We start from the raw sequence: 72,089 nt of genomic DNA on the forward strand, positions 1-72,089 counted from the left end.
GTCGTAGATGATTGGAACCTACACCAGCGAGATTGGCCAGCAGTGAGGAGCCCACAGGAGTGAAGCAGCCCTTGTCCTCAACAAACGTGATGGAAGGAAACCACAACGCCCAGGGCCGGCAGGTCAGCTCGGAGAAAGGGGAACTGGGGAGTCTGTGCATCTTCGAAAAAGATCAAGTTCAAAATGTTTCCAAGCAATGTTCAGACCGAGGAGGCAGCCCACAGCCCACGTGTGCAGCTCCAGGGCACTAAGTCTTTCAAAGGTGGACACATGAAGCCCCAGGTCCATCCTAAACCAAGGGACTTGAGCAAATATGAAGTGCAGTGTCTTTTAAAAACTAATGCACCCGTAAAGTGTAATGTGGATCATGAAATTTCTGAGAACTCAAACAACTCTTCAATTCAATAGTATTTTATTTCAGAATTTCACAGAGAATTTAAGTATCTAAGATTAAAGGCAAGGCATTCAGCCCTGGCCAGGTGGCTTAGTTGGTTGAAGCATCACCCTGTACACTAAAAGGTTGTGGGTTTGAATCCTGATCAGGACTCATATCTAAGTTGCAGGTTCCATCCCAGGTTGGGTGCATATAGGAGGCAACTAATCAATGTTTCTCACGTCGATGTTTCTCTCTTTCCCTTCCTCTCTCTCTAAAAGTCAATGAAAACATGTCCTCGGGTGAGGCTAAAAAAAAAAGGCATTGAAATCCATTCATATCTTTGAGACAAGATGATTTTTCAATATCTACCACGGCCCTAATTGAAACTTTTTTTTTGTAAATAAAGTTTCAGCTGTCCCAGAGATCAATTCTAATACAATATTTGGCATGCTATAAAGTGACCGGGTGCTGAAATCCTACTTCCTTTGCCTTTTCTTTCACAGAAGGAAAATAGGGATTGTGCATATCAAAAATCAGTGTCTCCAGGAAGTTAAAGGTTTGGGACAGTCGTCTTGGACACTGGATCCCAAATACATGAAAGGCAGCTACCAGAGCAGCCAAGGCCATAACACAGTCGTCCACTTTTGTGAGTTTTTCTTTTTCTAAATACAAGGAAAATTCACAGAGATCAATGTTGAAAGGGTTCTTAACTTCTAACACGGGTGTGGACACTTGCACCTGGAAAAAAAAGATAATATGATGTGTAAAATAGCTAAATAATACAAGGTACCTGGATTTAATCAGGATATTATAACAGGTGAGCTTGTTGCAAATTAGCATATGTGTAAACAGGACAAAACACACTCCCAGACCACCACCCTGCTTGCAAACACGAAGATGTGAAATGTCAAACCCATGATCATTGATATACGGCATACCTTTTCATTCACAATGACAAAAAGGCTGGGATCATCCCCAAAAGCGTCTGGTAGGAGCAAACAGGTGGCTGTCATCTTCATATCTGTCAAAGCAAACATGCTTACAGCCCACGTGAAATGAGCCTTCGCTAGCTGTGGTGACAAAGCCAGGGTAAAGCATCTGGGTCTTTGGTTGATCATTACCTTCTACAGAGAGCAAACTAACCTCCCTAGTTCACTGTTGCACAACCATCTTTAACCAGCATCCCCAGCTAATCAACACACAGGAGCTCATGCTCTGTCCCCCAGTCCTCAGCCAGGAGCAGACAAGAATTCTGTACTGTGTCCACCTGCCAGGATGATCTCATCAGCTTTACCTTGTGATTTCGATGACAAAATTAACATTACTGGTTCCCTCAGTATAATTTTATAGTATCGAGTGTACTTTTTATATTTATACCCCAATACCTCCTGTTTGAGAAAGCCCTTTTTCTCTCCCACATGCTTCACTAAATTTTACTTATCAAAACAGAACTTTTCCAACTGCCTTGAATTACACAGGTAACAGACCAGACCACCTCACTCCTTGGGTTTACTAACATTTCAACATGTCCTCATCTGTGTACTGTTTCATTTGCTCTTGCAGTGCAGCAGTGATTGGATTGTCCACCACTGAAAAAGAAGCCAGTATATTTTCTGAATAGGATTCCAAAATGTGCCTTGTTTTCTTATAAATATCTGTTCTTGTAAGAAGTTGAAATTCTCTGAACATCTGAAAGAAGAAAAAGACACCAGATCACTAGAAAAGCCAATGGAAGCGAAGTAAATAACTCTTTAGGATTATTTTAAACTTTGAGTGTACACTTAAACTTTGAGTGTACACTTAAACTTTTAAGTGTAAACTTAAAATGTATACTAGATATTTGAGTGACTTTGGTGGAGAAGGAAAGATTTAGGACAGAGGAGAAAAGGATGAAGGTCTAGGGCGAATAGGAGAAGATAAAGAACGGACATGGCAAACTTCGAAGTCCATAAAATTACAACTTTGGATGCAGACTCAACTAAATGAGGCTGTGTGCATATTTTAGCTGTTTGGGTTACCTAACTATGATTCCGGGACCTCACATTTCTTTAGGTAAACCACATTGTTATGTTTGAGCAATGTCCAACATGATGCCAAAGAAGAAAGCTTTGACTTTAGGAGGCAAACCTTGAAAAATACCAAAACTTCGTGCCCTGAGGGGTTCTAGGGGAAGGGGAATGTGTTTGAGACTCTTTAAGGGCAGATAGAAATAAACTGCAGGGGGGAAAAATAAATAAAATAAAATAAATAAATATATATATAGAGAGAGACACACACTTAAAACCACCCTTTCTTGCCTCCGGCTAAGTGCTGTTCCTCAGGGAATTGCCCCATCGCTGCCCCCTCCTGCTTTTTGTTGACAGAGGGACATTATAAGACTATCATCCCCACTGGTAGGAATTAATGTAATCATCGCTTTCCCTAAAACTTTGTGAAGAAGAATTACATACTGCCCACTGCTACTCATCATTCCTTGAATACTTTGGTAGATCATTAACAGCTCAAAGATAAGGTCCCAGAGTCATCAGGAAACCAGAATGCACAGTGTCATAAAGACACAGTGGCTGCATTACCAGGCAGCCCCCCGTGGACCGCTAACCTAGGTTAATACCCTGGAAAGGGATTCTCAGCAGGGAATTATGGAATGAGCATGAAGAAGGTTAATATTTTCCTTCACTTTCCGGGGCACATAGAGGCTAAGAATTTTGTCACCTATTTTAGAGTTTACATTAACATTTCAGAAGTTGTAGAGCTCACAAACGTCCTTCATGCAGCTTCTCCCAGCGCCCTGATCCGTTTCAGAGCAAGCTTGACGCCCCTTGCCCCTTCGTTCTTCTTTGGGTGGTTCCAAGTACAAGGACGCTCTCCCTGTACATAACCACAGCATGACATCAAACTCCGGACACTCATCCGCGGGCCTCACGTAAGCATGCCAGTTGTTCCGACCACGCTCTTTATAAATTCAGGATCTAATCCAGAATTTATGAGATTTAGAAATCATGTCTTCTTCGGTCTGAAACAGGTTCTTGTTTTTTTTTCTTCACATTCCTTGACATTTTTGAAAAGCAGAAGCCAGTGACTTAGTCTGAGTTTATATGAGATTTCTTCACGATTGATGCATTTTTGGCAAGAACATTGACACTTCTCACTGCATCCGGAAGCGTGAGGTGGGAATTGGGAATCACTCCCATTGTTGGAAATACTAATTTTTATCACTTGCTTAAGATAAAACCTGCCAGGTTTCTCTACTCCGAAGTGAATGAATATATATGTTGTACTTACTAATTCATATATAGTTTTAAGTATTATACAGCTGGGGATTCTTATGTACTTCACTTAAGTTCTAAATTATGATGGTTGAAATCATTCCTCAGCAAGGGGAAAACCAGCACCTCAAAGGATTTACTGGATAGTTTGGGGAATTGTTCGAATTTGTGTTTGGTCTTTTGCCTTCTTCAGATCCCTCCTATTTGTGCCACGGCCGAAGGACCCAGTAACAAATTCCTAGTTGATGATATTTTTGATAGCCTAACAAAGTATATATTTTTAAAATTTAAAATCTTTACATTTTCTGTTAAGAGAAAGTGTTTTGGGGGGAGGGGGTGGAAGAGTGCAGGTGGTGATGAGGGGTCCGTATAAACTCCTAGGACCCCCGCCCCACGCCAGCTGCTGCTCTCTGCCGTGGGTCCACAGCTCCCTGAGCGCCCGTGTTCTCACAGTGGGAAAGGCAGCGAGTGGGGGGGAGGGGCTGGAGCAGGGACAGCTGTCCCACGACAGGAATTGTTTGTTAACAGTATTTGTAGGTAAGATCAAGCTTGCTTATATTTTAGGAAGCACAACAAGGTTTTAATGCACTGAAAATCCCAGCTAGCTATACAATGCTGAGTTAGGGAGCTGCTTCCCAGAGAAAACTGAAATGTTTAGCTCTTTGTTTAAAACAAGAAATAGACACCTTTAGCCTGGCTGGTGTGGCTCAATGGTTGAGGCCACCAAGAGGTTGCCAGTTCGATTTCTGGTCAGGGCACATGCCCAGGTTGTGGGCCCAATCCCCAGAGGGGGGCATGCAGGAGGCGGCCAATCGATGTTCTCTCTCATTGATGTTTCTCTCTCTCCCTCTCCCTTCCTCTCTCTAAACAATACAGAAAATAATTTAAAAACAGAAATGGACACCTTTATTCAGTAAGTATAGTCATTACAAAAATAATGTTAAGAGAAAGCAAGCAATGATCAAGGTAAGGTTGCCTAGAGACTAGAGACAATAATCCACATATAATGATAAGAACATGCTTGCTACATGGTAAGGTCAGGTGTTTGCTACGGGCATTATTCAAATAAAACTGCCTGCAAATTCTTAGTTTAGGTTTCTGCGGGGTTTTATTTTAAGAAGAAAATAACTTTCCATTTTGATTATACCCAAACAATTCCTCTGTGAAATGTGTTCTTGGGTGAAGACTGATGACTCTTTCACTATACACTACAGCTAAAATTACACTAAAATTGAAACAGGACTGTTTAATGGCCACCTTAAGTAAATTAAATGGCAGAGTATTTGAATTACCCCTTAAACTTCATGTATTTTAAAATCATTTTATGAAATGATTTGGGATCATAAAGGAAATAGATTTTGAGTAATGCTGCATACTAATAGTTCCTTAATAAACTATCTAGATTGTCTAAATGCATGCAAAGGGAAAATGTTTCATTTTTTTCAAAATACCGCGAAATAGCGGTCCCATATACTCCGCATTATGTCCAATGACAGGGACTCTTTAAATCTGAAGGCAGCCAGTACGTGCTATTAGAAATAGGTTCCAGAAAGTCTCACCGAACGGTCCTAGTTGTAGCCAGTGGGGCCTCACACACCCGACTGAGACTCATACGTGCCTGTTACCACTTCAAGAGGAAAGAGACAAACCAATTTGGACCCTATAATCAGAGAATGAAGATACCTGATAAGGGCATTTCAAGAAAGGAAACATTTTAAGAATGTCCTTCAGAGGTGTTCTGCTGCCAATCAACTTCCTGCGTATTTGCAACGTCTGGCTCATCCTCTTATCAACTTCTTTCCAGTCCTTTTCTGTTTTCACATATTCTTGCTGGAACCAGCAAATGTGTTCATCTACCTCAGGATCTAAACAAATAGCTTCTTCCTGAAAAACATTTTCAAAATATCAGTATGTTCCACATTTCACGTTTCAGCTCAACACTTCATGAAACTTGAATTATATAGGCTGTGTTGCACTCACTATATATTTTATATAATATAAATCATATAATAGTGCTCTCAGAAAATGAGCATCATCATGTGTAATGACACTTGGCATTGAACACAGTTAACAAATGGACAGTCTGAAACTTCGTGAACAAAGCAGATTTTGTTAATGACTTACTGTAGAATTATCTGTTCACTTGACAGAGCTATGAGTAACCTCATTTGCTACATGCCCTTTTACATGGAAGTCGAGATTGTCCAGAAGGTTCATGCTTAACAGGAATGCTTATTTCCACTCATTCAAATTTTAGAAGACAAAATGTTAAGAGATAAAAAGGTGTGAATTGAAGGTTTGTTATTGTTTGCATTGTTTCTTTTTAAATGCCTTTGTAGTAGCTGAAGTACCATGTCTTATAATCCAAATTCAAAATAAGCACAGTAAATATTCTGTATTGCTAAATCATCAAACTGTCAATTATATTCACTGTACATTTGTGTACAGTGGGTGGGGTAGCTAAGAAAGACCTGCCATATTCTTGTTAAAAATCTAAAACAAGCCGTGGCCGGTTTGGCTCAGCGGTTAGAGCATCGGTCTACGGTCCACAGCGACCCAGGTTCAGTTCCCACTAAGGCCACGTACCTCAGTTGCAGTTTGTCCCCAGCCCTGGTTGGGTTGTGCAGGTGGCAGCCACTTGATGTGTCCCTTACACATTGATATTTCTCTCTCTCTCTCTCTCTCTCTCTCCCTCCCACTCTATCTGAACAAAAAATGGAAAAATGTCCTCAGGTGAGGATAAAAAAGAAAAAATCTAAAACATAATCAACCCTGGCTGGTTTGGCTTAGCGATTAGAGCATTGGCCCACAGACCAAAGGGTCTCAGGTTTGATTCCTGGTCAAAGGCATGTACCTGGGTTGCAGGTTCAATCCCTGGCCTCGGTTGGGGTTGTGTGAGAAGCAACCAATCAATGTGACACATCAATGTTTCTCTCTCTCTCCTCCTCCCTCTGTTTCCCTCTATCTAAAAATCAATAAAAAAATATCCTCAGGTGAGGATTACCAAACAAACAAAAAATCTAAGACAATCAGCTTTGAAGAGAAAAGAAAAAAATATGTTAAAAAAGTCTTTCTGGAAAAATTAGTTGAGAGAACACTCACTGAAATTAACATCTTGACAAACTGTCTACCTGACCAGAATGGGAACAGACGTAGCCTATAAAAGATGAAAATGACAATAAGGAGCCTAAAATGCTCCTACAGCAAGGCTTTTACAAGCACAGTAGGAAAGCTTCAGGTAAACCCGCTCTCTGTGAACATAGGATGACAACAAGACTTAGACCAAGTGGACACATCCCTAGGAAAATCTAACTCAAAAGACTAAAAGAAGACAGACGAAGACTCGACTCAGGGTGGTGAACACACAGTACAGTGTACAGATGATGTGTTGTAGATCTGTGCTCCTGAAACCTGTATGATTTTGTTAGCCAGTGTCACCCCAATACATTCAAAACAAAGGAAAAAAACAACTGGAAAATTCTAAAAATAAAAATATTTTAAATCAGCAAAAAAAGAGAAGTTCTTATACCCTTACATAAATTTAATTCAAAGATAAAAGTCTTTTCACAAAGAAAACACCAAGATCTGAAGGTTTTAGAGACAAATTCTATTAAACATTCTAAACAGAGAGTGCTCCAAATGTATGCCAAGTCTTTCCTTAGAATCATGCATATGTGGTAGAATCGTACATTTGAAAAGCAGATGAAGGATAAACATAAAGTTCAGAGTGGAAGGCAGTGCTGTTGGAAAGGCACGGGGGAGGGGAGGGGAGCCCAGGCAGACACGAGGTGCGGGTGTGTTCCAATTCCATGGCTGAACTTTGGGCTCACAGTGCTCATTATGTCTCATTAATTACAAATATGCTACACATATTCTTTTATCAGTTTTAAAAGTATATAATGAAAATTTTTAAAAAAAGGAAAATCCTAATTTTTAAAAGTAAAGGAAAATACTGCCCTGGCCAGTTTGGCTCAGCAGTTGGAGCATTGGCCTGCGGTCCCGAGAGACCTGGGTTCCGTTCCCGCTAAGGGCATGTACCTCTGTTGCGGATTGTCCCCGGCCCTCGTTGGTTGTGCAGATGGCAGCCACTCGATGTGTCCCTTTCACATCGATGTTTCTCTCTCTCTCTCTCTCTCTGTTCCTCTCTCTCTCCCTCCCACTCTACCTGAACAAAAAATGGAAAAATGTCCTCAGGTGAGGATAAAAAAAAAAAGAAGTAAAGGAAATACTTTTTAAAAAACGTTTTTATTGATTTTTTTAGAGAGGAAGGGAGAGATAGAAACATCGCTGTGAGAGAGATTGGCTGCCTCCTGCATACCCTCTACTAGGGATTGAGCCTGCAACAGGGGCACGTGCCCTGGCCCAGAATCGAACCAGGACCTCTCAGTCCTTGGGACGATGCTCGATCCACTGAGCCACACAGGCCAGGCTAAAGGAAAATACTTTTAATTATATAAACAGCTTTCCTTTTACTGCAAATTAGCAGAAGTTCTATAACTGCTGATACTGACATTTATAGACTAGTAGGCACATGATATACTGCTTCCCCTAAACTCCCACCCAGTTCATAAAATATCACAAAAAATGGAGTTTCTATGAAGCTTTTACCAGGTCAGATTAACATAATGTTAGTGGGCTGTATCTTAGATTGAAATGACGTTCTTTATTAAAAGGAATAACTGGCTGTATTAGACTTTAAGATTCTCCCCTGTTAGATTGATTTATAGATCATTAGGGCAAGGAAGTTAGAAAGCATCTGGTCTATCCCTCTCACTTTACTGATGAGCAAATTGAGACTCTCAAAGGGGAGGTGACTTTCCCAAGCACGGAGATAACCAGGGGTATGGGTGCCTGTCTTGTGGTAGCCCCTCACTTCTCTGAGGACATGAATGGCCCTGTTCTGATGAGCGAACTAGTGGTGAGCAATGTCTAAATTACACAGCAGCAGCTGCAGTAGTGTCTGTCTTATCAGGCAAAGGCAGTTGGACGTGCTGAAGAAGTCATCAATGGAAGAGGCATGAAGCAGGGAACAGATCACTCCCGGCAAAGGAATGCCAATGAATGGACACATTGAAGGGAAGTGTAGGGGTCATCGGGAGGGTTTGTGACTTAAAAGGAATCAGCATAAATTATCCAGAACATTAACTTGAGTTAGAATCAAACAAACTGGATCAGGAACTTATGCCACGCCCCCTTTATCACCGTGCTGGTTAACAGAGGAGGCTCTCTGCGCCACCAGCACAGTGACCTCCAGCTTTTAGACAGCTGGGCGGAATAGCAGAGACTCAGCTCTAACCAACCTCTAAGCCGACAGCTGGACCAGAAATAAGGGGGACAATATTTCTAAGTTAGCTTTCAACAGAACATTGAGACTGCTTTTGAAGTAGTAGGACACAGCATGGCTTAAAATGTACAGTTACCACATCCCCTCTTCCCCCCATAAATGAATAAAATCTCCCCTTGACTTTTATTAAACACACTTTGTTCTACATCCCGCAAGCTGAATAAGTTTGCAAAGAAAGTGTCTTATTATAAAAACTTAATAATTCTTACAAGTATATTATTAAAAATCGACTTTAAAGACCCTGTGTAAAGGTCCTATACCTAAGATTCTTTTTTACTGTTTAAAATATGGCTACCAGAAAATTTAAAATGGCACACGTGGCTTGTATTATGTTCTGTGGCACAGTGCTGTGTCCGATGATTGGGCTTTCCTCATACTGAATTCCAATCGCCCCATGTTCAGTTCTATCGACTTTGGCAATGATTTGCCTCTGTCCCTGAAGAGGCTCTGCTTAGCTTGCAGCCGTGTGTCTCAGTCAGCAGGGAAGCTGCCGCAGCTTTGCCCCACGTTTCCAAGGGCACAGCCGACTTGTACCCTACCTGGCATTTGTAAACCTGCCACGGGCCACTGGCCACTGCATTATAGCCAGAATGCACTTAACTGTCAACATTTTTCTTCAACTTTTGTGGCCTTGTTCAGTTTTGCACCATGAGAGAAACATCTGTGGAGAAGGCTATAAAAATTAGTATTTAGACAATAAATCACTACGTGTCAGGTGCAATAAGAAACAAAGAGCAATTGCTGTAAAAGCAATCCAAAGGAACGTAGTAGATATTCTTAGCATTTGCCTATCTAAGCAGTGTTTGCATAACTTTCAATTCCATTTTTTTTTCTTATCCAAAGAGAACTAACCCACAAAACTGCTTCATGACTTTTAAAGTTATGGGGTACATATATACCCAATAAATAGGAAAACAAAATGTTTCAAGAGAGAAATGAATTATAAGCACCGTGCTAGTAATTTAACACCTGGCAGTTCCTCGGTTTATTTAGCAAACATTTGGAGGACTTTGGGACACAAGGACACCGGACAAGCATTTATTAAATCTCCCTAGATAGCACGTAGGCTTAAAAAAGGGAAGCACAGGAATATAGGGATATATACTTCCTTGGGAGTGAGAATAAAAAAGTCCTTCTGGAGAGTTACTGGTCAAATTAAGTACATGCATGCCCTCCACCCCATTAGTTCCACTTCTAGGTGTAGAATTCTAAGAGATAATACACAGCTAGATCCATAAGCAGACAGGTAAGATGGTGTTCTCTGCAGGTAATTCCTGATGGGGAGAAACAAGGCCTGGGGCAAAGTGTATTTAATAACAGGTACAATCGTGGACTAGGAATATACACAGTAACATGAGTGAGTCTTAAAGAGCTTAAGTGAGAAGACTGAAACACTAGTGAGGTGTAGAATACCTTTTACAATATATGTAAACCCAAATAAAGTGACAATATACATGTGGAACACTTACAAACAAAAAGATACATATGAAAGACCTTAGAGTGCTGCCCAAAGGCAGAGGAGGGGAGGAAGGCAGATAAGAATGGAGACAAAAGTGAATGAATGAATGAATGAATGAATGAATGAATGAAACCAGAGAAAGGCCTGAAAGAGTTCTTCACCTGGCACATTATCATCATTGCCCTGACTGTGTTTGAATTCCAGCTTCGCCAATTAGTAGCTGTGTGACCTTGGGCAAGTTATTTGCCCTCTATAAGTCTCAGTTTCTCATCTGCAAAGCGGGCATAAAACAGTTAACTACTTTAGGGGTTATCATGAGGCTTAAACAATTATGTAAAGTAATTAGAAGAGTGCCTGGTTCATAAGTATTAGGTGTAAAGAGTAATCTGCATATTATGATGCTTTAAGGAAAAACATGTCAAAGTTCACTTCACAAAAGTGATGATCTGCCTATATATTTTGCACATAACAAAATGATGAAGTAGCCTAAGATAAAAACTGTCGATTTTGGAGATTCAAATGTTGACCTTCCCTCTGTAAACCTGTTTTCACATGTAAAAAATAGTAAAATTGTTCTCATAGGACTGTAAATAAAACTGATGCAAGGTATATGCCCACATTATATTTGGTACGTGGGTATTTAAAAAAAAAAAGAGTGATTCACTCAATTTTAATTAACACGGAGTTTGTTTTTTACAAAAAACAGAAAGCTACAGTATAAAGTATAATTTCACTACACTATAAACTTTTACAACCAGTGTCTTTATCATTTAAACAGAGTAATATGGTCTGTAACTGATGAGTTTACTCAAGTGTAGTATTTCAAGAATCTCATTATATCTGTTTTGTGGATGAAAAAGGTATTCTGTGGAAAGTAATCTCACAGGGTGATCTGTTCATAAATTCCTAACTGGGCAGGTCATGGTGGGTAGTCATGCCCCAGGCCCACTACTTCCTTAGTTAAAGGCTTATCTTTGCCTTAAGCAAGCCCTGTCCATTCTTCCTGTGCAGTTTGGCTATCACACCCTAAAATGCCCCCTTTCCAGACCCCTCCTTCTAAAGTGGACCACCCTCAAAAGAGCACATAATCTTAACTATCCCATAATCCAATCCCCACCTTGCTTTCTCCCACCTTCATGTAATCTTCCTTACATTTCCTCCCTAATTGCGTGAACCCTGGACGGGGGTGGGGGAGTGGGAGTAAGGCAGACACCTACTAAGAAAGGCTCCCCCTGGTGGTTAACTGGGCTCAAATAAAAAAGCAGAGTCTAGCAGCCATTTCTGCACAGGGGCCTCTCACACAAACCATACTTCACGGAGAAGCCTCTGTGCGTTTCTGCGCTGAACTGCCTGCCTGCACTGGTTCTGCCGCCGAGGCCATCCTTATAAAGAAGCTCCTGTGAGCCTATTTTACCCAATACTGAGGCTTTCCCCATCCAATCAGAGCTGTGCAGCTCTGGCCAATCGGAGTGGCACTATTCTGACCAATCAGGAAAGTGGCTTTTGGACCAATCAGAGATTAGGGACAGGATCTTTTTGTCTGTATGTCAGCTCCCCTGTGGCTTGCGGAGCGCATGTTTCCCTTTCCATTAAAGACTGAAGACTGGGTCCCCCTAACTGAGTTGAAACACTGAAGATGTCTCGCCACAGCAGAGTGGAGCAAACCAGCATGGTGCAGAGCAGAGCTGCCCAGCAGAGAGGGGTCTGGCCCCAGGGCCACCTCACAGCCATGCTATCACAGTTGAGTTGTTTAGCACGGAATAAAGTTTCCTTCTGCACTGGACCTCAAATTAGAGATTCCTGTTGACAGTGAATTGGTGACAATGACGATCGGTTGGTTGACAATTTCGACTGCATAAAAAACTGCAAACTGTCATTCTCTGGAATTCTCTGGAGCATTTTAGATCTTGCCCCCCCCCCCCCCCCCCCCCCCCCCCGGAATATGCCATCAGTTTGACTCAAATAACCTCTTACAAAATTTTTTTTACAGGTTTGGACATTTCTTACATCGACAGTTTATAAATATATAATGAAGTATAGTAAAAGGTAATTAAGCAAAAGATAAACTTATTAATTCCTGGGTCTACAGACTTATTTGGATGCCTGAGAAACAATACCCCTAGGGTTGGCTGCGAAACTGTATAAGCAGCAGCGACATGAAGTCGTGAGACTGGAAGAGGATTTTTTTTTTTTATCCTCACCCAAGGACACTCCTCAATTTTTTTGTTCAGATAGAGTGGGAGGGAGAGAGAGAGAAACATCAATGTGAAATGAACACATCGAGTGGCTGCCACCCACACGACCCACCCAGGGCCGGGGACAAACTGCAACCGAGGTACGCGCCCTTAGTGGGAACCGAACCGGGTCTCTCTGGACCGCAGGCCAGTGCTCCAACGGCTGAGCCAAACCGGCCAGGGCTGGAAGAGGATTTTTAAACACTGCAAAACACCAAAGATTTTACAGAATTTGTCCTGGGTACACAGTTTGGGATTCTGTCAAGTATAGATATCCATATAACATGACGATAAGTCCTTTCAGCCATGGAATATGAGGAAAAATATTGACTCACAAGTGGGTGTTTTGGCGCCCTCGATGCAGTTTTGCAGCATAGTTTAAGCAGCACTAAACTGCCCTAGGCAATGGAGATAGGGACCAAAGGTCTGCAGCCTATGCTCAGAATCACGCAAATTCTGCAGCTGCCTGCGTTATCTGAAGAAGTCCATGTGACACACCAAGAAATGCACCCTCCTTCAGAGACATCTATTTACCTGCAATTCTAACCACTGATGGGGAAAAAAAACAAAACCCACAAACAAACCCAATGAGAATCTCTAAATCTCCTTCCCTTCTCCAAATCATCGTCCAGTTCAGCCAAACCCACTTCCTTGCCTTTGAGGGAAGGGCCGAACCCCTGGTGTTGCCATCTCTGCAGCACAGAAAATAGGGTTTTTTTCCTATATTATGGAAGTATTGTGGCTAGCCAAGAAATTTTAAAAGATGTCAAAGTAGCAAAGTAGATCTTAATCCGAATATCTTTAATTTCCAGAAATCTGAAAGATATTATAAAGGAACTATCGGAAGTTCAAAATGAAGATCAGAACTCATTTAGGCAATTCTTCTGAAGTGTGAAGTCCCGTGAGATAAGTCGTATATTCAATGGATTTGTCCCTCCACTCCTCAGCGTGTTTACATTGGCGCACACCGTGGAGGATATAAAACAGAGAAACACATTGTTTCTGTAATAGTCAGTGTAAATATTTTCCCATCCTTTAAAGCTTTTGGCTTTACGGAACACTAGGTCATAAACAGGATGCTGCAGTCTTTAAAAGAATCAGCAATTTGTAGCCCCATTTGTAAGGGGGGAAAGTAAATCCTTACCAAATTAGACTTGTTAGCCAGGAAAAATGTTGTTGCTTCATATGTGAACAATGACCACTTTATAATCTCTTTTTGCCCCAGTTGACAGGAAAGTCAGAACCAAACTCTGTTGCACCTAAATTCATCTTGGGCCTTAATATATTCAATTCCCGATGTCTTTCCTAGCAAAGCCCCTTGCATGGGACTCAGCAGGGTTCATTTTAGAATTTAGGCATGTCTGGGGGACTAGACGGAGAGCTGCAAGGGGCAAGCCATGAAAGGTATAGTTACATGAAGAACTAACATGGTTTGGAGAAGAAACACAATGACGAGTGTACAAATGGGTTCAGTGATGATATGTCAACAAAAGAGAAGCTGCCATTTAACCTCGTGTCCCCGGGACTGATCTCTGACCCCACTGTCTTAACCTTGAGTTCTAATGCTAGGGACAATTGCTAATTTCCCAATTTTACCATTCATTTATTCCAATGAGTTTTAGTGGGACATGCATCAGAGAAAAAAAGGAAAACTGAATATGCAAAATGTTAATTTACTTATAAAGAAACTCTAATTTTAACATAGTGCAAGGCAAATATTTTGAGAAAACCAATTTATGCATAATTATGTTCCTTTATAGTGTGACTTTAATTTAAAAAATATAAAAGATATTTGAAACCAAATGTAATTCTACCTTATTATGATTTTTAGTTTATATTAGAATATTGCAGTCAACATTTCTAAAAAGTTACACCACTAAATTTAGTTCCCTTTCATCTGTCTTTGTCTTTTCATCAAAGAGCAGATATAAAATTATATTGTCTTAACTGGCCAATGATTTGAAATCTCTTTGGAAATTATAGTCAAATATTTAAAATATACATATACCTTCATTTAAAATTGTTCTTCATGTAGATACCGGGATGAGTGGTATAAAAAATATTGCTTTAAAATATTACTAGCCCCTAGAGCAGCGATTCTCAACCTGTGGGTCGTGACCCCTTTGGGGGTCAAGCAACCCTTTCACAGGGGTCACCTAAGACATAACAACAGAAAAATTACAGTTATGAAGTAGTAACAAAAATAAGTTTATGGTTGGGGGTCACCACGACACGAGGAACTGTATTAAAGGGACGCGGCATGAGGAAGGTTGAGAACCTCTGCCCTAGAGCCTATAGTGTTAATAAAATTGAGATGACCCAATATGTTGCTCTATTAGTAGCAAATAAATACACCAGCTGAAGAAGAAAGCAGAATACTTACACCAAGTACATTTACTAACATAATGTGTCTGTGGTAGTGTTGGAATTTATCTCTTCAGATCGGATTGAGTTGGACATAGAATTGGGGGAACATGAGACTTAGCTTCCATACTTGGTAGTTGGAACCCCTCCCTAAGGAGTTCAATCCACTTTATTAGCAGGGAACTCTTCTGTTTCTGAGGATATTTGGGTGCTGTGAGGTGCAGAGAGAATATAGGCTCTCAGATCACTGGGACCCACGTGGACATTATGCACAGTGAACCTACCGCTGGATCCTCAGTCTGACACTCCTCACAGTGCCTTGGGTGTTGTGGGATCCCTTCTGGGCAAGGAAAGGGGACTACGGAGTTTTGCATCCATGCAGGTGGATTACCTTCCCCCCTTGGGACTAGAGGCTACCTAACCTCACAATGTGAGTATTAAAAACTTCTTGTAGCAATAAGAACATCAAGAACACAAGATACATTTTAAGATGACAGGAAGATATTCAAGGACCCAGAATATAAGGGTTTTTCTAGGTTTTTGGAAGATTGGAAAATAATAAACATGACATGTTCAATAATAAACTCTGCTCAAACTGATTTGGAAGATCTTTTGTGGAACTATTCTCATTCACATGACTTGTTATGCAAAACACAGATTTCCTCGCTTTCTAACTACGCCAAAAGGATATCTTCTTTCGTTTTAATTATTTCAAATGCTATTATTTATTTTTCCTGACTCAATCAACCAATCAATAAGTTGTCAGAACAATTCAAGATTCAATCTTACTTTTATCTGGACAATTTTAATCTTATCAAATCTCATATCAGCAAGAGATTTCCTTCTCTGGCCTCTTCGGTGCCCAAATTTACACTTATTTCTCATCACTTGTTCATCATCTTCTATGGGTCTTCGAACATATTTAAAGCGATCTTTGAGGGCTCGTTTCCATAAAAACTGTGCAAAATAACAAAACAGAACAGTTAATCTTCAGATTGAAATAATACTATATAAACAATATATTTTTAAAATTTATCTTTCACCTTTGGGCTTCAGATCTTTTCACACCACTATAATAGAAACAATAACTCTATCCTTCCATGTACCCTTCACAACAATCTTGTGATATTGCTATAAAAATTGTAATCACCAAATTTAAAATGAGGAAACAGAGAACTCAAAATATTTTTCCCTTGTCATACAGCTATTGAGTAAATATACTGGCTATTGATGATGTAATTCCTAAAATTGAATAATTTTCACCTTACTCTGCTGTCTTCATAATATACTCTATTCTTTTTATTTTATTTTATTTTTCTTTTATCCTCACCTGAGGACACTTTTCCATTCTTTGCTCAGATAGAGTGGGAGGGAGAGAGAGGAACGGAGAGAGAGAGAGAAACATCGACGTGAAGGAACACATCGAGTGGCTGCCACCTGCACGACCGACCAAGGCCGGGGACAAACTGCAACCAAGGTACGCGCCCCTAGCGGGAACCGAACCCGGGTCTCTCAGGACCGCAGGCCGACGCTCTAACCGCTGAGCCAAACCGGCCAGGGCTATTCTTTTTAAAATTTCTCGTTTCAATTACAATGTAGAGTCAGTATTCTTGTATTAATTTCAGGTGTACAACATAATGATTAGACAATCATATACTTTACAAAGTGTTCCCTGATATTTCCAGTACCCACCTAGCACTATATACAATGATTACAATATTATTGACTATATTTCCTATGCTGTACTTTATATCCCCATGACTATTTTGTAACTACCAATCTACACTTCTCAATCCCTTCACCTTTTTCACCCAATTCCCCAATCCCTTAACCTCTGGAAACCATTAGTCTGTCCTCTGTATCTATGAGTCTGTTTCTGTTTTTGTCTTTTTGTTTATATTGTTTTTTAGATCCCACATATAAGTGAAATCACATGGTATTTGTCTTTCTCTGGCTGAATTATTTCACTTAGCATAATATTCTCTAGGTCCACTCATGCTGTTGCAAATGGTAAGCTTTCGTTCTTTATTGTGGCCAAGTAATATTTCATTGTGTGAATGTACCACAGCTTTTTTCCCACTCGTCTATTGATGGGCACTTGGGTTGCTTCCATAGCTTGGTTATTGTAAATAACAGTGCCATGAACATATATTCTTTCGAATTGTTGTTTTGAGTTTCTTCAGATACATATCCAGGCCTTAGAACCCATCCAGTATACTCCACTTTTTTAATGGGCTCCAGAAAAAAAATGATAACGGCTTATGCATATATGGATTAATACCAGTAATGAACATTTATGAAATGCATCAATCCATATATGCTTTTTCTGTCATTCCTTGAAATTCCCCTTGGTGAATACTGATGGCATTCACTCCCCAAATATTTGCGGAGCATCTACTGCTTCAAACACAGAGATGCTCCTCCTCACCCTGCTGGTGTCTAGTTAACTCTGGCTCTGCCTCCAGATCTCAGCTGAACCCACACTGCCTGGTGGCCCCCGACAGCTCAGTTCTATTGGCTGTCAGCTCTCATCTTCCTTGTCAACACTTACCATACAGGTAACTTACCCTCATCTATGTGGTGCGTTTCTGTTTCTGTTTCTTTTGGTTCTTTTCATCCTCCCTCCCTCCCTCCCTCCCTCCCTCCCTCCCTCCTTCTCTCCCTTCCATCCTTCCTTCTTTCCTTCCCCCCTCCCCCCAACTCTTCCTTCACTAGGCTGTAAGCACGTGAAGACAGCAGGCCCAGCACGGTGCTTGATGCATCGTGGGAACTGTAAGTACTGAATGCCTGTGCCAGTCCTGTGAAGTGGAGGGACTCGGTGTTGAAGCCAACTCCGAGTCCTGGCCGTGTGGTGAGTAACACTGTCAGGAGCGGTTGACACATCTTAAAGCCTGGGCCTGAAACCCGTTTCTCAGCTCCTGATCTTCCCTACGGTGCCATGTGCTCGAATAGTCCCAAGGGTGGGCGTGGGAAAGAAAAGGACCCTTTGCAGACAGACAAGCCCCTATTTTGCTTCCTAGTCTTGGCCACTAGAGAAGGTGTAAGTCACTGGGTGACCTTGGCCATTTTTTCTGAGTGCTTTTTCCTCAGGGCAAACGGGAAGGCCACTGAGATTCCATTAGCCCGTGGCCGGCACGTAGGTTCTGCCATTGCTGGTTCCCTGGTTTGAGTCCCAGGGAGAGTTATTCCCTGCCCTTCAGAAAGCGCCAGGACCTGAGCTGGAAAGACCAGGGGTCTAGCTCTAGTATGTTGTAGCCAAGTTTCTCCAACTATAAATTGGAGCAATGTGATCAGTCCTGTCACCTGCATGGGTTTGGGAAGACTCAAATAAACAGCTACTTGTGGAAGGTATTTTTACTAAAGTGCTATCCATAAAAGCATCACAGCCCTGGTGGGGTGTGCTGTGGACTGAGGTTGGGGACAGTGTCAGCCCTGGTGAAGCACCCAGGGGTGCGGGAATCAGGGATGTCTCATCGCCTCCCACAGGCTGTGGGACTCTGCCATCACTGTGTGACAGCAGCACAAGAATAACAAATGGATTCTATTTTTCTTAGCCCTGAGTTATAAACTAGTACAAATATAGATGTTTTGCTTATTTCCTACAGCTCTTAAGTTCTTCTAAACCTGCTGACCTGGTGGGAATTAGTCAAGCAATCAACAGCGAGGACATTTTTAAATTGCCAATTTCTTCTTCCCAGCCTCTCCCTTCTCTCCTTATTAACTGTCTGATGGGAGCAGAAGACCAATCAAATGCAGTCCACACGACTCCGTCAGCGAGTTGCCACGTGCCTGGCCCTGGGGCTCCTTGCTCAGCTGCCTCGGTAGAAAACACTGGCGTCCTTGAGGAATTACCCCGTGTCAGAGTTCTCCAGCTGGAGGCATGGGAAGAGCATGGATACAGCCTCGCCCCCATCACTCTGGCATAAAAACAGTCCTGAGACCACGGGCCTCCTGAAGCGTCCACAGCGTCGCCAGCAGACCTACACCCGGCATTTCAAACCCCACTGTAGTCACTAGGACATCGTCACCCGAACCCAGACTGTGGACCGTCTCACACGGCAACTGGTCTAGACTAGTCCGAAAAGTAAATATCAGGAAAAACCAAAAAAGGGCAGATTGTCCCAGACAATCTGAACAAAAAATTAGAGACACTGTAACCACACGCGATGCAGAAACCTTGATTTGATTGTATAGCAAGATGGATGCTCAAGTGTTTAGGAATGATATCTGCAACTTTTCTTGACACGCTCAGCCAAAACTCACTAACAGAGGAACACGAGAGGAAAAATGAAGGTGCACAGTGTTCACACCTAGTGAATCCAGACAGTGATTCTCAGTCATCAGTCGTTTAGTCCTCGCCCAGGAGCCCTCTGCAGTGTTTGGAGACCGGGTTGGTCGCTGTATGTGTGTGAGGGGCACGACTCTTACTTAGTGAGTGCCGGGGATGCTGCTGAATACCCTACAATGCCTAGGGAAGCCCCCCGCCCCAAGAATTATTCTATGTCTTCAGGAAAACCCAGCAAAAAAGATATTTTCAGGTATTTGCAATAAAAAGGTACAAAAGGACATCCATCTTATTTGGATATGACTGCCAATGTATATATGCATGGCATATAGAGATATGAAGAATGACGGTAGATTTTTATGCACACATATAGTTCCCTGTAATTGTTCCTTAAGTCATGTAAAGTCATCCCTCAGTATCTATCCGTGGGCATTGGCTCCAGGACAACCCCCGCACCCAAATGCACAGATGCTGAGGTCCCGCGTATAAAACGACATGGTATTTGCATACAGGCTACAGCAGGGTACGCCTACACACCACTTCACTGGTGTGAATTCAGCAGAGTGCTCAGTGGGTGGCTAATTCAAGTTTTGCCTTTTGGAACTTCCTGGAATTTTTTTTCTTTTTACCAGTATTTTCAATCCACAGTTGGATGAATCCACCCATGCAAAATCCACAGACAGAGAGGGCAGAGGGCAGTTCCAGTGTCACAAGACACTCAGGTTCTACGTGTACAGTTCAGTAGTGTTGAGTATATTCACATTGTTGGGAAACGAAGCTCCCAGGCTTTTATTAAGCCAGGAGACAGACAGATCCCAAGGGCAAAGTTTGTAATGAAACCTCCAGAGCAGCAGTTCTCAACCCTGACTGTACATTAGATTTATCTGCAAAACTTTAACAAAATGTCGGGGTCCTTCCTCCAGATCAGCGAAATCAGAATTTCTGGGGGTCCCAATGTGCAGACAGAGCTGTTTTGCTGCCCAGGAACATCTTTCGGACCTGTTACATCGGGGTGGCAGATGCGAGGGACAGGTGAGGCTGGAGGTCCCGGCCACGCAGCCAGACAACTGCTCTGCTTGGTCTAATCAGAAGGTAAGAATCACTTCACCGGTGACAGCACTGCTGCAGGGGCACCCTGTCCCTCTTTCTGTGTGTCACATCTCGTAAGGAGCCTGCCTAGAGACTCGTGGTTACCCACAGGCTTGCAGACAGCTTTAAGGCAGAGATGAAAGAAGATGACAGAGAGAGACAAAGGAGACAAAGGAAGGGGATGGGGAGGGACAATTGGGGGGGGCACAGAGGACTTTTAGGCAGTGAAAATACTCTGTGTGATACTATAATGATAGATACATGTCATTATACATTTGTCCAAACCCACAGAATGCACATCACCAGAGTGAACTCTAAGGTAAAGCTCGGTCTGGGTGATACTGATGTGGTTTCATCAGCTGGAGCCAATGTACCACTGATGGGGGATGTGGACAAGGGTGAGGCTATCACGCATGGGGGCAGGGGCCACACCGGGGAAATATCTCTACTGTCCTCTCAGTTGTGCTGTGAACTTAAAACTCCTCTAAAAACCAAAGTCTATTTAAAAAAATAATAATAAGGAAGCACAGAGAGAGACAGAGAAATATCACAGAGATAGACTGAGGAAAGGTGGGCGAGATGGAAATTACTGGGCAATGCAAAGCCAGTCTTTTCAAATGGCTGAGACGAACAGAAACGGTCACTTACAAAGCCACAGCCGTCCTCGTCCAGGAAAGGGTGGGCCCGCAGCAGGGCGCCGACCACGTCATTGTACTGCTGGGTGCTGGGGTACCTGTCCCGTGCAACAGGAGGACATTTGTCATTCAAGCAGCCCAGTTCCTTCCTGCACACTAAGTCTAAATCACACTCATTTTCTTCAGATCTTTCTATGCAGACATTCAAATATTGGGCAATGTTGGACTTATTTCTTATATGTCCTCTAAAATCTGAGAAGGGTTGGTTCCAAATGAGTTCTATTTTACTCTGACAACCGGCCCTCGCCCGGAGCAACGCGTCTGCCCTGTTTCACTCACAGTGAGCCTTTCAGATACTTGGTCATGTCGGCCTGGAGAAACTCGATGATCCTGATCCGCATGCTGTGGTCAGGACACTTCTGCTCCGCTAACATGCATTGGACGTCGTAGGGAAACGCTGGTAAAACATAGGCCTGGGTCCACTGTGATGCTTTATTCCTCGCTGGAACATGCTTTGCACTCCTTCTGTTAATAGAAACACAGAGTAAGAGTCTATTTCAAAGGTATGCAAATTATCCATTTTCTACATCCTCAGAACTTCTGATATAAAGCACTTTCCTGAGACCTAAATATATGGAAGTCATCAACCCGTCTTCCATCCACTCATCTATCCACAAATGTTTGCAGGCTCATTCGGGATCTCTGTTTCCCTTCCCTTTGCACACATAAAAACCTGTAGTTCTGGAAAAAATGTCATAATAATATAGACTTTAGAATGAAGCCTAAAGTTGGGAAGAATATTATTAATCCAATAATATGCCATGCATAGCTCAAAACCGAACAAGATATCAAAGAGTCAGTTGCAATTCAGCAAAGCAAGTGAGGCATACAATAAGTCTTAGCACCTGATTAAGAAAATTCTTCTAATTAATTTATTCTGCTGCTGTTTACAATGATATACAAGATCCCCCTAATTTAGTTTTTCTTGGTTATTTTAAAGGTAAACTTAGTTTCTAAATTAAAAATAAGTATCAGCCCTGGCCAGTTTGGCTGAGCAGTGAGTATGTCAATCTGCAGACCAAATGATTTCGGGTTCAATTCCTGGTCAAGGGCACATACCTGGGTTGCAGATCTGATCCCTGGCCCCGGAGGGGTCATGCAGGAGGCAACTGATCGATGTGTCTCTTTCACATCAATGTCACTCTCCCTCTCTCCTTTCCACTTTCTCAAAAATTTAATGGAAAAATATTCTCGGGTATAAACAAACAAACAAAAAGAAGGAAAGTATTAGATATCCTGATTTCATTCAGACGAAGTTTCTGCCAAACGCTACAGAAAACCATAGTTACAGACGGAAGACGGGTGGAGGCCCGGGTTTAGGGGTGGGGGGAAGATGGCTGCAAAGCAGAGAGAAGATGAGAATTTTTTAGGGTGACAGAATGTTCAAAGTGGACTGTGACCGTGGGTGCACGGCCGTAGAAATGTGTTAACATTCACTGAGCCGTACACTTTCAACAGGCAAACTCGGTATTGTGTAAATTACACCTCAGTAAGGCTGTTTATAAAATTAAGTCTCAGAACCACTTTAAAACTTTAAAGTTAATGACTGATCATTGTGTAAAAAGAAGAATCTATACTAAAATTTCCAAGTAAGAGTTACCCAGGGGCCCTGAGTCCCTTTCAAACCCCTTCACTAATAAGACTGGTTTGGAGTGAAGGTAAAGGTAAAAAGGCAAAGTTGAAGACAAACGAACAGAAAGATTTCTTAAATTAGCCTAAGTAGGTACATTTTCTGGCACAATCCTGCAATCCTTGGTAGGCCAGGTTCCTTTAGAACTTCAGGTCATCTTCCTCAAGAAGGCATGGGAGCCAATGACACACGGGGAATAAAACAAAGAGGAGAAAGCACTCTGCTCTCTTTTTAGGATAAGCTCCTCTTTCTTTCCCTCTTTGGCAGTCACTAAGCGGGTGAAAATATGTCCTAGCTCCCTCTCTGTTTCTGCCACATGAAGACACAGCACAAGTGACCATCTGCAAACAGGAAGAGAGGTTTCACAAGAAAGCAAATTGGCTGACACCTTGAACTTAGACTTTCCAGCTTCCATAACTGTGAGAGATACATTTCTGTTGTTCAAGCCACACAGTCTACTGTACTTTGTTCAGACAGCTTGACCTGGCTAAGATACCATTCTAATTTCTGTGTTTTTTCTTTTCTTTCTTTCTCTCTTTTAAAAAATTAATTAATAAATTTCTTTTTGCTGTGCCTCTTTTCTTAGCAAGCCAGGCTTAATGATGTCTTTTTTATCTTAATTTCTCACACTTAGGTGTCATGAAAATTTCTCTACATCTTATCTCTGTGTTTGCCTACTTATTCCCATGGTTCATGTTGCTAGACTAATCCGTTAATTCACAACTCAAATGCAGACTACTTCGATAGCAGAGCCTTACTTGTAGAATGAACTAATTGGCTCACACTGGACCATCTAACCCATAAAAATAACCATAAGCATTGGACAAGAAAATTTTTTTAAACTGAAAATACTAGAGAGTGGATACAAGCAGGCAGATTCTGAAGAGGAGCCCGCACTTGGAAGAAATGGAAGACATGGACTGAGTATCCCTCTGTACCACTTTTAGCCCAAAGCCATTCCTCAGGCAGTGCTGCTACAACTCTAGTAGAAAACCTGGAGGCTGTCTGGACTACAGAATTAGTAGAGTCTGGGGCAACCACATCTCTTGAAAAGGAGTGGAGAACCTCGGAAAGGAGAGAGTTAATGAGGGGGAACTACAAATTCTGTGTATAAATTGTGCAAATCTCTGGCTGATCCCAAATCACACATGTGCACAACCCAACTAAGGGTAAAAGAACTAAACTTAGATTTGAGTTAATACCCAAGAAACAGATTTTTCAATTTGAGTCCAACCAATTTTGTTACTTGTTAACACTAACTAACCATCACCGCTCCTTGGATGAAGGAGAAATAATCAAGAGTTTTGCACATTCTAACATTTACAATGTCCAGTACACAATTCAAAATTATGTAATTTTTTTTTTTAACCCAGAAAAGTGTGACCCATTCTCAAGAGTAAAAGCAATGAACGGAATGTGATGCTGAGATGATCCAGATGTTGGCAAGGATTTTAAAGCAGCTATTGTAACAATTCAGAGACTTAAAGAAAACTGTGTTAGACTAACTGAAATAATAGAAAAATTACCCTAGACATAGATATTCTTTTAAAAAACAAAGAGAAAATTACAAGATTTGAAACTTTAAGGAATGTACTAGATAAATTAACAGCAGAATGGAGATTGCATAGAAAAGAGTCAGTAAACTTGAAGACAGAGTGATATAAATGATACAATCTGAAAAATAAGGAGAAACAAGATTGAAAAAAGCAGGTAATAGGTCATTTTCTAATTCCAAGTTCTTACACTTTATCCCCCTACACAGCCAAAGAAGTTTCTCCTCCTTGACCTTCCACCCAATTTTACATAAATAGTGATTTCAGTTAGTAGAAGGGCCAGGCAGAGCTGGCCAGTGGCTTCCCAGGCTATTCTTTGAACCAAAGACATGGCCCAGGGTCCCAGTACACTAGCCCAGTCTTGATGTAGTAACTTTCTTGACATAGTAACCATGCCCATGAAAAAGAAGCAACCCCAGTTTTGGGACAATGGCTCCTAGTCTAGGATTATAACATAGCAAGTTATGCCAACTCAGAAATGGCTACCTGAGGTCTGGATAAGATAAGAGAGCTATCAACAATGTTTTCCAAAAGTCAGATCTTTCTGTAGCTTGCCAGCTCCCAGAATTATACAGAAAAACTCTTTATGGGCCTGGGTAGCTCTGTGATGATGATAAAATGGATTCCCAGGAGAAGTATGCATAAAAATCTCTCTCAGAGAAGATGAACAAGATGTACAAAGACCATACAGAGCTGATAAGAAGCATAACCCACGGGCAGCTGGCTGTTGCTGGCCTCCTACATTTACCCTGATCACATCGTAAAGTTTGTCCAGATTTGACCAATCCTTGGACTATGGCTTTAACTGTTGTCTTTTGAAGCATTTTTTTTTTTTCTTTTTCTGAAAGACCAATCCCTGGCCATCTGTCTACCCTTGTCCCTGTGACTGAAGTTTATAACGGAGCTGAGATGTCTCTGAGCTTATGTCACCTGATATCTGCACCTCATGTATGAGCCATCTGCAGGCCAACCCTTCAAGAATCCTGCACCTCTAGAGACTGTTTCTTGTCTGTTAATGAATTCCAAATACCTTTTCAGTACCAAGAGATTGCTGCGATAAGACAGAAGCCAACGTGGAAACTAACTTCAAATCTGAAAGTCCCATAGTTTAAAGACCAAGTGTATGTGAGAGCTGAAACTTCATATTCAATACTTGACCACACTAGATGTTTTGCCTTTTGTAATTCATCATGCAAATCTTACCCTTTTTCCAGTTGTTACAGGCATAGTGATCTTCCTGTTTCCTGACCATGTAACCCATACATTGAGTGACAAGGATGATTCAGTCTCCTGTGCCCTCCTGAAATTCTGATTGGTCTAGAGGTCTTGCTACCTAAAAGGTAGTCCTAAAACAGCATTGGCAGGACTTAGAAATGCTGACTCTCAGGCTTCCCCCCTGACCTATTAAATCAGAATCTGAATTTTAACAAAATTCCTAGGTGATTTTGAAGTACTGGGAGCACTGGCCCAGGCTAGGGCACCGGTTTTGTTTAAGTCCCTACGTGAATCTAATGGATAATCAGCACTGCCTTGCTCACTGGCACCGCACGGAGACGCCTGACCCCTCTCACAGCATCTCACCGTTTTCAGCAACCCCATTTTCTCTGCCTCAGCCTCTCACATCCCAAAAGCACATACTCCAAACAGAATCTCCTGTGCGATTTTGGCGGCTTGTACATTTGCACTCTGCCCACCTTGCTGAGAATGTCCTGGTTCTCTCCTGCCCCATTTCCTTCAGTGAATTTCTAATCACCTTTCAAAATCCCCCCTCAGTTTCGTGAAGCTTTCTCCAGAGGCCTTCTCCACACTCACTTCCCTGAAAACCTTCTTCTATGCTATTTCTGTGCCTGTGCATTCTATTTCTGCCTACTTCCTTAATGTTGCCATTATTAGCCTACGTATCTGTCTTGTCTACTAGATTCTCAGTTCCCCCAGGCAAGGACCGAATTGCATCCCCTGCTGTCTAAATAATACCTGGCTCATGGTGTATATTCAGTAACTTTTAGACTGAACAAAATGGGAAAAATAGATTAGAAATCAAGCTCACTTTGAATCTCTCTAAAGACTTGAGGTTTAATGGAAATGGGCAGGAGTCTGAGAGTTATTTATCATGAATGCAAGCCGTTTCCCTGATTCTGCAGGTCCTGCTTGGCCGGGTCCACAGATCCTTCACTGAATGAAATATCAAGTCTATTTTAGTAAGCTAATACTCCTCACTTCAATTGAGGCTCTACTCAAACATTATCCAGTCAAAGGGGAGGAAACCCACTTAATCCAATTAGGAAGAGGCCATAAAAATTGCTTCATATCTCTGTCCTTCATGTAATAAGAATCTGTTGATCACCTACTCTATGCCAGGCACTGCCAAGGTGAATCAGGCTGGTTCCTCACCTCGTGCCCAAGAGAACTCTGGACCTCTGGAGGACACAAACACGTCGGAAGTGAAAGAGTAACCACACATATAACTGGAACAGTGACTCATGGAACGCTAATGAGGCTGGTGCATTTCATCCAATCTTCTCTTTATGAAGTGCTGGTGCCCTTCATCTGAGCTGCATGTGGGATAGTGCCTACAAACACTACATCACGTGTTGACCCATGACATTGGTCTTACTGGGCATAGGCAAATGGGTGAGATCCTTCTCCAACTTTTCCTAACAGTAGCCAGACCCTCCAAAAAAATCATCAGTAAAGTAATTTTTAAATATGCATGAAACCATGACTAATTTTATAATTATGCCCAAAGGCAGAAGCAAAACATCTGCACACATCTATTTAAAGTTCAAGCTAAGTGTTTTCAAAGTAGCACTTAGGAAATCTCTACCTATTTATCTGATTTCATGGCTTATTTGGTACTAAAAGGAAAGCGAAAAGTTTAAAACAGTGTAGATGAACACCGAAAAATAGCATTGCAAAAATATCTCTTCCCAATGGATCACCGATACATGGTGAATGCGAGACACTAATTCTTCCATCAAGAAAGGGCACTTAAGCAATTCCGTAAAGAGCACGCTGCCGCCTGTCACTGAAACACACTGCATTGTGTCTCAGCACCCTGGCGCTTCCCTGGGACATGACATCCATTCACTGGGACATACACGCTCTACTAGAGGTTTTTCAAGAGCCAAAGTCAGGTGAACATTTTGTCTCTAGAACCTTCTTTTTCTCCTTGTCTGCAAATAATCTGGATGGAAAGCACATAGGGAGCGTAGGGAAAGATATCACAAGAATAACGACTGCCATCGTGTAGGGCGGAAAGCTGCCAGGTGCTTTAATATTCTCTTAGGTGGACTTCAAGGACCACATATGCCATTGGGTGTCCCCACCCCACGCTGTGCAGAGGCCAGCTGGCGGGCACTCGGAGACACCAGGATTCCAGCCCCGGTGTGAGACCCCAGAGCCAGCCCTCCATCCACCATCCCTTCCTGCCCGTGGAGAGCAGCTGGCTTCAGAACAGCCCTGTAAGCACATACCGTCAACTCTCCAGCCCGTATGTGTACGTGACTTATAAACTCCTGGAGTTTCACTGTGTTACAAAGTTAGCATATTTAGTATGAATTGTATCAAAGGGTCTAAAAAGAAATTGATGCTATTCAAATATTTATCCTACTCCATGAAATATTCAGTTTTTTGTTGGCTTGCATATCCTCAGTTAAATGAAAAAACTCCTGCTTGGCCTCCGTGCCAGGAACTGTGCCAAATCTGCATTTGCAATAATGAAAAAGGCATGGGCTTTGTCTCTGAGATGCTTTCAGTCTAACGAGGGACTGCAGACTTGAAACGCCTCAATTTCACTATCTACTTGTTTTTTAAATTATTTTTTCTTTATTGTTTAGAGAGAGAGGAACGGAGAAGGAGAGAGAGATAGAAACATAGATGAGAGAGAACATCGATTGGCTGCCTCCTGCATGCCCCACACTGGGGATTTGGCCCACAACCTGGGCATGTGCCCTGACCAGGAATCGAACCAGTGACCTCTTGGTGCATGGGTCTACGCTCAACCACTGAGCCACACCGGCCGGGCCTAGTTTTACAAGTAAAGCAAAAGTACTCTGCGTGGAAGACCGGGGTCCATCTGAAAGAGGGATTTGAGCAGAACCTTCAAGGACAAGCAAGTAGGTAAAGGATGGAAACTACAGGGCAAGGCAGCCATGTGCCAGCCAGCCTGAGGACAGCAAGGCGACCCTGAGTACTAGGGTAAACCCGTCCGTACAATGCGAAGCAAGAGAAGCAGGCAGAGAGGGAGACAGAACGCAGACTGAGATGGCCGGCACGTGGCTCCACCAGAGAGAGACAGCTCCATCCCTAGCTTTCCAAGAAATGCTTTCCTGACAATAACCTCCCCTTGTCTTAAGTCAGACTGGATACGAGGTGCTCACACCCAAATATGAGTTCATTTTCAGACGGAAGTTCTTGTGGACAGAGCCAGGCTGCAGGGGTCACATGCATCAGGAGAAACTTTATGGTCAGAAGATGTGGCTGGTTTCCGAACTCTCCCGTTTCTCTCAGTTTCTCCGCCAGACCTATGTTCTCCTCCCTCTCACTAGGTGCTGTGAAGGGTGAGAAATGCCAGGAAGCACAAGGCTGCTCTTTTGCCCCTGTGAAAACACAGGAATGAGAATCCAGGCCGGCCAGCATCGTAGGACCACGAGAGGAGGGAATACCATCGGAGGGCTTAGGAGAGAGAAAAGACCTCGTGCAGAAGGCTGCACCCTCCCCTCCGCGGGAGGGGATACTCGGGGCGCAGTGCTGTGCAGACGGCCTACACCGGGGCCTTCCACGAGCTCCCACGGCGCCGGCGCTGGGCGGGTAGTATCGATTTTTAATGCTCACAAGAGGACCATGAGGAAAGTATCATTACTCTTCTCATTTTGCAGATGAGAATACCAATTCACAGTGGCTCTGAGGCCGGACCACCGGGACTGATCACTGTTCTTCCTGTCTCTGCTCACACACGAACACTTCCAGGAGGGACTGGCTGCTTCGGCAGCTTTGTGGTGGAGGGGGAGCTGGGAACTCAGGGCCTCCCCTGCCGACCTGGGGCCGCACTAAAAGAAAGCACTCAGAATCTACAAGCACCCCTGAGCAGAAAGGAAGGGAATGAAGCCACCAGAAACCTGCATTTACATTTTCTGAACCATAGTTCACACCAGGAAGACCAGGGGGTGATTCTCACATAGGCATCACCTTTCGCTTCCTTGTTTCCCAGCCCAGACAAGAGCCACTGGCATGGAGGAAGGTGGCTAACACGGGGAGATCCGGAAGAGCTGGCACTTTGCACCCAGGGGTGGCAGTGCCCGGTGGACGGCGGTGAAGAGGAAAGAGAACAGAGAGAATACCCCGGAGGTGAGGCCCAGAGGTGTGGCTTTTCCCTGAGGCTGACACCCTGAGCCCCCACCCTGATGGTGGTTAATCCCCGTGTGGAGGTGAGAATGGCGTCTGGGAAAACTAGAGAGAAGTCCTTTGACCCCCCTCAGTCTCAGTTTTGCTCATTGACAAAAAGGGCAGAATAATGGCCACCTTGCAGGACTGCTGTGTGGACTAAATGAGATAATGCGAAAGGTTTGTGAAAACTACAGAAGACCACACCTTAGCTGGTATAGCGCCTGATTATTCTCCCGTGCGAGCTGGCATCTCTCCTTTCAATGGCAGGACATTTAAGGAAAAGCACCTGCTCCTCAGTGGCTGAAAGCAATATGCAGGGTGCGTGACGCCTGAACCACATGGGCCGAGTGGCTGGGAGGTGCCGGGTCGGCTGCCTACCACCTCTTACCTGTAATCACCCTCAGGACTGTCCGAACGCTGCATTTCTAGGTCTGGTTCTTTAGGTATATAATTTTCCTTTGTTCCAATATAGCCCATATATTGAAATATTCCCCATACAGTGTAGGAATACAGCAGTAGCCTCCAGTCTGCAGAGGGTCCCTTCCAAGACCCCCTGGAAATGCCTGAAGCCATGGATAGTACCAAAGAATCCTATATAGAGACTTTGGTTTTTTTCCTATACTTATGATCAAGTTACACTTATAAATTAGGCACAGTAAGATATTAAGAACAATAAAACTAATAATAAGCTAGAACAGTTATAGCAATAAAATAAGGGTTATCTGAACACAAGCACTGCAATACTGTGACAGTCGATCTGAAAGGAGATGGCTCAAAGCCGTTAAGGGACAGGAAGACAGCTGGGCATTGGACAGGCAAAAGGACAATTTACGCCCCAAGCAGGATGGAGCAGGATAGTGCAAGATTTCATCACACTACTCAGAACAGTGTGAAATTTAAAACTTATGAATTGTTTATTTCTGGAATGTTCCAGTTAATATTTTCAAGGGTAACTGGAATTATGGAAGGCAAAACAGTGCATAAGGGGGCCTATTATAAAAGGAAATATTTGCTAAAGCAGCCGTCAGGGATATTTAAGTTAAAACAACAACTACAAAATTCAAAACAAAAACAAAGACTCCTCAAAAGGCATATTCTATAGGACATTATTCACTGAATAACTTCTATCTTTGTGGCTACTGCCAGTCACCTAGGACAGTTTATGACAGAGAAATCCCTCTTTTTCCTTCACAATGTGTACTTGAAAGATGCATAATGTAATCTCAAAACTTCACTTTTCCAACACAAAGATCAGAAAATTTGACCTTCATCTTTTACTAAATACCTTCATCACTTCATTAAAAAAATAAAATAAAATTCCTTTCCAGGAAAAGAAAAGGTTTCCACTTACAAGAAATCTCATTAAAATAAAAAAAAGACAAATATTATCATTTGGCTTTAAATGTTTAGAATTTGGCAACCCTACCTCTGTTTCAGTACTCTTTGGTCAATTCGTCCATTATCAAGGTTTTCAGCTGGATAGAAAGTTGGCGTCTGCTCCCCATACTTGGCTGGACTGGAGGACTGTTCATCCCTGTCACCAAGAAAAAAGAGGTGGGTCAGGGGCTAGTCAAGAGGAGCCCCAACTGCTGATGCCATGGTCATCCATAGTTAACCTATGATCTGTATCTACTTCCAAGATCCACATTAGCGTCATGACTAAGGAACTGAAAGAAGAACCCGCAGGGGTCAGCTCACGCAGTGGTTCATGCATGCCAGGAGAGAGACGGATACCAGTTCACGGTGCTATTTTCACCGATCAGTCATATATATAAATGGCGGTAAGATAATCCTTTCCTTTATGACATGATGGTGATAATAGAACGTACCTTTATTGCTTAATATTCTTATTTGGCAAAAAGGAGGAGGAGGAGCCCTGGCCGGTTTGGCTCAGCGGTTAGAGCGTCGGCCTGCGGTCCAGAGAGACCCGGGTTCGGTTCCTGCTAAGGGCATGTACCTCGGTTGCAGTTTGTCCCCGGCCCAGGTTGGGTTGTGCGGGTGGCGACCACTCGATGTGTCCCTTTCACGTGGATGTTTCTCTCTCTCCCTCCCACTCTATCTGAACAAGATATGGAGGGGTGTCCTCGGGTGAGGATAAAAAAAAAAAAGGAGGAGGAGAAGATGACGAAGAAAAAGAAGGAGGAGGAGAAGAAGAAAATGATGACAATGACTATGAACTCTATGTCAGATCCCTTCTCCACTCCTTGCATTTTGGGGGCCCTTTAATTTTCTGTGAGATCTCATGATGTTAGACCCACATGCCATTAACTCCCACATTTTCCAAGAGACACAACTGAGGCCCAGAAGGGAAAGCAACTTGCTCACTACCACAAGCTACTCCATAGCCCCATCAGGAATTGATCTCAGTCTTCAACTTCCTGTTTGGTGATTTTTCTACCAGCTTCAACAAAAACAACACCCAAAAAGCAACTGCAAATACTCCTCCCCGATTCCTATCACTTGCTTAAGTCTGAATAGGATGTGAAAGTCCAGATGTGGCCTACAAATCCTTCTCAAAATAACACACCAGACAACCATTAGTCATTAAAGGAAATAAGAGCTCAAGTTGAAAGCCATCTGCAATCTCTAATCCTGAATGCTATTATAGACTCTTTAGAAGGAGTCTTAAGCATCGTTTACTCTATCTGCTTCATTTTGCAGTTGAAAGTAAGAAAAGTCCAGCGACTCTTCAAGGTTAGATAGGTAGCTAAGGAGTTTGAAATCCAGTGTTTTGATACCTAGCTTCAAGCTCTTTCTACACCACCAACTTTCTTACCTTAATTATTATGCACTTCCTGGGAGGGTTTAGCTGAATTGCATTATTTTCATGCCTCTTTCTATTACAATTCCTACATAGCAATGTATTTGTCAAGTGAAAATATATTTGACAATAAGCCAATAAGTGTTTTAACCAAATATAACTAATAAGCCAACCTGTGACTGGGGTTTTCCACCAGAATAATTTAACCTGAATACAAAACAACACAATCCTTACAGTGAGTCACCTACTTATTGGGTAGAATGAAAAGCCCTCATTCATAAATCCTTGGACAAACATGTTCCAAGTCTTGGTGACATTTGCAAATGGCTTTCTTAACCAAGTTAGCAACACTTAACATTTAACACAAGACTACTTTGGTCTGGGACATGGAGAGGAGATTTTCTCAAAGGTTTTGATACTCCTAACATTAGCGCGAATTAACATGGAGTTCGGTACTGTATGATTTACACAGCCTACGGAAGAAACAACAGGAATGTCAATATTTAACAATCAGTCCAAGTCAGTGGTAGAACCAGGAATGAAGCCCAGATTTCCTGGCAGTCCAGTTGGTTTTAATTTACTAGAGAACAGTATAAGCTGATTTGCAGTGGAAACAAGGCTGTCTATTTTCTTCCAAGTTGTGCTTAAGGCCATATCAAGATTCCAGTCAACTGAAGAGAACTTCCAGCTCGGAGACCAAGCCATCCAAGAATGCCGGGAATTTGCTTTGAGCTCTGTTTGAGGTTCTCAGCCTCCCATTGCTGGAGAGGAGTGAAATCATGCAACGGGAGCAGCCTCAGCAGTCACTTGTAAAGAGTGTGTTTTATACAGATATGTCAAAGCAATATTTAGGAGACATCTTTCAAATAGATCAGATGGTAGAGTCTCCAGACCAACCGTGGACCACCCCTTCATGCCCACTCATCCCCTCCCCTGGCCCAAATATCCAATTTGATCAAATGACTTAAGCCAGGTTTTTCTAACTTTATATTACTTACCAGAGAAAGCAAAACCGAAATATCTATTATTACAGAAATAATCTGAAAAAACTAAAGTAAGCACATAGAACGGATTTCAGAAAACATCACAATCTTATTTTCAAAATGAATGAGTGGCCTGCAGCAATTTTTAAACATTAGAAACCTTGCAGTCTTGAAATATGGAAAACCAAATCAGAATGCCTGAAATGGGGCATACATTTGTAAAATGAACATTTTAATTTTAAAACTCCTGTTATCATTCCTTTTCATTGCAAAAGTCAGTGATAAAAAAACAAACTAATGAAAATATCCCTAAACCTCAAAGCCACCACAAATTTTCCTACATGATTTTTGTGGGATGCTAACATAGCGTTCAGCATTCCAAGAATACTCTTGAGAAATTAGAATTCCTTGTACCAAAAGTCTTTAGCAAATTATATAGTGAAGGCCTCTGGCAAATTATATTGTAAAGGCCTCTAGAGGAGAATATAAATTAGCTACCATAAGGAATCCTTGGCAAATAACCACACACATAAAAAAATAAATAGTTTAGGGAAAAGCAAAGGAGCAGCAACAATACCTTTCCAAACACTTATTTTAAGACCTAAGGGGCAGGGATCCACTTTTACTCAAGTAGTTGGATATACATTTCAACTACTTGTTACAGAGTTTTCTCTTTAGGAACTATTCGCTTATAGGAGGACTACCCTAACAATTGGAGTCAGTGTTTAAAAAGTGGTGCATTTAAAATAATGTGTCTTGATTCATAAAACTTTGCAAAAGTGTTCTTTATGCAGATACTAGAAACACAGCACACACAAGCTAAAGGAAAACGGTCACAATTTTCAAGGAGTTTTAACCCCAGATATGCATCAAAAATAAGGAATTCATGAACAGACTTACTCCGGGGCTGCTGCCGCTTGCATGACCAGAGCTGGTTCTCTGGGGCTTCCTGAGAACTCTAGTCCTTGACTCTTCTGCTTATATTTTTTAATTAAATCCATCAGAACAGCCTGGTGCCCAATTTTTTTAACCAGCTGCTGAACCATCCGATCGTTAAGTGCTAGAAGAGCGGCCCCACTTACTTCTTCCTCTGGGGAAAGAGAAAAGGAATTTCTACGTGCCTGTCTGGTAAACCACTGCAAAATACAACATTCAGAGCAGGAAACACTTATTTCTGGTGTTAAAAGCATCATCTGCACTTGTCTTCTGATGTTATATAATGATTTGTACTTTTAACAAAGAATACTGATACTACACAATTCCAAACTGGTATCTTTTAAGAAAGTACTAGAAGACGGAGTCCCAAGAAAATCTGTCCCTTCCACATTATCGCCTTCCCACGTCAGACTCTTTCTTACAGGCATTGTTTTTATAAGGGGGGAAAAAAAATCTCAGGAAATTATTCCTAATAGCACCTGCCAGGCAATATTTCAATGCTTGTAAATCCAGCACTGCACAAAGCATGCACTGCATTATTTAAGGACAAAAGTGGTATCAAATAATAGCAAATGTGTATTTGAAGTAACTCTTAAGCCTTTATTTTCTTAGAGTTGTTTTTGAAATATTTTTCTCCTGTGAATACAAGGTCAAATGCAAACTGCCTCAGTCAGTCAAGAAATGCAAGTTCCCCCCCAGTAGCAACTCCACACCACACTCACAGGCATTCGGCAACAAAAGCAATGATCAATAATAACAAAGGACACTCAATATCTAGGTTGCTCAATTAACATTTTTTTTTAAAAGTGTAAACTACTCACCTTGAAACCTATGAACTAGCTCTCCTAAGTTTTTCTCCACCAACCAACTGCAGACCTGGCCAACTGACCAGGTTTCCATTGCTGTATCCTGTAAGTAAATACACATGTAGAAGAAAAGGTCAGAGAAGGATTCTTTAGTGTTTCTTTCTGATTGTGGTTTTATTTTATTTTTTTACCAATTGGTTCGCTAATCTCAGCTCCTTCCTTTGGGAGACTCTTTTAGACTCTCAATTCTAAGCTTCTTTCAAATTACTATTTTCCAAATACATCTCCAAAAGTTGATAATAAAACAAAAACTCTCTTTAAAAATGAGACCAGTTTGAATCTATTTGCTAGTCTCACTCAAATTTTTTCACCTACTACTTTTTTTCCACAGGCATCCCTCAGCTTTACTAACAAGACAGCCAGAGACTACAATGGTACCCAATCCTGTACCATTAACACCCAGGGTTCTTCACAAAGAAAAGAAAGGTGTGAAATTCACCACTACTAGGCTCATCAGGAAGCGGTTGACATTTACAAAAGGGGTGGGCAGGGGAGGAAGGAGGGAGGATCAGATAAAAACCTGACAGAGATACTTAGTAAACCAAGACTGGTTAACCCCTTGTTTTGCTCCTCAGCTAGGAGAGCTTGTAGCTGCTTCTGATTGCTTTGAGTTAGTTAGCAAGAGGAGGAAGAAGATGCCCACTTTCTCAGGAGAATATGAATATTTCTTTCCTTCCCTCCAATAAGAGTATATTCCATTCAGTTCTAGAACTTTACTAAACACCATTATGATTGTTAAAATAACTAGAGAAAACTAATACAATGATTGAGAAAACATTTTTTTTTTTAAATGTAGGTGGGCAAAAGAAATTTTAGGTGGGCAGACTCAAAATGGGAAAATAAATATGTTAGTCATCGTAAGCATACAGAGTTAAAAGTCATCTTTAACTGTTCAGTGGTGTTTGCTACTGGTCTTTTGTAACCACTTAGAACATTTGAAACAAGTATACCAATTTCAATAACTTTTCCTATTTCCTTGAGGCAGCTCATTCCCTTCTGTTATTTATAATTCAACCCACATTACTTTTCAGGCACTGGGGAGAAACTGAAAACAAAACAAAACAGTTTAATGTTTTCATATGACTTTCGATTTCATCTTCTGCTATAGGTTTACTTGTACACTAAGACGGACTCTTCTACAAAGACAGGAAAAGGCGCCTCAGAGAAATGGAGTCCTAAGGAAAGATGAAATTATTTATTAGATCATGTCTTTCCATTTTATTGCTATAAGTTCTCACGGCCAATACTGTATTTTTCATTTCTGTGTATTTGAATTTCCACATCAGAGAGTCGTGAAAGGGAAAATGTTTAGCTTTCATACTTGGCAATCTGAAAAGATGCCAGCCTTCAAAATGCACTTCCTAGAAAACAAGTACACTTCAAAGCAATAAGCCACATTCTCACAAGTATTCACAGACGCCAAGTCGCAAGATTGGAAACAAGGGTTAAAGACAGACCGCCTTCGGAATGACAGCGGTGGATTTAATTCGCTCCGACAGCGGTGGCCACAGAGCTCCTCCCCTCGGCTGAGCAGGAGAGCAGGTGTGAAAAGTCATTATTTGCGAGACTCTAGTGTAAATTAAAAATCACACCTTCCTCTCACACTTCTGGCTTCGTTGTGAAGAGTGGGATTTAGAGAAAGAAAAGAAAAGAAAGCAAAAAGAAAACGGTTCTCTAAACTCCAAGATTAAAAGGTGTGCAGAGCGGAAGGTACTGCCCTGCAGCCATCAGGGGATAAAAGGAAACTGGAGGATAAAAGGACGTTTGAAAATAAAATGAGTACGTGGAAACCCCTCACATGTGTTTTCATTCCCAGATTTTTGCCTAATTCTACTTCTGGGGAAAAAAAGAACAGTTATCAAATTATAACCTCATTCGAACACAGTAAGATTTTTTAAAAAGCCCTACAATTTTTGCCCATTGTCTTTCTGAATATTTAAGAAAATAGTGTCATTGCCTAGGTCATGTAACATCTTTACTGAGCAACCATACAACTTCCTCCCGCATAAATAATGGATCTATTCTTTATGGTTTTATGCATGATAAAGGACTAAAAAATAAGTCAAATGAGAAAAGACCCATCCAACACCTTTATTACATTTTCAGCAACATCCGAAAAGATTTTGAAATGTGAAGACAAGTATCACTGAATATTTTAAGACACAATAATATAAAAAGAATAGAAATAATTAATAATGACATCACATGTGACTATTCCAGCCAAACCATTCTGAGTTAAGTTATATTTCAGTAACAAAGTTTACATCGAATATTGAGGATTCTCATCTAATTAAAGCCAGGGAGAGCTAGGATTTCAGCTAAAGCAGCCCAGGTGTGGGCAAATCTTATTTAATAATTTTGTTAAAACTCCACAGGAAGATAATAGTGCAAACTGCTGTGAGCGTGGTTTATAATCTTCAAAAGCAATGTAGTTTATTACAACATTAATCACAAATAAGCAATTTTTAAGAAAATATAAAAACCTTTGTCGCTTTCCTTTCTGTGTGCATTTTGTTTTTATTTCCCTAGAGGTCCTTGGACTGAGACAACAACAAAGTGTCTAAAAGCTTTGCTGGTGGCACATGCCCTTCCCTGGATCAATGGCTCATCTTGCCCTTGGACAGGACATCTCCCACTGTGGCTGCTCTTGAAGAAACAAGCCATTTAGCAAAGGTCAGGTCCTGTTGATGAACAAAGGGAAAACGGAGGTACAGAAACGGGGACATGGCCTGTGACATGAAGTCGTATCCAGGCAGTTCTGCTGGATAGCACTGCTACAACACGGAGCAACGGCCTCACTCTAGTCCGGTGGCACCAAACCTCTCACCATTGTTCATTCCAGTCATCAGAAGACCAGGAAGAATGGAAATTGGAATAGTCACCTAGAACACCTCTCATACCTTCGTTATCAAATCGTTACTGCCTAGATTGCTCAGAGCTAGGTGAATAATGATACAATAAAGTTAGAAGCTTTACCAAGAACATAAGAATACAATATAGAGTCAATTATGATGGGTGCTATAAAAAAGCACTATGGGCCCTGGCTAGTGTGGCTTAGTGGTAGGAGAGCATTGTTCCTCAAATCTAAGGATTGAGGGTTTGATCCCTGGTCAAGGGCACGTACCTGGGTTGCAGGTTAGATCCCCAGCCCTTTGAGCTGGAGGAAACCTATGTGTCTTTCTCACATAGATTTCTCTCTCTCTCTCTCTCTCTCTCTCTCTCTCTCTCTCTCCCTCTCTCCCTTCCACTCTCTCTAAAAAATATATATATATCCTTGAGTGAGGATTAACAACAACAAAAAAAAGCTCTATGGGTAATGTTTCTCACTCTCCTGGAAATGAACGAATCTTGATTTGGAATCTGAATGAAATATACAGTTTACATAGTGAAGGAGCCAGAGGAAGTGGAATCAATAGAACGAACTAAAAGTCACACACACACACAAACCACACAAATAAACAAGTCATGTTTTGGGACCTGGAGTGAACCACACTGCCTAAAATGGTGAGCACATGACAGGGACTGACAGCAGACAGGGTCTGAAAGACCTGGAGAGCTTGGAACACTGAGTTCAGAGTTTACATATACACTTGAGCTTGGGAAGTCATTGAGCTGATTGTATATCCCATGCTTTAGAAAGATTATTTACCCAGCTATGCCAGATAAATTACAGGAAAGAGTGTTCTTTCTTGGAGTAAATTGTGTATGAGAAGGAAGGGTTTAACTTTTACTATTCATCTATTCACCAGTTTTCCTTCCTTTTAGTAGATGTTTACATTAATCTCTCAAAAAATTATGGAAAGAAAACTTTTAAATTTTTTTTTTTTTTTTTTTTTTTTACATCATAGGACAAAAGAGAGATCTACAAAGCTGGCTGATACAAACCACAAGGGCTTGTTAGTGTACATAAAACTGAACCATATGAAGTTGCCATTTTTGTACATACAAGAATCTAAAATCAGGAATTTCTTATAGTTGATCTTATTGATTAAAAGCTTGACTTTGTGAAAACTACTAATAAGTCTTTGTTGGTTTCTTTTGTCCAGCAAAACTTATAAGGGGTATTTGTAATTTAAACCACCCCTAAGAAATTTGAGGGAGAAGAACACAATAACAGTAACTTAACTTTTTTATTTTTATATTTATATTTATAAGAAACCTAAACAGCAATTTATCTGGAAGGTTTTATTAAATTAATGAACAAAAATAGCAATGAGCCAGAGTCCCAGGTCTTCTGGGACTTTTGAGTCTTAAACACCCAGGTCTTATGGCCTTCGAGTTAAATTTCTGGTTCATCCTTGCTTCTGCCTATTTGACTGTCAAAGCTTATAGATCAGCAACAGGCCTACAACCTGGGGGTAGAAGTGGTAACTGTGAGTTGTGCTGTAAACTTTCATCAGAATTGAATGTTTAACTGAGAAGACTTGAGTCTGAAAATGCCAATTCTTTCAGAATTAATTTATAAATTTCAATTAATATTCTAATGTGGTTGTATGTTTTTAGTTACCATGGTACTAGTGTTTATCTGGAAGGACAAAATAGGCAAAAAGAGATAGAAATACGTGGCCAAAGGATTTGCATTCCCACATGTTCAAAAATACTATAAAATTATAATAAATATAAAAGTATGGTACTGAAGCAAAAGAGGACAGATCATTGAGACAGAATAGAAACCTGGAATCAGAAATAAACATACAGAAGTATTAAAAAAGGTGTTGGTTCAAATTGGTGGTGAGAGAAGGGATTATTCAGTAAGGACACTACCTCATATCACCCATAAAATAAATTTCTCAGGTGGGTTAAATAATTAAATATAAAAATTAAACTAAAAGGAATTAAAATAATCTAATCATCTAAAGTAAGATTACAAAATAAAAGTTAAAGATTGATAGATTTAACTACAAAAAAGTAAAAATATGTATGTAGGCAATCTATAATTATAAGGGATAAAATAATTCCTTAAAACCAATAAAAGATAAATACATCATTAGAAAAATAGAAATAGTCAATTCACGAACAAAATTTTAAATAATTACATATCTAAAAAGTATAACATTCTTCATAATAAAAATAATTAAATATCATCTTTCTTTGTTGGAAAAAGTGAAAAAATTTTAAAACATTGCTAGAGTGCAAGTCTAACATTCTTTTACACATTACAAGGGGAGTATAAACTGGTAAAATTTTTCTGTTATATTATTTCCATTTTATAGCTGAAAACTGAGGTTTACAGAAGTAATTCACCTCAGGGAAAGAACAGATTTGCACCCCAATCTATCTAACTTTAAAGGATACTGATATAAATAAAAAATCATCAAAGCATTCCCGTACTTTGACTTCAAAATAACATTTCTCAGAATTTGCCCTCAGGACACGAACAGAAGCAAACACAAATCTATGCAGCACAGCAACCGTAAGAATAGCAGAGAAACTAGACCAGCTACGTTTTGAGCAATAGGAATTGACTCCCGCACCTGTGGTCGTTTATCTGTAAACTGGAATCCTATGTAGTGATTACAACATGTGTTTTAGAAAAATAACAATACAAAGGAACCACCATGAAATATGATTAAGGGGAAATAAGCTTCAAAATAATATGACTCATTTTGTAAGAATGATAAAACACAAATAGACTAAACACAAGTGTGGCCCAAAGACTGAGTAACGTGCGCCCGAAGGTGATAGAGCTTCTCTGTTGCTTTGGTGGAATGAAAGCATTTTGTTTTCTAATTTGCTACTCTCAAAATTTTCGCAATGAAAGAATTTTGTTTTCAGAGAAGCTGGGGTCTTAAAGATAAACGGTAAAAAGTGGTATTTATGGGTCCTCGCTGGAGGCCTCGGCCCCTCGGGCGGACACCAGGACCCCAAGAGAGAGCGCAACAGATCCAGCCCACGGAAGTGGTTTTAGTTACTTGATTTCATTTTAAAATGGAAGATTTCACGTGTAAATCTGGAATCATGATTTCTCTTGAAAACTCAGAAGTTCTAGCAGCACTGAGTTCATGTTTCTGAACAGCAACAGGCTGAATAGCAGCTGTCCCTCGGAAGAACAAGACTGCGGTGCGCTGCAGGGAGAGGGACCACGAAGTAAGTCTGCATCTCCGGGAGCTAACGATGCTCAATTCTTGAAGGAAAAGGGTCTTGAGAAGAGTAATAAATACCCACCTTTGCACATATGTGTGTATATGTGCACACTAATCTATCTTTAAATACACTTAATTCTTTATTCACTTTTTTTTTTTAACTCCTGGAAGAAATACTACCGATCAAGAAACCATTTTCTATGGCAACCATAAGGCAGAGATGATAATACATATATTAGAATTTAGGCATTGAATCAAAAGTCAAGGATTCAAAAAAGGCTTTGTGTCTCAGAAAGCCCCGGCGCGTTGGGACTTTCGTTTCCTGGCAACTCCATCCTTGAAGTAAAATGCACGGACCTCTCTTGTGCGCAGACGCTGGCTTAGTGTAGTTCTCGTTACATAGCGCAAGGAGAGCGTCACGGTGCAGGTGGGAATGGCTCACTGTATAGCTCTGAATGGTGGCAAGAACTTATGTTGTTAAAAGATTACAGTTATTAAACTGTTTCTTCGGAGCCACTATGTCAGAGCACATGATAGTTCATTTCTGTGTCCTCCTCTGAGCCGGAGCTGGTGGAGTCAAGCTGGGCTCTCTTCGTGTTGCAAAGACTGTCTGACTGTAGACCCGATCCGGAAGCCGAGGACACAAGGTGATGCTTCTTCCTTATGCAGAGCGACTCAAACCACGGAGGGAGGGGGGGATGACAAAGGCCGGGACCCTGTGGCTCTCCTACAAGACGGGTACATGTTGGGAGACAAATGCTCACACCTGTCAGCCGTGGGCTTTTCTGAAGGCAGAGCAGGGTGTACAAACTTTTTGTCGATCCAAAGCTACTCTTTTTTAAAAAAATTGGCCCCAAAGTGGTACCAACTGGTAGGCTATAGCCTAATGTTGAATTTGAGTTTGTATTTGAGAGAGAGAGAGAGAGAGAGAGAGAGAGAGAGAGAGAGAGAGAGAGAGAAGGGAGGGAGGGAGGGAGGGAGGGAGGAAGGAAGGAAGGAAGGAAGGAAGGAAGGAAGGAAGGAAGGAAGGAAGGAAGGAAAGAAGGAGAGGGGAGGGGAATAAGGAATAAGAGTGGGGAACCCCAGGAAGAACTGAGGTTGGGTATCTCTCTCCTTACCCTGATGGACCGAGACTCAGAGCCTGATATGAAATTGCTATGAAATAATGAAAAACGGATGTCTTACACTCTTGATTTATAACTGAGTGTTAATACTTCTTTAGAAACTAAGAAAGTCACAGGTATTAAGAGAAATTTGAGGTGGCAGAATGTGAGGTAGGTGCATGGTAGCATCTCATTATGCTTCTATGATGGTATTAATCAGGTAGAAAGAAAATAATTTAATTATAAACCTGTGTTTTTCCCAAAGTAAGTTCTTTGAGGATGAAGACTGCTTTATGTTTGTTTTTTTAATCCTCACCCGAGGACATTTCCCATTGATTTTCAGATAGAGTGGGAAAGAGGGAGAAAGAGAGAGAGAGAAACATTGATGTGAGAGAGAAGCATCGATTGGTTGCCTCCTGCATGACCCCAACCAGGGCCGAGGATCCAACTGCCAACGAGGTACATGGCCTTGACCAAAATTGAACCTGTGAATCTTTGGTTCATGGGCCGATGTTCTAACCGCTGAGGCAGACCGGCCAGGGCAAGGACTGTTTTTTATCCAACTTTGTAGTTCCAGCACTTAGTACTATGCCTGGCACAAAGCCAGCCATCAGTTTATGATGAGTACATGCCTAGTGAGTGAACTGCATAGCTAGGACCCTTAGTGACTGGTGAACATTGAATGAAACTGCAGCATCTAAGCAAACTGCATAGCTCCCTGTGAACTGCATAACCAGTAGGCGGAGAAGAAGCTCCGAACAAGAGCCAGCAACCTCACCACAGTCACAGATTCAACCACAGACTCTGAAATGTAGGCAAGTCTCACAGCTGGAGAAATTATTTTGTTCCAGTCGTAATTCATAAGACAAGTACCTGCTCCTACAAACACATTTTACAACAAGTAGTGACATGTTTAGGAACTCAAGTTCAAAATAAAGAATGACTCTATGGTAGTATATCTTGCTCATGTGGGATAAGTTGTGATGCTGAACCATGTTGATTAAATTGCTAAAAAACAAAACAAAACAAAACAAAAACCAGACAGATTTATTTCCACCGAGTTCTCTGCAGTCTTCCTAAGAACCTGAAGGCTGAAGCTATTACTTTGAGCCCATCAGAAGAATGGATTATTTTGGAACACTGCACTTAGGGCATTTGTGTCAAAATCCAGAGGACTTTCCTGTGGGAATGTTCAGCAGGTTGGGGGCAAGCAGGGACAGGGGACAGGGAGACTGTGCCAGGACATGGCCTCTGCTGGCTCATGGCTAGGGTGAGTTTTCTTCAGCCCCATGTGTACCATCTTGGGACCTCGGTTGCTCCTCAACAACTGTTTATTGAATAAATTGAGTAAACAGATTCAGTTATGGTTCGAGGCCATTAACATCATGTGATTAACATAAAGAAATATAGGTTGAACATTAAGACAGTAAGACATTTAAAATTGTTTAAATAATCATCCCTGAAAAGCTCTGATCAGGCTCACTAGAACCTAGGGTCTTCAGCATCTTCCCCTCAATTCAGCCTGTAGTCATGCTCTGCTCAAGAGCATTGTTAATGACTTTGATAAGAAAAGAAAGATGTCAAAGTCCTTAAGATGTGTGTGTGTGCCACTTTCATTTTATTTATGACTTTAGAGAAAATATTACCCTTATAGAAAATGTGGCAAACGTAAAATACAAAGAAACATATTTAAACTCCATAACATACATATTTTAATATACTTAAGACTATCGTTCACAGCTATTTTTATTTTTTATTTGTTATTTCTCTTAGTATCAAAAGAAAATTTCCCCATGTCATTCAACTTTTTGAAGTATACATTTAAATGACTAGCATTCCAATTTGTACAAATATAATTTCATTACCCCAGCCCAAATGTTGAGTGTTTAAGGTCTGTCTGGTTTGCGCGTGTGTGTGCGAGTGTGTGTGTTGTGATTTAAAATAATGTTAGAATGAACGTCTTTGTTCATAGATAACTCATAGATACTTCAAGAATTATTTCTTTGACCAATCTGGATTGTTTAGTCAAAGGTGTAAACAATTATGGAGGTTTTGATTATTTTGCCAACTTTCTTTCTAGAGGAGATATCCCCAAACTCTCCTGCAGAGCAGCGACTAGCCCTGAACAACAGAACTCTCATCATTAATGGGAATGCCCTAACTTGCATGATCCAATTTAGTGGTCCCTCGTCAATATGGTTATGAAGCATTTGAAATGGGGTTAATGTGGTTGAGAAAAGCTTTAATTTTATTTAATTTTAGAGAACTTAAAATTAAATAGTTACATGTAACTCCTGGTTGTTGTACTGGACCGCCCAGGTAAACAGTTTCTGTGTCCCTAAACCCTTAGCTATGAGGAACTGTGGGAGTGAGGAAGGCCATGGTAGATAACTCAGAGGCGCAAGTTCTACTCAGACTTCAAGAGTTCCAAGTAGGATCAAGTCCAGTTACCAACGGTGACGACAGGCTTGTTAATTTACCTTGTATGGACTCTCTCTTACCTTCCCTGTTTCATGACTCCACTTCTCTCCTGACGTTGCTTTGCACCCAAGTTCTCTCTCTCAAGAACTACTTTGTGGAAAACCAAAACTAAGAGTGCTCCCAGTTCTAGAAATACGTCCGCATGTTGGATTGGAGACACTATGTTCTCAGAGCATACGGTTGAAGACTAGAAGTAATGGAGTCAGACTGCTGAAGCCTTTGCAATCATGACCTTTCCTTTTTCTGGATGTATGACCCTGGGCAAATGACATACCCCACGCCTCAGTGTCCTCCTCTGCAGAAAGGAAGATAATAACCGTGCTCACAGGACTGTGGTAACACATGAAAAGCAGATAGCAAATGTTAGCACTTAGCATTTATTGTTACTAATTATTTTTTAATAATGGTGTGGAGTGTTATTTGCTAAGTTAATCAACTTGGTTTAGTTGATTAACTAGAATATCTTCCTGGGTGCTTCTCGGAAGAATTGGCCAGCAGGAAGATAAAGAGGGCGTTTCACAGGTGTGATGCACGTCTTAGGTCACTTCCTGTGACAGGAGCTGAGCGCGGAGTGCCTCGTTTTTGATAGGCAAAGACGGGCAAGGCTAGAAGCTTAAGAAGAACAGCACAATGAGTTTGTCAGACCACAGATCCGGAGGACACAGTCCTCCACAGGACCGGCCTCAGGTAGAACCAGGTGCCAGTTCAGTGGTTCCCCGGGGCCACCCTCACTCTGACCAGCTAGCTACAAATTTGAAGGTTCCCACGCTACTTTAGGTTCAACAATCCACTCAAAAGACTCACAGAACTTACTGGAAGTGTTGTAGATACGGTGACAGTTTTATTACAGCACAGGGATACAAATCAGAACCAGCCAAAGGAAGGGACACACAGGGCGAAGCCAGAGAGGCTTCTTCCGTCATCCCCTGACGTGGTGTCCCCCCAGCACTGATGTGTGACAGCACTCAGAGCATTGCCAACCAGGAAGGTCACTCAATCTTCGATGTCCAGGGTTTTATTGAGGGTTCATTATGTAGATATGCTTGATGGACTCATAACAAAGACAGTCAATCACTTCGTAAATTCCAAGGGTTTAGAAGTCATCTCCCAGGGACAAAGACCAACCAAATCCTTTATGATGCTGACAGTAATTGGACTGACCATGCAGTGAGTCTGTGAGATCTGTAGTCACTGGGGAGATAGAGCACAGTGGTGGACCCAGTGCCCCCTTCTCCCTGATCACCCTGAGAGCTTTTGGTTTCAAAGCCTTTAAAGGAAATAACACTCGTAGAACTCTGTCCGAGTCCACACCAGGCCACAGCCATGGATCTCTTCCTGAACTCCCAACATGATCCCACTTTTCCACATGACATTGGCTGAGCTGACCCAGAAGCAGCACAGGGGAGATGTGAGAACCCTCCTTTTATCCCACCATCCAATTATTACTTGAAGTTCTCTGCATCCAAGGGAGAAAATAGACAAGTGAGGAACAGAGGAGGCAGAGGACAAAATAGAAACCTTTGCTTTCCTCTGTCTACTTTCAAAGAAACAGACACCTGCAACCAAATACTGCCAATTCTTTTCTCAAATCATATGGAGGTATTCGCTGAGTTAGTGGTGCGATTGGCCCTCATACGTCAATCAGGGTTTGGCTTTCCCACGTGGGAGCCACCTCAGCACACAAGTTCTTCTTGGTCAGTTTTTGCCTAGTGTGGAGATGGCAAAGGCTGGTTGGGAGTTTTGATTTGCAGTGTGAACGCTGCTAGGAAGAAGAAACTGTCCCCAAATGGACATGTCATCTTATATAAAATCACTGATTACTAGACAACCTTAACTCACTGATTTGATTATTAATGATCACTGGTGCTTTAAGTTTCAAGCTCAACGGGGAAAAGATCTGATTTAATTTTCAGATTAAAGAAAGCTTCACACCATCCTCCCAGCAATCCAGTCTTGTGAATGAGAAGTAAATGAGTTCATCAAGGATTCCGAGTTGAATGGAAGAATAAATGTCAAGTATCTGCTTGAGTTTTTACTCAACAGCAATTTTGTAGGAAGGAATCACTTTAAAAAGCAAGATTGGCTGAAAGGTGACATTTGGCCTTTGGGTTATGCTGGGTTTTTGGTGTTTTTTTTTTTTTGTTTGTTTTTTTTTAATCAAAACCCTGAAGTAGAATCATCACTTGATTTCTATCACCATGGAAGCTGACTTGCTAAATAGAAAATTAATCTGGTGCTTGAGATGTAAAAAAATCAAATTTATTTTTAAAAATTAATTTTATGGAACATTACTCCCTAATATAAGCTAATTGCTTCTGCAGAGAAGACCAAAGTGTTTCTTCTTAAAAAGAGGGGTTTGTGGGTAATCTTTTCATATGCCTCTACAACTGTGATTTTCAATCTTTTTCATCTCGTGGCACACATAATCTAGTTACTAAAATTCTGCGGGATACCAAAAATTACATTTCTTATGGAGGCGACCAAAAGATAGGTATAATTTTGATTCATTCACACTGGACAGCTATTGTTGTATTGGCTGCTGTCATTTTTTTATTTGCCAATCTAAGGGAAAGTGATCAGTGCCCCAGACTAAATAGTCAGGTACTGCATGTTTTAAGCATTCTTGTGGCTCACTGGTTGAAAATCGCTGCTCTACAGCATGAGTACAACCCCATTTGGTCATAGGGTCCTCTTAGGATAATTCTACAGGTTCTTTGAAATTAAGTCTTCTTGTTTAATTATATTTAGAGTCCCTCAAAATACTAAATTTTTACATTATCTTTGAGAAAGAAATGTTTCATTAAGGATTGCAATCATAAAACTTTTGAATTACCACTCATCAAATAATGTCCCCTGCTTACTTATAAATCTATAACAAACACCTGCCAAAAAAAGGGCTGACTTATTTTTTTAAATATGTTTTTATTAATTTTTTTTTTTTAGAGAGAGAGAGGAAGGGAGATGGAGAGAGAGAGAGAGATAAGAGAGAAATATTGATTGTTTGCCTCCTGAACTACCCTGGCCAGCGATTGAACCCACAATGTAGGAATGTGCCCAGACCAGGAATCCAATCAGTGACCTTTCAGTACATGGGGTGATGCTCAACCAACTCAGCCACACTGGCCAGGGCTGACTTATTATTTATTTATTTTAAAAAAGTTTTTTAAATCCTCACCAGAGGATATTTTTTCCATTGATTTTTTTCAGATAGAATGGGAGGGAGGGAGGAAGACAGAGAGAAACACAGATGTGAGAGAGACACGTCAATTGGTTGCCTCCTGCACAACTCTGACTGGGGCGGGGGATCAAACCCGCAGTTGAGGTACCTGCCCTTGACTGGGAATCAAACCCATGACTCTTCCGTCCTGGGGCTGATGCTGTGATGGTTGAGCCAAATCGGCCAGGGCTGACTTATTTTTTAATAAATGTAAAATATATTTTAATATTTTAAACTTAGAAATATTCACTTAGTTAAAAAATCAAAGTAATTATTTTTAATATAAGAAATCTTTTGTTCTAGTTCCTGTCCCCATCTACCAAATCCACCCTCTGTGCAAATTACCCTGTTGATTTTACTCCACCACTCTTTCATTCTTTGTATATACAATTGTAAGATAATGCAAACATATATTCTTGTGTTTCCTCATTTTCTTAAAACAGTACTCCGAATACGTGCTATTTTTATTAAAAATAAGTTTCGGACACATTTCCTTATCAGAGCAGAGAGCATCCTTATTCTTTTCCACAGCAGAATGTTGTGCAGATATGCCATTGTTTAATTAGCCAGCGTCTTAGGGACTCACGTGGTCGTCTCCAAACTCTGGTCGATAAATCAGTACTGCACACTGGCATACACCATTTATTGCAAGTAAAGAGTTCTGTTGGCTACATTCCCCAGAGAATGACTGCTGAATCAAAATTAAAAGCAGTTGTTATTTTGGTAGAAACTTTGGGAGAAATTGCCAGATTGCCTTTCATAAGGTTTTATCATTGTTTTTCATTCTCTCTCTCTTTTTTTAATCTTTACTCAAGACATTTTTCCATTGATTTTCAGAGAGTGGGAAAGAAAGAGAGAAAAATATCCATGTGAGAGAGACACACCGATTGGCTGCCTCCCACACAACTCCAGCCAGGGCCAGGGATCCAACTTCAACCTAAATACATGCCCTTGACTGATCTCTTCGGTCTGAAGGCCGACGCTCTATTCACTTAGCGACCCGGCCAGGGTTTGTTTTATATTTTTTGTTTGTTTGTTTAGAGAGAGAGAAAGGAAGAGGGAGAGAGAGAGGGGAATATCTATGAGAGAGCACATTGATTGGTCGCCTCTTGCATGCCCCTCATTGGGGATTTGGCCCATAACCTGGGCATGTGCCCTGACCAGGAATTGAACCAGCGACCTCTTGGTGCATGGGCTGTTTTTCATTCTTACTGGCAATGTGGGAAAGTAGTTCCTTACTCTTACCCTTCCTTGCCATTGTGCATTGCCAAACTGTGGGATTTTTGTCACAGTTAGGTAGTTAGCTGAGGCTTAATTTGTATTTCTCTTCTGTGGAAAGTTAATCATTTCTTCATATGTTCAAGATTTATTTATATTTATTTTTTTGTGATGTTCATATTTCTTTATCAGGTTGACTGTTTCCTCCTGTTATCAGAGGTTTTTTTCTTTTTCTTTCTTAAAGCAATATTATTGAAGGTTAACTGATGTTTCTTAAAGCGTAATTGATAAAGTGCACATATTTGAAGGGCACAATTGGATGAATTTTCACACATATATATGCATGAATGTATGTCACTATGTATATGTGTATATACATGTGTGTGTGTGTGTGTATACACACACATGACCATCATAATATTCAAGAAAATGAACATTTCCTTAACCCCCAAAGTTTCATGTCCCTGATTACTACTAAATCTGCATAAGAAATGACCTAAGATGTATGACGGTTGTCCTTGAGCACAGAGAACACTAGCGGGAGCCTACCCTACTGCTGATGGTCCTCACCTCCAGGTGGGAACGGGCGGCCCAAGCCTCCGATCCACTCACTGGCGTGGCACAGATTAAAAGTTCACTTTTCTTTGGTCTGTAACCCGTATCTAATTTTGTAAACTGAAATTCCAATAAGTTTCAAAAAGAAATGGAGATTCTACAATTCTTGAACCAATTGAATTTCTATTTTGATTTAATAAAATAAATATGCAAACATCTATGTTTTTCTCTGAGTTAAGTAAGGTACTGATGGAAAAAGTTTATATATCTATGCCTAGCAACAATGCATATGATACCATAAAAAGCAATTTTTATGCAAGCTATATAACTTGCCTAAAATGTAATCATGTAATCATATTGTTTTCTGGCAGAGATAAATCATATTGTGTCTAGCACTCTCATCATTCAACTCTAATATGGAGCCATTATTTTTACGAGTACGTTTTGCAAACCAATTCCAAGTGTTTACACTGCGTTGGAAAACAACAATTTGATTTCCTACTGAGGTTGAACATTGTGGTGAGTTTTGAATTTAATAGGGCTTGTTAAATGATATAATTTTTCTCTTCCATTTCCATTTGTTGATCTGAAATCTAGCTCTTTAAGTATAAGGTCACTGTGAGACTGAACACAAAATACCAGTAGTCAAGTAATTAAGAGGAAGTGGTTGGAGCATCGGCGTGCAGATCGATGAGGCCCGGGTTCGATTCTGGCCAAGGGCACGTCGCTCTGCTGCAGGCATCCCAGCCCTGGGTGGGGTTGCGTGGGAGGTAGCCAGTTGATGTGTCTCTCCCGCATTAATGTTTCTCTCTTCTCTCTCTCCCTCCCTCCTAATCTGTGTAAGGATAGATGAAAAAATGTTCTCAGGTGAGGATAACACACACACACACACACACACACACACACACACGCACACACACGACATGCTTTTAGACTCCCAAACAAAAAGGAGGCATTCGAAATACATCTAAGTCAGTTATTTCCTACGATTCCATGGACCTCATCTTTGCGTCACCCACCCCTGTGAAAGGGCCCATCACCAAAGGGGGGCCGAATGCCTGCTAGTGATGCCTCCACTGGAACCTTAAACCTCATTGCTGTCCTGGGGAGCTGGGCTGGTTACTTGGGAAGAAAATGTAAGGCCCTCTTTTTCTCTGTTCTTAACATTTCGAATCTGAATACTCTCTTCTCGCCTAAGTAGGGGGCACCTCTACTTCCAAACCGTACCTCCCACGTCTTGCCACTACTTTCTAAGAGAGGAGAGGATGCAGACAGAGGGAAAGAGGGAATCAGTACCGGCACTGACAGTGCTAGAAGCTGTGCACCTGATATATATCATCTCACTGAATCTTAACAACCGCTTTACCTGGTAAGTAGTGTTCTCGTTTTTTCAGGTTAAGAAACTTAGGCTCAGCAAGTATAGTCACATAACTGTAAACACAAACCACAATCTGTACTGAGTTCTTACCACATTCTGGGCTCTTTCAATCATGAAAAATGCTGCCTGTGCTGGATCTTGTATGTATATAATCCCTCTTAATTCTTTTAAAAACCATGAAGCTCAGTGAAGCTTAGTAGTTTCTTCCAAGGTCCAATAGTTGAGGAGAAAGGGGTTGGCTGTCTATGTTTTACATACACACACACACACACACACATGAACACACCATTAACTGTATAATAAAAAATTTTAAAACTCAGCTGCTGCTACTTGTGTGTTGCTTTGTTCTCTAAATGTCTCATGAATATATATTGTCTGCAACTTGATTTTGTAGTCTTTGTTTATGACCCTAGATATAAAGAGCAGGCAACCATTCCATTCTCATTAGGTAAACAACTAACAAAATTTTAATCAGTTTGCAAATATGAAATAGAAGATAGACTTCAAATAACGGTTCTTTTCCTATATAAATGAAACTGTTCAATAGATTCCTGGTAAGTTGGAAGTATATTTTAATTGGGTTGCAAATTTAGCGTGATTGGATGATTTGATTTAGAGGAAAATATTTCATGTCCTTGACAAAGAATAAAGCTTCTATACAATAGACAGTTTGAAGCTTCAATAAGCATATGAGATGTGTCATAAACATATATAAGTAATTGAGATACTTCTCTGGTACCATTTTCCATTAGAAGGCAGCAAGTGTAGTAGTTTAGAATGGACTCAAAAGTCGTAATTTCTAGATTTCATTCCTATTTACTAAATAATGCACGTTTAGTTATGTACTGTTAAGTAAATTATTTACTATCTCTGTGCCTCAGCTTTTTCACAGGGAAAAAGCACAATGGTACACCAGTTTTGTAGGATTATTGTGAGTAACCGAGGTGATGCCGTAGACCCGTGTAGAACGCAGCCTTGGCACTGCACCTGGCACCCACTGAGCCCTCGGTAAATTCTCACTGCTTTTTACTTCCAAGCCGTGTTCTAGGAGAATGCTGATGTGAAGAAGGTTGACCTACATGGGAAGTAACATCGTGACTGAAATACTCGGACATGCTCATGGGCTACATGAATTCCCATACAGCTGAACTCTCCGTGGAAGTTCCCAAATTCCATTGGGTTTGGAATATTTTGGGCATATGCCTATGAGTGCCCCCTAAGAAAAAATTCCACAGAACAGCCTAAGGCATAGCCATCTTCTATGAAAACTAAGATAATGTGGAAGGTACTACACTAATTTGAAAAGAGGTTAAAAGGGGTTTCTGCTGTCACAGAACAATAGAAGATATACCATGAAAATCTGAGGATGCTTAACATGGGAAAGGAACAAGTCATGTTATTTTGAAATGACAGCTGCATATTTCACCACCAGATCAGATTCACAGTGTTCAAGTCGTCTGCTCTTTCAGGGTCCAATGTGCAGGCGTCCTCTCGCCACTGCTCCGTGACAGCCTCTCAGCTCAGACTTACAGTGGACTCCAAGAGAGGAACTGTAGTTTTTGTTTTTGTTTTTTTAATCCTCACCCGAGGACATTTTTTCCATGTTTTGTTCAGATAGAGTGGGAGGGAGAGAGAGGAAGAGAGAGAAAGAGAGAAACAGCTATGTGAAAGGGACACATCAAGTGGCTGCCACCCGCATGACCAGCCAGGGCCGGGGACAAACTGCAACTGAGGTACATGACCTTAGCGGAAACCGAACCCGGGTCTCTCTGGACCGCAGGCCGACGCTCTAACCGCTGAGCCAAACAGGCCAGGGCGAGGAACTGTACTTTATCTAGATAGAAAGGTCACTGTCACCTTCCAGGAAGAAGGGCCCGACTGCACTGTGTCTTTTATAATCTAATGAAGGGAAATACTCTGAGAGCACATTGATGGCCACAACCCGAGCAAAGACTCTTAATGAATATAAGCTTTCTTTGGAGAACAGCCATCTGAGTACAGTCCTTAGCGAGCATAATGAACCTCTTGAAATATGTATAAAACTGGATGTTACAGGGTAAGGAAGAAATTATATGAAGTGCCAACTGAGAGGGATACCTAAAATTTATGCCAGTCTCTCCCATTAAAAAATATTTTTTTCTATTTTGCTGCAAAGCATTTGTGTGCTATCCCTTAGTAATATGGTTGTATAATGAGATTGGAGAGTGGTAAAGATGTAATAAGTACTTTATTAATTCTCAAATCTGACACTGAGATTTTGTTTATGCAAAGCTTGTCTCAGGGCCGTGCAGATCGATCCGTAAATAGAGTTGAATGTCCACCCAACAGCCATCCTCCCAGTATTGGCCAAGGTTCTTAGATGCAAACAACAGAAGCCAATTCTAGCAGACTAAACAGAAACAGAGTTTATTAAAACACAGTTTATTTAGGTTATAGTGCCCCTGAGAGTCCTGGACAACAAGGCTGAGCTTCCAGAAAATATATAAGAAATCACAACACACAGAAGTATAAAAAATATGAATACATATATACCTCATTTTGTAGATTTAACTTTGAAACCATGTAAATATATTACATAATCATCAAAATTGTAAAAAGTATCTCTCAAAACCAAAAGGGAAATGAAACAAAGGAACACAATAGCATGTTAAGTTGGTGCATAACCACATAGAAGTGGAATTATTTCAAAAGGCTTACAACACCTATTTGACTATACGTCCTTAGTGAGTATATTCTAAAAACAGAAAGATGCCCCCCTCCCAGAATTGTTAACTATTTTTAGTAATCATATACTTGATGGTAGTGTTGGTGGTATTATTATTATTATTTTTATCCTCACCTGAGGACATTTTTTTCATTTTTTGTTCAGATAAAGCAGGAGGGAGAAAAAGAAAGAGAGAAACATCGATGTGAAAGGGACACATAGAGTGGCTGCCACCTACACGACCCAACCAGGGCCGGGGACAAACTGCAACCGAGGTACATGCCCTTAGCGGAAATCGAACCCGGGTCTCTCTGGACTGCAAGCCAAACTGGCCAGGGTGGTGGTATTTTTTTTTTCAGACAGTTGTGTGTCTATTAAATTGGTAATTAAGTTGATATTAGACAATAAGGTTTTAGGAATGGGAAAAGCAGATGTAAATGTGAGATTAAAAGGTTAAGTAAAATCCCTCTACCTGTAAATTTGAATTTGAAATAGCATGATAGATTCATAATTAATTTTTAAAAATATATGTATGCATATAAGTTTGACCACTGGAAAGGCCTAGAAACATTGAGCACCCCTAGAACCCAGATTATTATCTCTGAAACCTATTTGCAAAGGAACCAGTGTCCTTAGAGAAATGATTGGTTCCCAACCTACAGCAAAAAGTGGATAAAATGAGCCTAGTCATCCTACCACTTTAGAGCTTGACAAAACTATTAAAGATCGTTGCTGCCACTTCAAAAGGACCCAGGCATCAACTTGAGAATGGTCCCAGTGAACAAAGATGAGATGACTTAAGCACCAGCATGAATAATACTTGTAATCAATTGAAACACATCAAGTATATTTAAAGCCATGAATTCATAATGATATTATTTGAAAACCCATGGGGTCAGTCACCTTTGGAAGGGGAACAACCCAAACTGCGAATTGGTAAATAAGAGCACAATAGAAAGGCCAGGTGTCGATCAAATCTTTCTTGTATGAAATGTGCCTCCGGATAACCATGTAGTCATGAGAAGTTTCTTTTTATAGAAGTATTTGGGTAATACATGAAGAATAACTGCTAGGTTATCGAGCATATCTGTGTCTACTTCATCTTGACCGCTGTATCCATCACAGTCTGAGTGATGTGCACTATGCCTATGTCTAATGTTTGGCTTGTGTCTTGTTTCTTGTATGACTGTTCTTGTTATACCACTTGGTTCTTAAGTATTCATAATATTTAGTGTGAAGTACATAGTGTTATAAACTGCCCTTCAAGGTGGTATTTAATATTTCTGGCCAGATCTCAACCTTGCTGATATTAAGATTCATAGATACACTTTCAGCATTCGTCTCGTATATAATTTTTCCCCATGAAGGAAGTCCACTATCCTTTATTTGATTTTAGCATAGTATTCTAGGAGGGTCAGAGTGAGCATAAAGTTACTGTTCTAGTACTTTTGCCCCAAATACAGTAATGAGGGTAACATTTCTTTTTTCCTTTAGGGACTTCATAAATGTTTGCTTTATGCCACCAGTAAGAAAATGGGTTAACATAGTTTATCAGTAAACTTTAGATCACCCTGTTAATCTGAAATGCTATGATCGTTTTGTTTTAGGTGTCTTTTATGATCCAATCTGAACATTTTGGTTTGTTTGCTTCTTTGACTTTATTAACAAAAACTCACTAACAGCATATCAATGTATTCAAACACACAAACTGCAGCCAGTGGCCCCAGCCAGCGACCATCCGACGTCTGGATCAAAGGCATCCATCAGGGTGCTGGTCTTCTCTGGCTGCCCCTCAGCCTCTTAATCTCCTCCTATCTTATATCTCACTACCCCTGATAGTTACAAAATTACTGCAGAGGAGTCGGGGGCCCACCTGGTTAACAAAGGTAAGTGTTAGGGGTGTGAGGAACAAACAGGAAGCAGACTGCTTGTCATCTAGGGGATTCCAGTCTACTCATTCCGTCTGTCTGCCCCGCCCTCAGCCTGTCAGTCACCTCAGTCTTGGTAGGAGCTGAGCAAGGAGAAAAAGGCAAGGAAGGTGCTTCAAGCATGCACGTATCTGGCACTGAAGAGATGAATGTTGACCCAAACAAAGGGCAGAATTCTGCAGTAATAAGCCAGCCGCTCCTTGGGAGAGAGGGGTGAGGGAGAGAAGCCTTTAGAGAAAGGACCCAGGCTTATTTATAAGCAGCTTGGCTAAGATGCCGCCTAGAAACCTTTACAACGCACCCTGCTGTTGCTCCTGGAGCACTGGGAAAGCTGAAGTTGGTAATAAGCGACCAGCTGATTGAAACCAGCCCGCAAGGTTAGAGATGTCATCTATGAATGGCTCACGGAACATTTGATATAGAGCTCAGTACCGGATTTTCAAAGCAGGATTGCATTGAGGACTTCTGAATAGACAAGCAAAACAAAAATCATCCATGAGCTAATCACCAGATGCCGGTCCTTCCAGAACCCCTGTCCCTTCCCTGGGAAACGTAGTAACAAAGCTCGAGTAGGGACCAGATACGTGCCCCACAGCCCTTAGTCTGGGCCCTGCTGGTTATCAGATGTCCCAGGAAAGAAAATTAAAGGTTAGGGTCTAAACAATCAGCATGATTTGGACAAAAGCTCTGAACATGGTTCTGCTTTCTTTTCATGACTCTAATATTACTTATCCTAATTGAGGAAAGAGTACCCCTTCCAAGACTATTTGTCTTACTTTAGTAATAGCTTTTTAAATTTTTTTTCATTTGTTTTTTTGGAATACATCTAAACTCTGTTTCTGAGAAGAAATGGTGTCTGAGAACTTTGTGCAGAGAGGCGATGGTGTTTTCCCTCTAATTTATCTAACATTTTGCAGCTATACACCTCTGAGCAACCCCAGCATGTATACAAGCATGTGAGCCCTCAAACCCTTCTACAACATGTACATACAACTATGGGTGTAGACTAGAATCACCAGCACCACAGTCGGACAGGTTTGGTTAAGATCTGAAACCAAAAAGAGTTACAAGTGTAGCACATTTAATAGAGATATTTCCAAAGACTGTCACAGAAGTAACACCATTTTGGGACTCACAAATATAGCACATACAACACCTTCCAAAGCTTTTCTTCTCCTGCTCTATGAACGGAGAGTCCAACATGCTATCTCCTCGGTCCAGTGCAGAAGCAGTGGGAACACACTGGGTAAGAAAATGCTGCAGAAGCAGTTATATGCACTGATTTACATCTTTACCGAGATAATTTCATATAACATGAAATTCGCCCATTTAAGTGTATAGTACAGTAATTTGGGGTATATTCACAGAGCTGTGCAGTCATCACCACAATTTAATTTTAGAACATTTATATCATCCCTCTCAAAAAAAAAAAACTGCACCCATATAAGCAGTTATTCTCCATTCCTCCCTCCTCTCCATTCCTGCCTTAGCCCCGACAACCACTCATTTACTTTCTGTCTCTTCGGATTGGCCTGTTCTGGATATTTCATATGAATGAAATCATACAGTATGTGACCATTTGGGTCTGAATCCTTTCACTTAGCACAGTGAACTCATCAACACTGCACAAGTTGTGCCACCTCTGATCCCTTCAGATAATGGGGAAGTGATGTTAATCTACATATGGGCTCTCCGTCCTCCAGCGCCTCAGAGACAGACTGCTTCCTGAGAACATGGCTGCCTTTGTGCATTTGCTGCTTTTTGTCAGCCTCCTCTTCTGTCTCTGGTCTTTCTGCTCTCTGACGCTACTGAGTTTTCTTGCCTTAAGCTCTCTTTGTGTTGTATCTTCTCTCTTTTTATGTATGAGCAAACTAGAATGGCTAGCCTGAACTTAAAGAACTAGTATATGGGGCAGAGCCAGGATTCTAATAAATTCTGTAAGATACCATACCTCTGCCCATTAATTCCATTGTATTCTTTCACCCCACTCCTCAAAATGCACAGTAAGAGTGTAGCAATCATTTACCCAATAGTTATTTTTCCTCCTTGATAACAAAGTTTTGTCCTATGAGGAAGGCTGATGATATGGACATGGAAATGTGTCCTAACTCTTTGATCAAGGGGACTCAAGATTCTCTGCTGGGAATCTTCCAGGAAATGTTTTCTTTTTCAACAATAATGAAAAAATGATGCATAGTAGGAAGTACTCCTATTTTTTCAGCCAAATGTGGATTGTAGCAGCCACTATGCAACTATGAGGTCAAGTGTGACAAGCAGATAAGCTGCAGATGGTATACTAGAAAGATGGAAAAGGGTTGGGCCCTTGATTTCATCAATGAGATGCTTAATTAACCATGAAACTCCAGGCTTCTTGTATTTTAGCACAATTAGGAACGAGGTCCTTCTACAGATTGTCTTCTATAAATAGCTAGTAGTCACAATATTATAACATAGAAGAATTTGTTATTTAAACTATTTATATGCCTTTTATATTGGAATCCAAGTCCATTTGTAGTTGTGCCCCAGAGATCTCTCAACACCAGAGGTAACTGTGCTCTAAATCTTGACTATTTGTTGCCGTACAAAAATGAACAACTGCTCTTTCTTCTGCATATTCATTATCATTCTTCAAAACACACATTTTATTGCGGTATGATTGACATACAAGAAGCTGTACATACTTAATGTACACAACTTGATGAGTTTGGAGATAAACATATACCCATAAGACCATCAGCACAATCAAGACCATAAACTTATCCATTACCTCCAGAAGTTTCCTTCTGTTCCATTTATTTATTTTTCTTTTCCTATAAGAGTGCTTAACATATACTCTACCCTCTTCACAAATTTTTAAGTGTACAATACAGTGGTGTTGACTATAGGCTCATTGCATAATCCTGTTTTTATGATAAATTTTAAAAAGTCAAACTTATAAAACTAGAGAGTATAATAGTGTCTACCAGAGCAAGAAGGAGGTAGGGAACTTTTAGTTATGCAAAATGAATCACTTCTGGATCTATTATGTGCTATTTTCATTCTTTCTAGCCTCTCCCTTTGTCTGCTGTCTCTCCTTAAAAACGAATATTGCTCAGCAATCCTTCTAGTTTTTAATGTTTCATGTCATTCCATTTTTAAACTAGAGGAGATTTTGTCCCCTGCCTTGTCTGTTTATGATTGTATGTTTTGTCTATGTGCGCTCTTTTCCCATTGTTCATAAGAACAGATGTTGTTGCCTAAGCACTTTCCCCAATGTAATAAATAAGACAGGATTGGGATAAAAAACCAAAACAGCTTCTGGGTTCAGTTATTTTAAACATCCACCAGATGTTCCAGCTATCCAGATGTCATTAAACGGGTAAGTTAGTCTTTCGTCACTCTGGAAGACATTTAATTCTGCTTTATGAAATGGCATAAAACAAAGGTATTCCACGAGTACTCAAAATCTTTATTTAGGTAGCTTATATTCTTTAGAAATAGCTGCTTTGTAAATAATTCTCCTAAAATCTGTTCTTTGTACTGGTATACAGTCTTTTGGCCCCAGGGCTGCATTGGCCTGATCTAAAGTACTTTAAGAAAAATAGATGGAGGATGGGAGTTAGGACAGTTTAAGTAGTAAATAAATCCTAGAGATCTAATGCACAGTATAGTGAATATAGACGATAATATAGACAATAATTATAATCATCAACTTTGCTGAGAGTGTATCTGAGTTATTCCAATGACTAAAAAGAAATGATAATATGTGACAGGATAGGTGTGCTAATTATCATTACAATAGCAATCATATAATAATATATAAATGTATCAAATCAACATGCTATATACCTTAAATTTACATTATGTTACTATGTTTAAATTAAAATTTTTTAATTAAAAATATTTTTAAAATGGGAAAAAAGTAATAATAGAGAAATGAAGTTCTATAAATAATTGTCATTCATTTGATCTATTTTTAAAATAAATTAGGAGAATAATTTAACTGCTGATGAATTAAGAAAAACTGAATATTTTCTATCCCAGAACTACTTATTTTCAACACCAACTTTCCTCTCTAGTTGGATCAAACCTTCTAATAATCATTCACATCCAATTTACTCAAAATGTCACTGAATTTCTTATTTATAAAATCCTACTGACCTTTAAAATATTTTTATTAAAGTTATAACATACACAGCAAAATGTATGCATTTTAAATGTAGTGCTTAATGATTTTAACATAAAGTATACACCTAGCAACCCAGCATTCAGATCAGAATATAAAACCTTGCCAGCTACCTAGGAGATGCCCTATGTTCCTCCTGCTGATATCCCTGGGGTAACCATTATTCTGACTCGTTCTATCTTAGTTTTGCCCCTTTTTGAACTTCATATAAATGGAATCAAAGAATTTGTGCACTTATATCTGTGATTTTATTGTTGGTAGCAACACATGTTATTGTTTATTCATGTTTATACAATCCATGTTTCACTGTAGTAGCTTGCTCTTTTTTATTATGATTAATATTCCATTGAATGAATATATATAGCAACTTATATTTTCATTCTGCTGTTAATGGGCATGTAGGATTTCCAGTTTTTGCCTATTATGAATAAAGCTGTTTTGAAATTTTTATGTTTTTTTGGTCTACTTTGTCTAATATTAATATGGTCATGCTAGCTTCTTTATTTTTAACTGTTTTCATGGTATATTCTTTTTTTATCCTTTTACTTTTCATCTATCTCATCTATCTCTCCCTGTATATTTAAAGTTTGCTTTGATACCTAACTCACTCACTGAGAGTTACTTTTTTATTATTAGTGAGTACTTTATTTTGTCAAATACTTTTTCTCTGTAAGTTGATATGATTATATGTTTTTCTTCTCTAGCTTGCTGATACAGTGAGTTACACTGATTGATTTCCAAATGTTGAACCAGACTTGCATGCCTGGAATAACTCCCACTTGGTCATGGCTTATATTTCTTTTTATACATTGTTGAATTCAATATGCTAATATTTTGTTGGGGATCTTTACATCTAAGTTTATGAGAGATATTAGCCTATAGTTTTCTTTCATTATACTGTCTTTGTCTGGTTCTGGTAATAGGCAATATTGGCCTCATAAAACGAGGTTGGAAGTTTTTCTCCTTTTTTATTTTCTGGAAGAGACGATACAAAATTGATGTTAATTCTTCAGATATTTGGTAGAATTCTTCAGTGAAACCATTTGGAGCTGATGAATTCCTTTCTTGAGAGTTGTTTTTGTTGTTGTTGTTGTTTTTTAATATGACTTCTGGAAATATCAGGGGAAACATTTTGCAAAGTATATGACTACTCTGCCTGCATCTAAAACTAATACAAAATAATACCAAATGTAAACCACCATTTAAACAGTTTTAAAAATTAAAAATAACTTCAATTTATTTTGTTGTTATAGGACTTTTTAGATTATATATTTTGTCTTGGTTGAGTTTTAGCACTTTGTGATTTTTGAGGACTTGGTCCATTTTCCTCAAGCTATTTAATTTATGAATATAAAGTTGTTTGTAGTAGTGCCTTACTATTCTTTCAATGACAGAGGATTGGTGGTAACAGTATTGGTTTCGATCCTGATATTGGTGATTTGTGTCTTCTTTTTTTATTTTATCATCTTGCTAGAGGTTTATAGAGTTATAGATTTTTTTTTCAAAGAACCAGCATTTTGTTCTATTGAATTTTCTCTATAGTTGTCCTGTTTTCAATTTAAATAATTTCTGCTCTTAACTTTATTATATATTCCTTTTGCTTGCTTTGGGTTTATTTTTTTCTTATTTCTATATTGAGGTAGATATTCTTATTGTTTATTTGAGACCTTTCCTCCATCCTAACATAAGCAATTAGTGCTATAAGCTTTCCTCTTGTTATTGCTTTAGCTACACCTCACATGTTTTCTAATTTTTATTGTAATTTCTTCTCAGATGACTGGGCTATTTACAGCATGTTTTTTTAAATGTTAAAACATTGTCTAATTATTTTTTGACTATCAAGTTTTATTTTAATTGTGATCTAAAAAATAAAAAACTTCTGCATGATTTTAATCCTTAGAAATTGTAATTATATAATTTTTAAGGCCATAAAAATACTTTAAAATGATTTTGTGCAACTCCTCATTTTAAAATTGAGGTAACTAATTTTTATAATTAAAATAATAGAGATAATAATAGCAGAGATAACAATAGAGATAAAGTAATTTTCTGAAAGTTTTAATAACTGCGTAAAATTGGAATAAGAACCAGAATGAAAGTCTCCTGGATCTTTAGCCAAACACTTTCTACAGTCCTTTGCTTCATCTTCTTCCTGGTTGAATTTACTTGAAGACTTCTTTGCTAGTTCCAATCTGTCCATCAAGCTGTATGTGACTAATTCAGCCTTTCCCACCATACTTTTCCCCTGACATCCTATTGTAGACTTCTAATTGCCAAGTAGGTTAGCTCTTAGTTGTTAATATTTTTAAATTAATCTTAGCTATCTTATCTTTTTTTAGAAGGATTGACCTTTTCAAAAGGCATTTTAATTACTTTGCTTTTCCTTCCATGCTGAGTTCAGTTCTGGACAGACAGCAGTTGGGATATATTTATTAATTAAGTCCCCATGCTAGTTTTTAATTTTTAAAATGAAGCAACTTAATGTTTAAGTTTATTCATAGCTAAGAATTTACAGAATTTTAAGTGTGAAGCTAGGGGGAAAAAAAGTAGCTAAGAATTTTTGTTAAAAATTTGGATCAGAAAGAAACTCCTTTAAAAGTCCTTAACTAAAAATAGTTCTTTTTTTGAAAAATTTTATTTTTAACTCATCTTTATTATTGAATGTATTACAGATGTTCCCCCTCTTTTATTTCTCCATTGACCCCCTCCTCTCCAATCCTGCCCCCCTCATGCCTTCCCCACACTATTGTCAGTGTCCATTGGTTACGCATAGAAGCTCTTTGGTTTATCTCATCCCTCCCTCCCTCCCCCCTTCCCTTTGGGGTTCATCAGTCTAACAACCAATTTGTACTTCTTAATTCCTTCATCTTTTTCACCCATCCCTCCAGCCCCCACCTATATGGCAAGCAACAAAAAGTTCTCTGTATCTATGAATCTGTTTCTTTTCTGCTTGCTCATTTTCTTGGTATGTTCTATTGTTGATAGATATGTATTAATTACCATTTTATTGTTCATATTTTTGTTCTTCTTCTCCTTCAAGAAGACCCTTCAACATTTTATATAATACTGGTTTGGTGGTGATGAACTCCTTTAGCTTTTCCTTGTCTGGGAAACTCTTGATATGTTCATTGGTTCTAAATGATAGCTTTGCAGGATAGAGTAATCTTGGTTGTAGGTCATTGCTTTTCATCACCTTGAATATCTCTTGCCACTCCTTTTTGGCCTGCAAAGTTTCTTTGGAGAAATCAGCTGACAGTCTTATGGGAGCTCCTTTGTAGGTAATAAACTGCTTTTCTCTTGCTGCTTTTAAGATTCATTCTTTTATTTAACCTTTGGTATTTTGATGATGATGTGTTTTGGTGTGGACCTCTTTGGGTTCCTCTTGTTTGGGACTCTCTGTGCTTCCTGGACTTGTATGTCTCTTTCCTTCACCAAGTTAAGAAAGTTTCCTGTCATTATTGTTTCAAATAGGTTTTCAATTTCTTGCTCTCTCTCTTCTCCTTCTGGTACCCCTACGATGCAAATGTTGGCACATTGAAGTTGTCCCAGAGGCTCCTTACACTATCCTAATTTTTTTGGATTTTTGCTGTTCTGATTGGGTGTTTTTTGCTTTCTTATATTCCAAATCAATGGTTTGCTTCTTGGCTTTACCTACACTACTATTGATTCCCTGTAAATTATTCTTTATTTCAGTTAGTGCATCCTTCATTTCTTATTGGTCCTTTTTATGTTGTTGATGTTCTCACTAAGTTCCTTGGAGGTCTCCTTAAGTTCCCTGAAGGTCTCACCAAGTTCCTTGAGCAACCTTATAACCTCTGTTTTGAACTCTGCATCTGATTGATTGCTTATCTCCATTTTTGTTTAATTCTTTTCCTGGAGTTTTGTTCATTTCTTTCATCTGGGACATGTTTCTTTGTCTCCTCACTTTGGCTGCTTCCCTATGATTGTTTCTATGTATTAGGTAGAGTTTCTATGTCTCTTAGGCAGACCAGAGAGTCCTGGGTTCAGTTCCCGCTAGGGGCACATACCACAAAAAATAAATAAATAAATAAATAAGTTTATATTGCATATAAGTAAGATATAAGTCACAATCATCTTAAATTATGGTACTAATATAATAAAAAGTACTATATACTACTACTGCTAGCTAACATTTATTGATTGCTTTCTATGTAGCAGTAATTATTTTAAAATTCCAACTACCTATTAAGAAGTTTATAAGACATTACAACAGCCTTATAATTTGGGTATTAATCTATGTATTCTGTGTTTAAAGGAGATTTCACTTTTTTTTAACTTAATTTTTTATTGTTGATACTATTATAGACACCCCCATTTTCTCCCAAGGGGATTACACTTTAAGCACAGGCTGTCTACAGTCGTATCTGGAATATATGGTAAACTATTATATGGGCCAAAGCAATTCTACTTTCAAGGACACTAAAGTATGTTCTGGGAGAAACAATTTCCCAAGACAAGTAGAGCCAGACATGGAACTGAACCAGTACAAAATAGAGGAAGAAAAGAAATTCTGAATGCAATGTAATATTCATCACTTGACATTAACTTTTAGCATAGCTTCTATTGAAGCCTTAGTGTTACAGAAAGCAGGACATCTGTTTATTTTGAAGGGAGGGGAGAGAGGCAGAGGTTTTGAGGGGAGAGAGGGAGAGAGACTGAGAAAGGAAAGACTGAATGAAATCTGTCACTGGCACACAAAAGAGCCACGTTTTTATGGGATTTCTAGCACCCGAGGGGGCACCTCTTTACCTTAAATTTCCGAATTTCTTTGAGCTCTTGAGTGCAGTAGTTTGGGATGGCACCTAGCAGGCAGCAGAGGTCGTTGCCAGGACTAGAGGTAGAGTGGCGGCAGGTGAAGTAAGCAGCAGTGACAGGCTGACCCTGGTGGAGTAGCCGTTTTGCTGAGATGCCTAATGTGTGCAGAGCAGATCTGACACCCAGGGAGCAGTGGGGCACAGTGAAGAACTGCACAGTCCATGGACCAAGGCTGTACCCAGAAGAAGCAAACTAGGTATGTGAGATCCCTGAAGAATTTCTAGAAGCATGTGGGGAGAAGCATACAGGATACTGAGCTTATGAAATCTGCATGTGGGGAAAATGAGCCGGTGAAATTTGAGGGCCATAATGCCACAGGAAACTGCGGGTGAAGCCTAGGGAAATGTACTTTATCTATAGATAAGAAAGCCGATTCATTCTAAGTCAGCACAGCCAGGTAGTAGAAGACCCAGAATTAATTAATTCTAGCAGGTACTGAGCACCTATTAAGTTCATGATTGTGTATTAAACTCTGTGAGAAAAGTCCCAGTCTCCCAGGAACAAATGATATGCTCTGTGGTTTGAAGGTTTATTTGTGATTTTAAATGGAAACAGATAGTTAGACTAGAATGAATTACCCCTGTAACTGCCTTCAAAGCATAGGTTTCTACATTTACAGATACCTTGGTGATCATAGAAGAAATTTCTTTTAAAACCACAGCAACCAGTACAGTGTATAAAAAATAACACAACGGTTGTCATTTTGTTCAGAATAACCACTAATTATGAACAACAAGTCTCAGGTCTTTTAAACAGTTCTTCTTCAAAGTGTTGATATCATTTCATAGCAAAATGAAAAGCATGCCATAAATTATACATATAGTACTGGCTTTAAAGTAAAATTAAAATCACTTTAAAATCACTTTTATATCTGTTAAAATGTATTAGCACTCTCTATATAATATATGCACATGAACATAAAATATTACTGGTTGCATAAACATTCTTGGACCTCCAGGTTCATATCCTTAAGCCTGAGGGATATCTTAATAGTTCCCATAAAATTATGACTCAAATATTGTAGGTTAGTTTTGTAACTCATGATGTTTTCTGGACCTTTCTGTAGCTTGAGACAATCTCCTCTTTCTGTTTCAACTTCAACACCCCGTCCCAGGATTTTAAGTAAGAGGGTTAGACAAACAAGAAGTGCCTAGGTAGTGACACCTAAACCAAGATGTGATCACTTACAAATACAAACCATGGAGAGTCTGAAAATCACTTTTTCAGAAATTCCCTCCCCAGAATATTTTCATATGGCCCCCATATAATTTTGTAGATACATTATTCATAGGCTGATTAATTTTATTTTTGTTTCTTTATTTTTAATATATTTTATTGTTTTAATTATTATTTTTTATTTAACTTATTGGGGTGGCATTGGTTAATAAAATTATACAGGTTTCAGGTATTCTACAATACATCATCTGTATATTGTATTGTGTGTTTACTACCCCAAGTCAAGTCTCCTTCCATCAATACTTTTAAAAATAGTTTCTTTCTTTCTTTATTTATTTTTAGAGAGAGGGGGAGGGAGAGGGAGAAATAGAGAGACATCAGTGTGAGAGCAAAACATCTGTTGGCTGCCTCCCTGCCAGGGACCAAGCACTTGAGAACGCCCAACCAACCGAGCCACAGCGCTCAGGGCTCCTTCCATCACTATTTTCAATAGCTACATAACATTCTATTGTATGAATAAATAATATTTTATTTAGTTATTCTTTTACTAATGGATTTTAAGATATTGTCTGGGGGTTTTTTTTGTTGTTGTTGTTGTTATAAATATACTGCAGAAAATATTTCTGTACCTATTCCTTGGAGTGTCTGCATGAATGTATCTGTTGAAAATGCTTAGAAATGAAATTTGCTGTGGGAAAGGATATGGGCATAAGTATTGGTAGGCACTGCCAAGTACCTTCAGAAGAATTTATACTCCTCATCAACAGTCTATGAGAATTCCTGTGTCTTCTCAACCTCATCAACACTGTGTACTCTCAAACTGATGCTTACAAATTTGGGTTAAAAATGTTTTCTCATTGTGATTTTAATTTGTATGTTAAGACTACAAATATGCATCTTTTCTTATGTTTTTAAGACTTTTCTATGGTTAAATTTTTTTCATCAAATTTATTTTTTATTGAATTGTTTGTTTTTTATCACTTAGTTTACAAATGTTCTTTATATATTTAGAAAATAACCTATATTCTGTCATATGTGTTGTAAATATTCTTTAAGTTTTTATCATTTGTGGTTTTTTTTGCCACGAGCAGACTTTTAAACTTTTACATAGACAAATATATATATCCCATTCTTTGTGGTTTATTGAGGTTTGTATTTAACCTTAAAAAAATCTTATCCTTTCCAAGATTATAAATAATATTCTTATGTTGTTACCTTTAAAGCTTTGATTCCCTAGTAGTTTCTTTTTGTGAAAAGAGGAAAAGGTCTAGTTAAATTTATTTACTAAATGGCTGACCACTATCCCATCTCGGTTTATTAAATAATCTAGCTTTGCTCTATTTTGAAATGCCATCTTTATAATGTGCTTTTACCCACATATATTTATCAATCTTTTATTTAATGGATTAAATTTTGGAATGGCTAAAATCAATTACTTAGAACCAGGGGTCCGATTAAGATAGGCACTTTCTAAAATGATTTATTTAGCTACCTACTTACTGTTTTAATGATTTCGTATCTCAGTTGTAGTTTTGAGGTGAACAGTTCTTCTAATTTTTATAAACAATAAGCAATAACTAGAAAGCCAAGGACATGTTCCCTTGAACTACCATAATGATTAGTTGGCTGGCTAGTGGTGTGATAATAAATCTTCAACTGATAATTAAATACTGTTGTGCTTCATGAAGATATGGACTCATTTCATCCAAGGTGATATTAGCTCTTACTGTTTTTACCAGCATACACGCTAGATCTCAACTTATAACTATGACTCACTCATTTATACAATTGAGAGGACTAGAATGAGTGGAATTCATAAGAAAAAAATCAGTAGGCTGGTAGATACAGATATTGACATCAGCCTCTTGGTGCGTGCCTCGACGCTCAACCACTGAGCCACACCCGGCAGGCTGGATCTTCTTTACTTAAAATAATTTCAATTCTTTCTATATACATACAGAAAGGAAAATAGAATGAGCTCCCTTCATCCATCATCCAAATTTAATAATTATCAGTATTTTCCTTTATTCTATTTTTTTTTCTTTTTAATGAAGTCTTTTTAGACATTTCACTACTACATACTTCAACATGCACTTCTAAAACATATGGGCATTTCAGTAAGTCGTTATCCGGCCTAAATAAATGAACAAAAATTCCTTGGAGTGATTAAAACCCAGTTCAGAATCAGAGTATCCAATTGTCTTACAAAAGTTTCTTTTACAGTTCGTTTGTTCAATTCAGGTTCCAAACAAGCACTGATCATTACATTTGAGTGCGGTGTCTCCTAAGTCCAGTTCCTTACTCCTCCCACTCTGCCCCTCCCCGCTTCACACCGTTCATTTTCTGGATAAGTCAAGGTTGTGAATTTTGAGACCCTTGCTACTCAAACTAGACTCTGCTGACCAGCAGTTCTGCCATCACCTGGGTCTTATGTGAAATGTAGAATTTCAGGCCCCTCCCTAGAGCTACTGGATCAGAAGTTGCATTTAAACAAGACCCCCAGGTGAACTGTACGTCCATTAAATTCAGGAAACCCTGCCCAAGAATGCCTTTCATTCTGTGTGTCTCCTTGCTTCTTCGTGATGTTGTTGACCTGTCTCTCTCCTCCAGTCTCCTACACACGAACGTTGGCTCTCTACCAGCAGTGGTCCCTGAGCCAGTGGTTCTCAAGTTTGACTGCCAAGGCTTACTTGCTGGTTTCTTTTACTTCTGGAATTGGCCTGTCTTCCATTATCAGCATATTACATGTTACTGACAAAATGATAAGCCATATTAAGGAAGCAATCAAAACAATGTTTTACCTTCTTCTCCTGTCAACTCTGGGTTTTAAAATATTGACCAAAATACTCAGAGAAAGCCCCAAAAGTTAAGAAATCTATTTGTTTCAATACCTAGTAGGGTTGTATTGCACTGGACTTTGGGAAAACAGCAATAAAACATAGATTTGTTTTTATAATGACCAAGTCAACATCACATAATTTAACTAGAGCGCACAGTAAAAACATAATTATATATTTATGATATAAACTTGAGTTTATTTATAATTTACTAATCTTCCTCCTCACTAATAATACAAAGGGGAAAAAGTCAATCCTTAGCATAGTATGACCAAGAAATGGTCTGTTTGGTCTTGATTTGGATTTTTTTTCAGTGGTCTTCCGGTCCTGCTCCCCTGTCTGTTCATAATGTTCTTTCTATTATTTTCTTGATGTTCCACTCCAATATGGTTGTGTTCTTGTTTTAGGGCTTTCCCCGTTCTCATGCTGTTTGTGACCTGGCTCAAAATTTCTCCAAGTACGCTGGTAGGCTGAATAGTGGCCCTGGTTTCTCACACATGCTTCTCCTTGGCACTCACATTTATTCTCAAGACTTCTAGATGGGCAACTTCCAAAGCTAGCCTTTAACACCAGCCTCTCGTCTGAGCTCTGTTCCAACTTCCTTATTGCCCAATCAAATGTTCGCATGAATTTGATTGCTAAACCTCAAATGTAGTGTGTCCAAAGCTGGATTCTGTGCCCATTGGCAATTGTTTATGCTCCTTTTTTGGCACATATCACAAAGTGTCTTGTACTGTCGTTATTTGGAGCTCTGTATGCAGATTACAAATTCCTGTATCTTTCTGCCTCGTCTTTGTCTCCATTATCCTGTATAAAGATTCAGTGGTCATTCATCTCCACGATATCAAGCACTTAGTGGATGATTATAACATGTTCAGTAATATTCTTGGATATAACTGTTCACATTAAAAATGTGGCATAACACAGTCGAGCACAGTCGGAATCACCACAGTTCAAACTTGATAGAAAAAGAGAAAGTCTCTTGCTTACTACTTTTATAGTATAAAATTATTATTTCCCCTTTATTTAAATTTCAATGCTAGCAGGCATGCACCACTGTGGATATTTAATTAGGGTTGGAGGTGCACTGTTGCTAAGATGGGGAAGACACTGCTTGCATTTCCCAAAAGAACACAAGAGCTAGTAACAGCAGTGGCTTTCCCGGAACATTACCAGTTAGAGCTCATTGTCTGGGATAAAGTGGGTTGTGTTTGAGATCTGGAATATCACATCCTCACACTGTGCCTCTCCCACTGGAGCAGGAATTGAGTGATAAACACCTGCCAGGCATCTAGAAGTTTGCCAGATCTTCTTGCAGGGAAAATGGAAATCAAGACAACACAGATTATTTCTTCTGGCAGGAACACTGCCACCTTGCCCCTTGCCCCCTGTGATATTTCTATCGCGGTATCCATAGAGTTACTGCTATTGCCACATTAACAAATTATTTCTCTCTACTCAAAGCAACGTGCATTGTTTACACATCATTATAATTGTCCATCTATTTTTTTATTGTTGACTGGACTTAAGAATAAATTTTTAGTGATGCTGGTAGATCAAGTAGATCCAATCAGAATGATAGCAGCGATAAACAGAGCATGTCCACCTTTTATGAGAACAAGTGAAAACAGCTATATCTAAAAGCCTTCCCATGACTGACTTCGGCATACTGTAATTGACAGCATCACAGTTTCAGCCCTGTTCTCCCCATTTATTTAGGTTGGTCTGAATGTTCCTGGCCTAGATCTCTTGGCATCTTAACCAAACTTGGGTACCCATTTCTGATCCAGTTTATCCACCTTAATGACCCCTCTTCTGGCTCTCTTGAACTTCAGACCCCCTGCCCAGCTTTTCACCTGATCCTTCCTTGGGTTCTTGTGTCCTTGGTGTCAGGCATCTACCCCTGCACTCTTCCTTTGCATCCCTTCCCTGCCCCCCAACATTATCTGCCCTAATGACCCTTTACAGCATGGAGAGTTAAACATATATGACTTCGAGCAGCGGTCTCTTGTCACCGCATCTGTTCTTCATCTTGGGACTCTGTAGAGGGAATCTAATTATGTCCCCTGCTCGGAATCCTTCACTTGTCTTTAGGATAAAACCCAAGCCTCTTCGAATGGAATTAAAATGGATTTTCATTATCCAGTCCTAGACTTTGACCCTTTCCCCATTTTCAGTTTATGCTTCTGTCCAATGAACCAACTCACAGATCGCCAAATAATCCACGCTCCTGTAAATCTTTGAGTATTTACACCTGCTGGGCGCCCTGTGCCTGGAGCAGCTTCCTGTGCTTCTCGTAAATTCTTCTTCTTCCTGCAAGACACAGCTCCTCAGGAAAATCTGCCTTGACTGAGGCCTATTTTTACACACTTAATGCATCCACACACACCATACTTGTACACACACACACACATACACACACACACGGGCATGACCTTGCTATTAGCCCTAGCACTGGCTTCTATAAGTAGGAAAATGACCTTGTTTTCTAACCTAACAGAGATTATAACAGTTTTAAAAAGACATGACAAATGGAGAATAAAGAGAAGCAGAAATTCTCCTACTACTAAGACCAGTGAAGTGCTAGATACTTGTCATATAAAAAAAATACTGCGGGATTGAGCATAGAAGGAGGAATGGACTGTCTGGGGGCAGAGCGAGGTGTGAGACCATGAGTTACCATGGCTACGCTTCATCATCCAGAGTTTCACATCTTCATAGAGACAGAAATTGAAATTTTGTCTTCAGAAGAAAAAGGAGATTGAAACTATAATGTTTGAATAAATATGGGACCGTCAAAGTACTGAAGCTCAGGGAAACTCTCAGAGAAAGAGTATTGAAGGGAAAAGAAAGAAAGAAGCCCACCCACTATTGTAGCATAAGGACAAGAAAGCTAGAAGAAAGGAGAATTTTCTGAGAATCTAAACCCTAAACTTGTATTTTTATGAAGGGTTTTCCTTCAAAATAATGCTTCTTATAAAACCTGGAAATCTTGCCTTGGCCAGTTTGGCTCAGCGGTTAGAGCGTCGGCCTGCGGTCCAGAGAGACCCGGGTTCGGTTCCCGCTAAGGGCATGTACTTCGGTTGCAGTTTGTCCCCGGCCCTGGTTGGTCGTGCGGGTGGCAGCCACTCGATGTGTCCCTTCACGTCGATGTTTCTCTCTCTCTCTCTCCCTTCCTCTCT

General features: G+C 40.1%; 1 protein-coding gene across 1 annotated transcript; it reads right to left on the reverse strand.

The window, feature by feature from the left end:
* Positions 1-826: 826 nt before the first annotated feature.
* On the reverse strand, positions 827-35,624 carry SAMD3 (sterile alpha motif domain containing 3). The gene is made up of 12 exons (XM_036247763.1): positions 35,617-35,624; positions 35,182-35,269; positions 34,325-34,514; positions 32,615-32,620; positions 31,107-31,214; positions 21,392-21,577; positions 21,066-21,150; positions 15,833-16,000; positions 5,326-5,526; positions 1,894-2,065; positions 1,315-1,397; positions 827-1,114 (listed from the first exon to the last, which is right to left on the reverse strand). The coding sequence occupies exons 1-12, from the start codon at positions 35,617-35,619 to the stop codon at positions 827-829; spliced, it is 1,578 nt and encodes a 525-aa protein (XP_036103656.1). The 5' UTR covers positions 35,620-35,624.
* Positions 35,625-72,089: the final 36,465 nt, after the last annotated feature.

This window comes from Molossus molossus, unplaced genomic scaffold (genome assembly GCF_014108415.1).
Source record: "Molossus molossus isolate mMolMol1 unplaced genomic scaffold, mMolMol1.p scaffold_m16_p_8, whole genome shotgun sequence".
Taxonomy (NCBI): domain Eukaryota; kingdom Metazoa; phylum Chordata; class Mammalia; order Chiroptera; family Molossidae; genus Molossus; species Molossus molossus.

What these genes read in the sequence shown, in the direction of transcription:
- SAMD3 (XM_036247763.1), bottom strand. An exon ending in AAGTATCTGAAAGGCTCACT is followed by an intron (nt 21,151 to 21,391) that starts GTGAGTGAAACA and finishes TGCACGGGACAG; the next exon opens with GTACCCCAGCACCCAGCAGT. An exon ending in TTGTCATTGTGAATGAAAAG is followed by an intron (nt 1,115 to 1,314) that starts GTATGCCGTATA and finishes TTTTTTTTCCAG; the next exon opens with GTGCAAGTGTCCACACCCGT.